The following is a 68,203-nucleotide window of genomic DNA, read 5'->3' as shown; positions in this document are numbered from 1 at the left end:
CTGGACTTGGCAGTGCAAGTCCCTGAGTTTGATCCCTGGCATCCCATGTGCCAGGGCAATGCTTTAGTTCTTTCTTTCTCTGTTTTGTGTTAATAAATAAAGATAACTTTAATTAAAATAAGTTTCTAGGTTGTGCATACCTTATCAAGTGTGGCTTTTGCATTTATTGAAGTAAGCAGGTGGGTTATCTCCTTTGATCAGTTGAAAGGTGGCGGCGGGGCTGGGGAGACAGAAGAATGGTCATGCAAAGAAATAGTATATTTGCAGCTCCAAAGTTCCCAGTTCAGTCCCAAACAGCAGAAGCCAAAGCTGAGCAGGACTCTGGTATCTCTTTGTCTCTGTCCCTGTCATTAAATGGAAGTTAATTCTTTAAATTGGTTATGAGCCTAGCTCATCTGCTAGAACATTTGACTTTCATGCCTGAGGTTCCCAGTTTCGTTTTTTTAAAACTTTTTATCTTTATTTATTTATTGGATTGAGACAACCAGAAATCAAGAGGGAAGGGAGTGATAGAGAGGGAGAGAGACAGAGACACCTTCAACCCTGCTCCACCACTCGTGAAGCTTGCCCCCTGCAGGTGGGGACCGGGGGCTCGAACCCAGGTCCTTGTGCACTGCAACATGTGCGCTCAACCAGGTGCGCCACCACCAGGCCCCTCTTCTTTTGAAAAAGTATTTATTTATTTATTTATTTATTATTGGATAGAGACAGAGAGAAATTGAGAGGGAGATAGAGAGGGAGAGAGACAGAGACACCTTCAACCCTGCTCCACCACTCGTGAAGCTTGCCCCCTGCAGGTGGGGACCGGGGGCTCGAACTCTGGTGCTTGTGCCCTGTAATATATGCGTTCAACCAGGTGCGCCACCACCCAGCCCCGTGGTTCCCAGTTTATTATCCAGCACTATGAAGGCCGGCCGGTGGCGCAGCGGGTTAAGCACACGTAGTGCGAAGCGCAAAGACTGGCATAAGGATCCTGGTTCGAGCCCCCAGCTTCACCTGCAGGGGCGTCACCTCACAAGTGGTGAAGCAGGTCTTCAGGTGTCTGTCTTCCTCTCCCCCTCTGCCTTCCCCTCCTCTCTCAGTATCTCTCTGTCCTATCCAACAATAACAACAAAAACAAAAATGGCCTCCAGGAGCAGTGGATTCCTAGTGCAGGCGCGGAGCCCCAGCAGTAACCCTGGAGGGAAAAAAAAAATGGAGGAGGAGGAGGAGGAGGAGGAGGAGAAGATGAAAACACCGTAAGTGGTGCTTGGATTTCTCCCCCCCTTCTCTGTCACTGCTGAGTTTTAATCACTCTAAGCGGACATGTTTTAGATGGAGAGAGATGGGCCACCTGTCAGCGCAGTGAATAAAGCGTTGCACTCTCAGGAATGAAGTCCTGAGTTCAATCCCCTGCATGGCCTGTACCAGAATGATGCTCTGTTTTTCCCCCTCCTCTTTTTCTTCTTTCTTCTCTCTCTTTCTTTAAAATAAATTCATCTTATTAGGAACTGTGGGGGTGGGAATTGTGGGGAATAGTACCCCTCTTATCCTACATTCTTGTGGGTCATTATTAAATCACTAAAAAAAAAAAAGAAAGAAAGAAATGTCAGGAGATGGGCGGTAACACAGCGGGTTAAGTGCAGGTGGCGCAAAGCTCAAGGACCGGCGTAAGTATCGCGGTTCGAGCTCCCGGCTCCCCACATGCAGGGGAGTCACTTCACAGGCGGTGGGTGAAGCAGGTCTGCAGGTGTCTGTCTTTCTCTCCCCCTCTGTCTTCCCCTCCTCTCTCCATTTCTCTCTGTCCTATCTAACAACAATGACACCAATAAAAACAATAATAGCTATAATAACAATAAAAATGGCAACAAAAGGGAAAATAAATATTTAAAAATTTTAGGGCGCAGGGTAGATAGCATAATGGTTATGCAAACAGACTCTCATGCCTGAGGCTCCAAAGTCCCAGGTTCAATCCCCACACCAAAGTTATAGCATTTTCAAAGATTTATTTATTTATTTGCCTCACTGGTGCTCAGTGCCTGCACTACGAATCCACTGCTTCTGGAGGCTGTTTTTTTTCCTTATGTTGCCATTGTTTATTGTTGTTACTGCTGTCGTAGTTGTTGCATAGGACAGAGAGAAATGGAGAGAGGAGGGGAAGACAGAGAGGGGGAGAGAAAGATAGACACCTGCAGACCTGCTTCACCGCCTGTGAAGTGACTCTCCTGCAGGTGGGGAGCCGGGGCTCAAAGTGGGATCCTTGTGCGGGTTCTTGGGCGCTTATTCTGCTGCACTACCACCCACCCACTCCCAAAATTTATTTATTATGAGAGAGCATGGGAGCATTGCTCAACTCAGGCATAAAGTGCTGGGGGATTGAACCAGGGTCTTGGAGACTCAGGCCATCAGTCTCTCTGCAGAGCCATTATGCTCTTTCTCCTGCCCCTAGACTTTACCAGTTGAACTATTTCCACAGCCTTTTTATAAAGATATTTGTGGTAGGGAGTCAGGCGGTAGCGCAGCGGGTTAAGAGCACGTGGCGCAAAGCGCAAGGACCGGCACAAGGATCCTGGTTCGAGCCCCCAGCTCCCCACCTGCAGGGGAGTCACTTCACAGGCGGTGAAGCAGGTCTGCAGGTGTCTGTCTTTCTCTCCCCCCCTCTGCCTTCCCTTCCTCTCTCCATTTCTCTCTGTCCTATCTAACAACTATGGCATCAGTAACAACAACAATAATAACTACAAAAACAATAAAAAACAACAAGGGCAACAAAAGAGAAAATAAATAAATGAATATTAAAAAATATTTGTGATTGGGCAGGGTTAGATAGCATAATGGTTATGCAAAGATTCTCTCATGCCTGAGGCGCTAAAGTCCCAGGTTCAACCCCACACACCACCATAAGCCAGAGCTGAGCAGTGCTCTAGGAAAATAAATAAATAAATAAATATTTGTGGTCACACCTGGGAGGTGGTGGAGTGGACAGGGCACTGAATTGAACTCTCAAGTATGAGGTTCTGAGTTCAGTCCCCGACAGCACATGTGCCAGAGTGATGCTCTGATTGTGTCTTTCTCCTTCTGTCTCTCTCATTTATAAATACATAACTTTTTTAAAAAATAAAGATTTTTTAATACTTATTTATTCCCTTTTGTTGCCCTTGTGATCATTGTCGTTCTTATTGCTGCTGTTATTGTTGGATAGGACAGAGAGAAATGGAGAGAGGAGGGGAAGACAGAGAGGGGGAGAGAAAGACAGACACCTGTAGACCTGCTTCACCACCTGTGAAGCGACTCCCCTGCAGGTGGGGAGCCGGGGGCTCGAACCGGGATCCTTACGCCGGTCCTTGTGCTTCGTGCACTTAACCCGCTGCACTATCTCCAGGCCCCTTTTGTTTGTTTTTATTGGATAGAGATAGAGAGAAGCTGAGAGAGGAGGGGAGATAGAGAGGGAGAGAGACAGACACTGCAGCCCTGCTCCACTGCTCATGAAGTGTCCTCCTACAGGTGAGGATCAGGGGCTTGAATCTCGATCCTTGTGCACTGTAATGTGTGTGCTTAACCAGGTGCACCACCACCTGGCCCTCTAATAAACCTTCTGTTAACTCTCAAGCATGGGGTCTGTAGTTCAATCCCTGACAACACATGTACCAGGATAATGTCTGGTTCTCTTCGCTCCTCCTCCTCCTCCTCCTCCTCCTCCTCCTCCTCCTTCTCCTCCTCCTTCTCTGTCTCTCTCATTTACTTTTTTAAGGTTTTTTTTTAGTTATCTCTATTGGATAGAGACAGCTAGAAATCAAGAGGGGAGAAGGAGAGAGACATCTGCGGCCTTGCTTCACCTGCAAAGCTTTCCCCCTCCATCCTGCAGCTCACTACACTACCTTCAGGTGGGGCCTGGGGGCTTGAACCCTGATTCTTGCGCACTGTAACATGTGCGCTCAATCAGGTGCGCCACCACCCAGCCCCTCGCCATTAGTTATTTTACTATGTAGATTACCAGAACACTGCTCAACTCTGGCTTTCGGTGGGGGGGGGGGAGTTATACCTGGGACTCTAGAACTGCAGGCATGAAGAGTCTCTTTGCAGAACCACTATGTGTCTAACCCTGCCCTCGCGCTCTCATTTATAAATAAATAAGATTTAAAAGTATATATTGGGTGTAAGGATCCCGGTTCGAGCCCTCGGCTCCCCACCTGCAGTGGGGTCTCTCCACAGGCGGTGAAGCCGGTCTGCAGGTGTCTGTCTTTCTCTCCCTCTCTCTGCCTTCCCCTCCTCTCTCCATTTCTCTCTGTCCTAGCCAACAACGACGACAACAATAATAGCAAAAATAATGACGACAACAATAAAAAAACAAGGGCAAAAAAAGGGGAGATAAATAAATATATATATATATATAATAGGAAAATAAAAATGAAATAGGAAAAAAACCAAATAAGACATGATGTCGTCAGAGAGCTCTCTGCACTGGTATTGATGGCCACGCTACTCAGCATTCCACACCCCGGAAGCATTTGCAAGGGCCAGAGTCACGCTTCCATTCTCTCTCTTTCCTCTCTGTCAGTAATAAGTAAAATGAATCTGCTAAAATTTTTATGTATTATTATTTTATTGTGTTGAGGGAGAAATTAAGACAGGGAGGGGAGAAAGAAAGGGGCCACGTGGCGGAGCACCGAGTTCAGCACACACTCTACAGTGAGCCAGAACACGGGTTTGAGTCTCCGGCCCTACCTGCACAGGTAAAGCTTCACGAGTGGTAAAGTAGAGGTGCAGGTGTCTCTCTGTCTCTCTCCTTCTCCTATTCCCCTTCCCTGTAAAATATCTCTGTCCTGTGAAATAAAAATACATACATACATACATAAATAAGTAAATAAATAAAAGTGGAGTCAGGCGGTAGTGCAGCAGGTTAAGCGCATGTGGCGCAAGGCGCAAGGACCAGCATAAGGATCCCGGTTCGAGCCCTGGCTCCCCAATTGCAGGGGAGTCGCTTCACAGACGGTGAAGCAGGTCTGCAGGTGTCTGTCTTTCTCTCCCCCTCTGTCTTCCCCTCCTCTCTCCATTTCTCTCTGTCCTAGCCAAAAACAATGACATCAATAACAACAATAGTAACTACAACAATAAAACAAGGGCAACAAAAGCGAATAAATAATCATCAAAAAACAAACAAAAATAAATAAACAAAAGTAAAAAAAAAAAAAGGAAGAGACAGCTGCTGCCCTACTTCACCACTCATGTGCCACTACCAGCCCCTGGATCTTTTTTTTTTTTTTTTGACCTGTAATGACTGGAAAAACAGCTTGAATGGTAGAACACTGAACTTGGGTGTCGGAGGATCCCAGCTTGATCCCTGGCACCACAGGTACCAGAATGGGGCTCTGGTTTCCCTCTTTTTGTCTCGTAGAATAGATAAAAGTAAATTAAAAGTAAACGGCTGGGAGCCAGGTGGTGATGCAGCGGGTTAAGCACACATGGCAGAAAGCACACGGACCAGCATCAGGATCCCGGTTCCAGCCCCCGGCTCCCCACCTGCAGGGGAGGTCCCTTCACAGGCGGTGAAGCAGGTCTGCAGGTGTCTGTCTCTGCCCCTCTCTGTCTTCCCCTCCTCTCTCAATTCTCTCTGTCCTATCCAACAACAACAATAATAAAATGACAACCAGGGCAACAAAATGGGGAAAATGGCCTCCAGGAGCAGTGGATTCGTAGTGCAGGCACCGAGCCTCAGCAGTAACCCTGGATGGAGGCAGAGAGAGAGGGTGGGTGGGCTGGAGAAATAGCCCAGCTGGTGGGTGCCTGTGTTGCTATGTGACCACCCCCCCCACATGGGGGTGCTGCAGCCTGCGAGCTCTGTGCTGTGCTGTCTGTCCATTTGTGTGTAGCTGAAAACATTAGCCCAAAGTGAGAAAATTGCACGTGTCAAGACAATAAACCAATCAGTCTGTAAGTCAGTATTTGTGAAATATCTATGGAGATGAGAACATATAAAGATGCCAGGGTGTGGGGAAATGGAGCATGCTATTAAGGGCCTGAAATCAGAGCCTTTCAGGAAATGTAGTTGTTCAAATGGATGTCAAATAGACATCCTCCAACAATGTGGCTGAGAGGTGCTATTGCCAGTTCTACAGAAAAATCTGCCAAAAACCTACCTCGAGTTGGAGCTCTGTAGAAATGTAAGTTTCAGGGGAGTCAGGTGGTAGCGCAGCTGGTTAAGTGCATGCAACGCAAAGCGCAAGGACCTGAGTAAGGATCCCGGTTCCAGCCCCGGCTCCCCACCTGCAGGGGAGTCGCTTCACAGGCGGTGAAGCACGTCTGCAGGTGTCTTTCTCCCTCCTCTCTGTTTTCCCCTCCTCTCTCCATTTTTCTCTGTCTTAGCCAACAACGATGACATCAATAACTACAACAATAAAACAACAAGAGCAACAAAAGGGAAAATAAATACTGAAAAAAAAAAAAGAAATGTAAGTTTCACGTCTGGAAATCAAGCAACCAACATGGTACCCATAGTTGTTTGGATCTGTGATTGGGGAACCTGCCCCCCCACTGACCCCCACACACCTTGTGCCCACCCAAGGAAGCCAGAAAGAAGAAACCACTTCTCCATGTCCCTGGCAGTTGACACTACTGCCGGCCAAAGTCAGCTGTCTTAGAAAAGGGCTATTACATGGGACCCATTAACGCAAACTGCTCAACTGTGCTTTGTTCACAAGTGTCTCTGCCCCGTGATTCTGTAAAACCTTGTTTTGAGACAGACTCCTTGGCTGTCTTGATTAACTTTAAGTCTTGGATTGTTGTCTTTCTTTTCAACTTTTTTTCTTTTTTAATGAGAGACCAGCACACTGTTCAGCTCTGGTTGATGGTGGTGCTGGTGATTGAACCTGGAAGTTTAGAGCCTCAGGCATCAAAGTCTTTTGGCAGAACCATTATGCTGCCTGCCCCTGTTCTACTGTCTCCCCTGCCTTTTCCTTCCTCTCTCCCTTCCTTCCTTCCTTCCTTCCTTCCTTCCTTCCTTCCTTCCTTCCTTCCTTCCTTCCTTCCTTCCTTCCTTCCTGTTATCCTCAGGGTTTGCCACTGGGGCTTCAAGCCTGCAGGACTCTTCATCTAGTCACCACAGGACACCTTCACTGTTTCCCTTGGATGGGCGCTCTATGAGGTGAGCAGGGGCTTGGTCTTCATCTCCACGACTGTGACGGTGATGTGCACATGTCCTGGGCAAGCCGCCTCCCAGCCCGAATGCTTCGCTCACCCTGTGCCCTATGTCACACAGCTCCTCCCTTTGCTGGAAGGGAAGGGACGCTACTTGACTCCTCTAAGTGGCTGAACAAAGCCAACTGTGTCTTCAGCTGCATTCAGCTTCTGTTCTTCAGCTCTGACTTCTGTCCAAGCCTGTCCTGTCAGAGGGCTTCGGGCTGCTCGGGTCAGCGGGCCTGCGCACCTCTTCCCCTTTCCTTGGAAACCCTCGTCTTTGGTGCACTATCATCTGCAGAGACCTGGGCTGGGCAGGCTTTTGTCTAGATGTGCACCTGCTCCTGCCAGGAGCACCGCCACCGAGTCTGCCCCACCTGTGCTGCCACTTTGGGTCCCACGCTTGATCTGGGTGTCACCTCCGCACCAGCCAGCCAGCGTATGCTACTCACAGCGGCTCTCTGAGTCTGAGGACCCTCCCCCTCCCTCCCGGGAAGCAGAGGGCTAGTCCATTAGCCTTGCTCTGCTCTGCACAGTGAGACCAGTTTGTTCTCTTGCCAGGCTGTTGTGGTAATTACAGACAATAACGTGCATTGAGTGAGCGGCGCGGAGAGAGCTCCGAGGCCAATGGGCCCTGGCCAGTGGATCTTCCTGCCCAGTGCCCAGTCAGGCCCATCCCATCCCTACAGACAGGCCAGAGGCAAAATGGCACCACACTATTGCTTTATTGTTTACAAAACATGAAAACCCAGACCCCAGGGGCTGCCAGTACCAGTAAGGGGGGAAGGACACAGAAGTCAGTGGGCACCAACCAGGGCCAGCAGCCGGGGGAGGGGGGAGTTGTCAGGGACTCTGACCCTGCTGTAGCTGCAGGCTGGGCCGCTGTTCTGCCTGCCGAGGGGGCCAGGCCCTGCCTGAGGTGAAGACGTGGTGTGGGCATCCCTGAGTGATACACTGCTCTGGACAGGACGGGCAGATGCAAGCCAGGTCCCAGCCCGCCGGAACCTGCCACCTTCCCCACCTGCTCGCGCTGCCAGCCCCAGGGAGAGAACCTGGACCCAGGCAGGCAGGGCCCTGCCTTCCACTGCAGAGCCACAGGGAGCAGGAATGCTCATCCATTAGGCTACCCGTGAAGGGTGAGCCACTAATCTGTGTAAAACCGTCCTGTCCCACAGCCGCGGCTCCGCGCCTCAGGCTGGCCTGCTGCCTATCTCCCGGACTGCAGGTGGTGGTGCAACTGCTCCGCCTGGCTCTTCAGCCGCTGGAATTCCTCCTGGATGAAGTCGGTCAGGGCTTTGCGCATTTCCACCTGGGGACAAGAATGGGCTGACCAGATGGCCCTGCAGGTCTCCAGGGTCCCAGGGCAGGCCCGCCAGCCGGAACACTCACAGCAGACTTGTTCTCTGCACGGAGCCGCTCAAGCACAGGCAGGGCGCTGAAGGGCTTCCCGATGAGCACGGTGATCCTCTGGGGGTGGGGAGGGCAGAGCAGATGATGGGGGACACGAGCTGGGAGGGCCCCTGGCCAGCCCAAGGGTGGGAAGGAAGCAGGGGCTGCGGCCCACCCAAACCTGCCGTGAGCAGACCCTCTGGAAAGCAAGGTGTTGGGGGCAGGCTCCCAACCTCAGGGTTCCCAGCCTCCTTTGCTCTTCTACCAGCCTGCTGCCAGGAAGTCTCACCCCATGCCCCTCTGTGCCCTGCTGCAGCCCCAGGCTCAGCTGAGAGTCATGGGCAGAGGGAGGGCCGGTGGACAGACAGGGTAGCAGCCCCAACGCACCTGTCCAAAGCGAGGGAAGTAGGGCGGGCTGTTGGGGAGAACGTCATTCATTCCTGCAGCAGGGAACAGAAGGCTGAGGACAGACTCGGCTGGCGCAGGCAGCCCTGCAGACAGCGTGCACCCCGGACACCCATCACAGCCCGGGGCCCCAAGACGGGGGCTTACCAACGTGCCACAGCGGCAGGATGACAGGGTTGAGGTGACACTCAGCAATCAGGCGCCCGATCCCTGCCCCCAGAGAGGCGAGAGGCAGAAGCACGGTGTGAGCTACGCTGTCCCTGTCCCCAAGTCTAAAGCAGCAACCCCGGGCAGCCCCTCTGCAGGGCAGCCTGACCTGGGCTCCTGTGCCCTCCAGCCAGAGGTGGGAGCCTTACCCCACTTGAAGCGCAGGAACTCTGAACTCATGTTCACCTTCCCTGCAGAGAGACGGACAGTGGTGAGGCAGGCGGGGGTGGGGCCGGACCCCACCAGCCCCACTGACCTTCTGGGAAGATGTGCACCCAGTCCCCGTGGTTGAGCTTCTCCAGGATGAAGTCCATTCCCTTCTGATAGACGCCGTCTCCTGCCAAGAGAAGCTGCTCTGCGGGGTCTGTGCTGAGGGCCTTCCGAGACCCCCACAGCATGCCCATGGCCAGCTGGAGAAGCTGCGATCCAGGTGCCACCCTCCCCCAGAGGCAGGCAGGCAGGCAGGCAGGCAGGCACACGCACACGGACTGTCTGACCAGTCCCCAGGAGGGCCGGTGCTTGACGTGCTACTCGGCCCCCGAGTCTGAGCCCAGCTGCGAGCTACATCTGGGGAACAGTCACCCCTGCGGTTTCTTTCTTTGGACCACTGAAGTTTCGTAGAGAGGGCACTGCAAGTGTGGCACTAAGTGGGAGATGGCGGGCTTAACAGGCACCAGCTTCTCCTCTACCAACGGCCAGGCACTGGGAAAGCGCCCCCAGCTGGAACCTGGGGACACTAGCAGGCAGGGCACATGTGGCCAAGTCACCAGGCATACTGCCATGCCATCCCCACCCACTTGCACAGCACATGCAAAGTGTCTCAGGGCCCTGTCTGCAGGACGGAGCTGCTTGGGACTACAGATGCTGCTTTCACTGTGTTAAGCTGGCAGGCCTCTGCTGTGCGCTGAACATGCTTGTTGGGGCCGGGGCCGGGGCCGGTTGGGGCCGGGGCCGGAGTCGGACTGGAGCCAGGTGCTGACTCACATGGCTGAGCAAACACATTACAATGCTCAGGGAGCCGGTTCAGGTTCCCGGTCCTCACTATGGGAAGGAGGCTTCACAAGCAGTGAAGAGGGCTGCAGGTATCTTCCTCTTTCCCTCTCAATTTCCCTCTCTTTTTTTTTTCTCTCTAGGATAGGACAGAGAGAAATTGAGGAGGGGAAAACAGAGAGGGAGAGAGAAAGATAGACACCTGGAATTGGGCAGTAGCGCAACAGGTTAAGCGCAGGTGGCGCAAGGTGCAACTACCGGTGTAAGGATCCCACTTCGAACTCACGGCTCCCCACCTGCAGGGGAGTCCCTTCACAGGCGGTGGGTGAAGCAGGTCTGCAGGTGTCTGTCTTTCTCTCCCCCCTCTGTCTTCCCCTCCTTTCTCCATTTCTCTCTGTCCTATTCAACAACGATGACATCAAGAACAACAACTACAACAATAAAAAAAGACAACAAAGAAATATTTTTAAAAAGATAGCGGTGGTGGAGATAGCATAATGGTTATGCAAACAAGACTCTCATGCCTGAGGCTCCCAAGTCCCAGGTTCAATCCCCCGCACCACCATGAGCCAGAGCTGAGCAGTGCTCTGGTTTTTCTCTCTGTGCGTATATCTCTCTCTCAAAAATAAACAAGATATTAAAAAAAAGAAAGATAGACACCTGCAGACCTGCTTCACCACTTATTAAGCAAACCCCCTGCAGGTGGGGAGCCGGCGGCTAGAACTGAGATCCCTGTGGGGTCCTTTGCTTAACCTGATGTGCTATGCGCTACTGCCCAACCCCCCTCTCAATTTCTCTCTAGCCACTAAATACATAATAATTTTGAAAAATCAAATTAAAAAATAAGCAAACGTGTTTGTCAATCCCAGCCCACTCTCCCTCACTGGCAGGAGAGATTCTTAGGGTGCAATTCTGCTTGTTGGTATTAAATGAGCAATAGAGCTTAGGTGCAGGTCAGAGAGGAGAGGACATGGGAGGCAGCACAGTGGTTCTGCAAAAAAAAACACTCACATGCCTGAGACTCTGAGGTCCCAAGTTTAACTCCCTGCACTGGCATAAGCCAGAGTTGAGTAGCGCTCTGGGAAAAGGGGGCGGGGGAGCAACAGGCCAGGGAGATGTGAAGCCAGCAGAGTAGCAGACTTGTATGCCTGAATTCCTGAGGTCCCAGGTTCAATTTCCGGAATAACCTTAAGTCAGAACCCAGCAGCGCTCTGGTGTAAGACTCTTTCTGTGTGCCTGTTTCATTAAAGATAAGTAAATTGGGGGCCAGGTGGTGGTGCAGCTGGTTAGGCACACACACTACAGCGTACAAGGACCCAGATCCAAGCCCCTGGTCCCCACCTGCAGGGGGGAAAGCTTCATGAGTGGTGACGCAGGGCTGCAGGTGTCTGTCTCTCTCCCAGCACTAGTCAGCTCTGGTTTATGGTGGTGTGGGAGATTGAACCTGGGACTTCAAAGCCTCAGGCACGAGAGTCTCTTTGCATAACCATTATGCTATCTACCCTCACCCTCTCTTTCCCTCTCTATCACCCCCTCTCGTCTCAATTTCTGACTGTATCCAACAAAATAAATATTTAAAAAAGATAAATAAATATAAATAAATATAAAAAAGATAAATATTTTTAAAAGATAAATGATAAAAGATAGCATGATGGTTCTGCAAAAGACTCTTTTGCCTGAGGCTCTGAAATCCCAGCTTCAGCCCCTGCATCATCATAAGCCAGAGCTGAACCGTATTATGGTGTAAAAAAAAAAAGGGAGTCGGGCGGTAGCACAGCGGGTTAAGCGCAGGTGGCGCAAAGCACAAGGACCGGCATAAGGATCCCAGTTCGAACCCCGGCTCCCCACCTGCAGGGGAGTCGCTTCACAGGCGGTGAAGCAGGTCTGCAGGTGTCTATCTTTCTCTCCCCCTCTCTGTCTTCCCCTCCTCTCTCCATTTCTCTCTGTCCTATCCAACAACGACAACAACAATAATAACTACAACAATAAAACAACAAGGGCAAAAAAAGGGAATAAATAAAACTTTAAAAAAAAGTGAACGATCAGATCAGTCAGATCTCAGCTACGAGGTTCCAAGTTTGATATCTAATATTGCATGTGCCAGGGTGTCACTCTAGTTCTCTCTCCTCTCTCATTAATAAATGCAAATCACTTTTTTGAAATTTATTTATTTTCCCTTTTGTTGCCCTTGTTGTTTTTTATTGTTGTAGTTATTGATGTCATTGTTGGAAAGAGAGAAATGGAGAGAGGAGAGGAAGACAGAGTGGGGAGAGAAAAATAGACACCTGCAGACCTGCTTCACCGCCTGTGAAGTGACCCCCTTGCAGGTAGGGAGCCGGGAGCTCGAACCAGGATCCTTACTTCAGTCCTTGCACTTAGGGCCAAGTGTGCCCTTTCTTTTTTAAAATAGAGCCCTGTTCAGCTCTGGTTTATGGTGCTGTAGGAGATTGAACCTGGAACTCTGGAACCTCAGGCATGATAGTCTCTTTGCATAACCGTTATGCTACCTACCCCTGCCCTGCAAATCAATTTCTTTGCTTTCCTTTTTCCACCAGAGTTGTTTCTGGGGCTCACTGAATCCACTGCTCCTGATGGCCACTCTTTCTTTCCTTTTCTCTTTCTTTTTCCAATTGACAGAACAAAGAAACTGAGATGGGACAAACAGTGAAGGAGACAGACATCTGGGGGCCGGGCGGCGGCACACCTGGTTGAGTGCACGTGATACACCTGCACTGCCATCAGGGATTCTCTTAGCAACCTGGCCCCCTCCACCATCGTGCCGGAGCCAAACTGCATGCTCAGCACCACAATGGAGCAATGGAGCCCGGCTCTCCACAAGCCCAGTGCTGCCCAGCCACAGCGCTTGTCTAGGGGCTCAGGAGAGCTCACCTCGGCACACCGGCACACATTTGCCCAGGCTGAAGAAGTGGGAGTGCAGCTCCTTGGTGAAGCAGATGTCTGCTGCCGCGGGGGTCCTGCAGCGTGGGGGCAGCATGGTCAGTCTGTGCCCAGCCCTGGTCTCCCACCCCTTGGGCTGGGCGCCTGGCACCCAGGAGGGACGCACAGGGGGTCTGCGGGGCCCCAGCCCATGCCCTGCCTGCGCTGCTGGATGCCGCCTCCTGGGCAGAGCAGGAGGAGGGCAGTACCAAGCGAGGCCTGCCGCCCACCGTGGGGGCCCATTCCTCCTCACCAACGCATCAACTTCAGGTTCCAGATGTGGCGGAGTTTCAGGATCCCTGGGGGTGGGGGGGGTGAGGACAGCTTCATGGCCACCTGTCCTTGTCCCGAGCAACACCGTCTTCTGCCACCCCATTTCAGCGGATGAGGCAATGGCGGTCCATGGCCGCTGTCCACAGCCCAAGGTGGCCCCTTCCAGCCCCCCACCTCTGCTGACTCCCCTCCGCTCCTTGTCCGTCCCCACGTCTGCTCTGCTACCGTCCTGGAGCACTTTCACGCCGCCTCCTTCTCTGCCCCTCCAGCCCAGCCCACAGGGCACCTGTGGAGGCCTGGTCCGCAGCCCCCCCTCTGCCCGGGGCGGCCGCAGCGGGCCGTGCGGTCTAAGCAGTCCAGACACCTAATGGGCACAGCGGAGGGCGCCCCTCTGGCCAGCCAGCACGGTTACTGGAGCCAAGCACACCCTGTGAGCCTGGGGGGGGGGGGGGGACCGGGCTCCCAAGCGAGGCAGCCGGGAGCAGGACAGTGATGCCCCCAGGAGGCGGGCCGTCCACCTCCACTTCCCCGCACGCACGCTGCTGAGGCTGCCCCGCGGGGTTAGCAACCCTTCCTCCCGGGCTGGCACCCCGAAACCCGAGCTCCAGCTGTGTGCGAGGGCCTGGGGCCAAGTGGGTGTGCCTGGCCCGGCTCCCCGCCCCGCCCCGCCGCACCCCGCCAGTACCCCAGAGGTGAGGGTCGTCCATGCAGGACTGGTGGTTGGAGACGGTGATGAGCGGGGTGGCCGGGCCCCGGTTCTCGATGAGCTCGTACAGCACCTCCTTGTTGTGCACCGTCAGGCGGTTCATGTACTCTGCGAGAGAGAGGCGTCGCGGACTCTGCGGAGCGCCCCCGCGTGGCCGGCCAGGCTGCGGGCGCACTCACTGGTCCAGAAGCAGCTGTAGGTGCCCACCAGGCCCATGACGACGCTGCTGGCCAGGGTCCAGGCGAGCGGCGGCACGGCGGGGAACGGCCACTTGACGTGCAGGGGCATCTCGCAGCGCTGCCCGGCTGCCGAGCCTGCACGCGGCACTCTGCCAAGGGCCCTCGCCCGACGTCGGGGCGCCCGCGCTGGCCGCAGCGAGGGGCTGCAGGCTCCGCAGGCGACAGCCGCGCGCCCCACGCACGCGCCGGAAAGCGAGGCCGCGCCACATCTGGCCGCCGGACTGCCTGTCGCAAAAGCCGCCAGGTCGCTTGACGGCGGCGCCCGGGCGGACTCGGGGGCGCCCCGCCCAGGCCGCGCCCAGGCCGGCGCGGAACCCGCTCCCGGCTCCGGAGGGCGCCTGTGTGGGTGTCTGGGAGCTGCGGGCCGGGACTCAGCGCCGCGAGGTGGGCCTGGCAGCACGCTGATGGCCACTGGCAGAGCACTTTGCCTTTGGTTCCTTTTCCCCTCGCTTTGATGCAGGGAGGCGAAATTCCAACACGGAGTTAAGCACTGCGCAGTGCCCGATGATAATTTATAGTATGTATAATTTCTTCCGTATACTGTGTGCACATTACGCTGTGCCATTCTACATAATGACGTACAATTTTGCATAATCACAGACTTCATCAAACATGTGAGTGCATGTAATAATACATCAGGTCATGTGCCCTGTAAATATGTGCTGCCACATAGCTTTTAGTAGAAAATGTTCTAGAGCTGGGAAGACAGCGGACTGGTTACGCAAAGATATTCATGCCTGGGGCATGAGAGGTCCCAAATTCAATCCCCAGTACTGTAAGCCACAGTTGCGCAGTGATCCGGGAAAACAAAAGAAAAGAAAGAAAATATTCAGGGCCAGGTGGTGGTGCACCTGGTTGAGCTCACATGTTACAATGCACAAGGACCCAGGTCCCCGCCTGCAGGGGGAAAGCTTTGCAAGTGGTGAAGCAAGGCTGCAGGTAGAGTCTCTCTGTCACTCCCCGTCACTATTTTCCCCTTCCCTCTCAATTTCTGGCTGTCTCTATCCAATAAGTAAATAAAGATAATATATTTTTTTTATTGATGCTGTTGTACAGGACAGAGAGAAACTGAGAGAAGAGGGGAAGACAGAGTGGGAGAGAAAGACAGACACCTGCAGACCTGCTTCACCACCTGTGAAGTGATCCCCCTGCAGGTGGGGAGCTGGCAGCTCAAACCAAGATCCTTATGTTGGTTCTAGTGCTTCATGCCATGTGCACTTAACCCACTGTGCTCTCGCCTGGCCCCTTTTATTTTTATTTTTATTGCTACTATATTTATTGCTGGAGCTCTGTGCCAGCATTATGAATCTATCATTTCTATTTTATTTCATTTTATTTTGCCACCAGGGTTATGACTGGGACTCAGTTTTGCACCACAACTCCACTTTTCCTGGCAGCTATTTTTTTCCTTTCTATTTATTTGAAAGAACAGAGATAAATTGAGAGGGGAAGAGGGAGAGAGAGGGAGATAGACAGAAAGACACCCAAAAATTTGCTTCACTGCTCATGAAGCATCCTCCCTGCAGGTAGAGATCAGGGGCTTGAACCTGGGTCCTTGCACATGGTAACATGTATGCTCAACTGGGTGTACCATAACCCGGCCCCTATATTTCTGCTTTTCTATCTGAGAAGCCAGCCCAAGATGGCCAGGCTTGCAATGATAAAAACAAAGAAAATGTATAAAAGGGCCAAGTGGTGGCATACCTAGTAGAGTACATGGTCAAGGACCCTGGTTCAAGCTTGCAGTTTCCACTTTGAGTGGAAAGCTTTAGGAGTGGCTGCCACGCCCCACTCAAATCTAGAACGATGGGTCTGACAGGGTCAGCACCGTGGAAAACTCTCTTCAAGGAAGAAGAATTCTGGGAGTGGGTCTTGGCATCCTGAGCAGATCTAAATTGGAAACTCTGATTATTGTTTTCATTATGTACATGGTAATGATGCCGTGTAATCGGGGATGAACAGCCCCTGTTCCCAGATTAGATACAGATGAACAGGAAATGTACACAAAGCAATGAAGTGGATGAAGTTATCGGTCATCAACTACATAAAGTTTTGGGAAAAATTCTTAATAATACTTACTCACCTCCTCTTATAAATTATGCTAAAACTCTACATAAAATACTATCTGCTAAGCCTATTACCAGAAATGCATCACCCCATGAAGTACGACATTTCTGTGTAAAACCACAAGGCTATGTAATCAAGAAATGAGCTTTACTTTCTGTTCCAGCTATTGTTTATGTAAGACTGAAAGATAGATAAACTCTCACTGGCTGAATAAAAATTGAGCTCAGATTCACCCTCCAACAGAGTGTGGTGTATTCTGTTCTCCCTTGCGCCAACACCTGACCCACCGGGTGGTCGTCTTCGGAGTTCCCTGATCCTTCCTGCTGCTCTTCCACTGTAGCGGTCTGTTGCAAGTGGCAAAGCAGTGTTATAGGTTATAAGTGTCTTTCTTTCTTTTTTTTTATTTATTTTTTAATTTTTTTAAAATTTTTTTTATTTTATTATTTTTTTTATTTAAGAAAGGATTAATTAACAAAACCATAGGGTAGGAGGGGTACAACTCCACACAATTCCCACCACCCAATCTCCATATCCCACCCCCTCCCCCGATAGCTTTCCCATTCTCTATCCCTCTGGGAGCATGGACCCAGGGTCATTGAGGGTTGCAGAAGGTAGAAGGTCTGGCTTCTGTAATTGCTTCCTCGCTGAACATGGGCGTTGACTGGTCGGTCCATACTCCCAGTCTGCCTCTCTCTTTCCCTAGTAGGATGGGTCTCTGGGGAAGCTGAGCTCCAGGACACATTGGTGGTGTCTTCAATCCAGGGAAGTCTGGCCGGCATCCTGATGACACCTGGAACCTGGTGACTGAAAAGAGAGTTAACATACAAAGCCAAACAAATTGTTGAGCAATCATGGACCCAAAGCTTGGAAAAGTGGAGAGGAAGTATTAGGGAGGTACTCACTGCAAACTCTAGTATACTTCTGCTTTCTTACTTTGGTGCCATACTCCAAACTCAGTCAATTTCTGCTTTGCGTTTCTACTTCTTTTTTTTTTTACATGCATAACATTCCCCAGATTCCCATTTAGCAATACAACCCCCACTATTTCATTCATCATTTTTCATGGACCTGTATTCTCCCCACCCACCCACCCACCCCAGAGTCTTTTACTTTGGTGTAATACTCCAATTCCATTTCAGGTTCGACTTGTGTTTTCTTTTCTAATCTTGTTTTTCAACTTCGGCCTGAGAGTGAGATCATCCCATATTCATCCTTCTGTTTCTGACTTATTTCACTCAACATGATTTTTTCAAGGTCCATCCAAGATCGGCTGAAAACGGTGAAGTCACCATTTTTTACAGCTGAGTAGTATTCCATTGTGTATATATACCACAACTTGCTCAGCCACTCATCTGTTGTTGGACACCTGGGTTGTTTCCAGGTTTTGGCTATTACAAATTGTGCTGCCAAGAACATATGTGTCCACAGATCTTTTGGGATGGATGTGTTGGGTTCCTTAGGATATATCCCCAGGAGGGGAATTGCAGGATCATAGGGTAGGTCCATTTCTAGCCTTCTGAGAGTTCTCCAGACTGTTCTCCACAGAGGTTGGACCAATTGACATTCCCACCAGCAGTGCAGGAGGGTTCCTTTGACCCCACACCCTCTCCAGCATTTGCTGCTGTTACCTTTTCTGATGTGTGACATTCTCACAGGAGTGAAGTGATATCTCATTGTTGTCTTGATTTGCATTTCTCTGACAATCAGAGACTTGGAGCATTTTTTCATGTGTTTCTCGGCCTTTTGGATCTCTTCTGTGGTGAATATTCTGTCCAATTCCTCCCCCCATTTTTGGATGGGGTTATTTGTTGTCTTGTTGTTGAGTCTGGTAAGCTCTTTATATATGTTGGTTATTAAACTCTTATCTGATGTATGGCATGTAAAGATCTTCTCCCATTCTGTGAGGGGTCTCTTGATTTGGGTAGTGGTTTCTTTTGCTGTGAAGAAGCTTTTTAATTTGATGTAGTCCCATAGGTTTATACTTACCTTAGTCTTCCTTGTAATTGGATTCGTTTCATTGAAAATGTCTTTAAAATTTATGCGGAAAAAAGTTCTTCCAATATTTTCCTCTAAGTATCTGATAGTTTCTGGTCTAACATCCAAGTCCTTGATCCACTTGGAATTTACTTTTGTATTTGGTGAAATACAGTGATTCAGCTTCATTCTTCTGCATGTTTCAACCCATTGTTTCCAATACCATTTGTTGAAGAGACTCTGCTTTCCCCATGTAATAGTCTGGGCCCCTTTGTCAAAGATTAGATGTCCATAGGTGTGGGGCCTCATTTCTGGGCTCTCAATTCTATTCCACTGGTCAGTGTGTCTGTTCATGTTCCAGTACCAAGCAGTTTTGATGACAATGGCCCTATAATATAGTTTGAGATCTGGCAGTGTGATGCCTCCGGTTCTGTTCTTTTTTCTCAAGATTGTTTTGGCAATTCTAGGTCTTTTCTGGTTCCAGATAAACATTTGTAGCATTTGTTCTATTCTCCTAAAAAATGTGCTTGGGATCTTGATGGGGATAGCATTAAATTTGTAGATGGCTCTGGGTAATATATTCATTTTGATGATGTTAATTCTTCCAACCCATGAGCATGGAATATCTTTCCATTTCTTTGTGTCTTTTTCAATTTCTTTGAGTAGTGACTCATAATTTTCAGTATACAAGTCTTTCACTTCTTTGGTTAGGTTTATTCCTAGATATTTTATTGTTTTTGTTGCTATAGAAAAAGGAACTGATTTCTGGATTTCAATTTCTTCTAACTTAGTGTTTGCATAGAGGAATGCCACTGACTTTTGAATGTTAATTTTATAGCCTGACACATTACTGTATTGCCTGATGATTTCCAAAAGCTTCTTGCTGGATTCCTTAGGTTTTTCCATGTATACTATCATGTCATCTGCAAATAAGGAGAGTTTGACTTCTTCTCTTCCAATCTGTATTCCTTTAATTCCTTGCTCCTGCCTGATTGCTATGGCAAGAACTTCCAACACTATGTTGAATAGTAATGGTGATAGTGGGCAGCCCTGTCTAGTACCTGATCTGAGGGGAAATGCTTCCAGTTTTTCACCATTGAGTATGATGTTGGCTGTAGGTTTGCTATATATAGACTCCACTATCTTCAGGAATTTTCCATCTATTCCTATTTTTTGTAGTGTTTTGATCATAAAGGGATGTTGTATTTTGTCAAAGGCTTTCTCTGCATCTATTGATATGACCATGTGGTTTTTGGTCTTGCTTTTGTTGATGTGGTGGATCACATTGATTGATTTACGTATATTAAACCAACCTTGCATGCCTGGGATAAACCCCACTTGGTCATGATGGACAATCTCTTTGATATACTGCTGTATCCGGTTGGCTAGAATTTTGTTCAATATTTTCGCATCTATGTTCATCAGAGATATTGGTCTGTAGTTTTCTTTTTTGGTTGTGTCCCTGTCTGCTTTTGGTATCAGGGTGATGTTGGCTTCATAGAAGCTGGCAGGGAGTATTCCAGTGTCTTCAATCTTCTGGAAGACTTTTAAAAGTAGAGGTATTAGTTCTTCTTTGAAAGTTTTGTAGAATTCATTTGTAAAACCATCTGGTCCATGACTTTTATTTTTGGGAAGATTTTTGATAACTGTTTCAATTTCATTAGCTGTGATGGGCCTGTTCATGTTATCCACTTCCTCTTTACTTAGTTTTGGAAGTTGGTAGGTATCTAGGAAATCATTCATTTCTTCCAGGTTCTCTAGCTTGGTGGCATATAGTTGTTCATAGAGGCCTCGCATGATATGTTGAATTTCTGCAGTGTCTGTTGTGATATCTCCTCTTTCATTTACTATCCAATTTATTTGGGTCTTCTCCCTTTTTTGTTTTGTGAGTCTGGCTAAAGGTTTGTCGATTTTGTTTACTCTTTCGAAGAACCAACATTTACTTTCATTGATCTTTTGTATGGTTTTCCTATTCTCAATGTTATTTATTTCTGCCCTAACTTTAGTAATTTCTGTCCTTCTGGTTGCTTTAGGGTTCCTTTGTTGTTCTTCTTCTAGGTCTTTAAGATGTGCAATCAGGCTGTTTATTTGTGCCTTTTCTTGTTTCCTAATGTGTGCTTGTATAGCTATGAACTTCCCTCTTAGGACTGCTTTAGCTGTGTCCCAAATATTTTGATAGCTTGTGTCTTCATTTTCATTGAACTCTCGAAACATTTTGATTTCTTCCTTGATTTCCTCTTTGACCCAGAAGTTGTTAAGAAGTGTACTGTTGAGCTTCCACATTTTGGCACTGTTACTAATCTTTTGTTGATTGTTAAGTGTTAGTTTAATTCCACTGTGGTCTGAGAAGATGCTTGGGATGATTTCAGTGCTCTTGAATAGGCTGATGCTGTCTTTGTGGCCTAACATATGGTCTATCCTTGAGAATGATCCATGTGGATTTGAGTAAAATGTGTATTCCAGTTTCTTGGGATGAATGACTCTGAAAATGTCCAATAGTTCTAGTTTATCTATCTCTTCATTTAGCTCCCTATGTCTTTACTGATTTTCTGCCTGGATGATCTGTCAAGTTGAGATAGTGGGGTGTTGAAGTCCCCTACTATGATTGTGTTACTGTTAATATATTGCTGTAGCTCTTTCAGTAGAAGTTTGATGTATTTACATGGCTTCTCATTGGGTGCATAGATATTAATAATTGTTAAGTCCTCTTGATTGACTGATCCTCTGAGCATTAAGTAGTGTCCATTCCTATCTTTTTTAATCTTATGTATTTTAAAGTCTATCATGTCAGATATGAGAATAGCTGTTCCTGCCCTTTTTTGTGGGCCATTGGCTTGTATGATAGTTTTCCATCCTTTCACTTTAAGTCTGTGTTTGTCTTGTTGCGTTAGGTGAGTTTCCTGTAGACAACATATTGTTGGGTTGTGTTTTCTGATCCATCTTCCTACTCTGTGTCTTTTAATAGGTGAATTCAGGCCATTCACATTTATTGATATCAAAGATTGAAGATATTTTAACGCCATTCTTGTAGAGTTTTAGAGTGTTTTGATATATGTTCTATTTGTGGTGGTCTGGTTGTTTATAGGAAACCTTTCAGAACTTCTTTCAAGGCAGGCTTGGTGATGGTTGCTTCCTTCAACTGTTGCTTGTCTGAGAAGGTTTTGATGCTTCCATCTAGTCTGAATGACACTCTAGCAGGATATAGTATTCTTGGCTGAAAGCCTTTCTCATTGAGCACTCGATAGATATCTTGCCATTCTCTTCTGGCCTGTAGTGTTTGTATGGAGAAGTCCGCTGCTAATCTTATGGGTTTTCCTTTGTAGGTGACTCTTTGTTTTTCTCTTGCAGCCTTGAGGATCCTTTCTTTATCCTTATTCCTTTCCAATCTAAGTATGACATGTCTTGGTGTCTTTAGGTCTGGGTTAATTCTGTTTGGGACCCTCTGGGCTTCTTGAATCTTTATGTCTTTGGTGTTGTCTAGACTAGAGAAATTTTCAGCTATTATGGCCTGGAGAACGCTTTCTTCCTCCCCTTCTCTTTCTTCCTCTGGTAAGCCAATAATGCGTATATTGTTTCTTTTGAAGTCATCCCATAGGACTCTGTTGTTGTTTTCAGCATCTCTTAATCTCTTTTTGAGATCTCTTACTTCTTTTTTAGTTGTCTCTAATTCATCCTCAATCTTGCTAATTGTGTCTTCAGCCTCATTGATTCTATTCTCTCTGCCCTCTACTGCTTTCTGGAGTTCATCTATTTTGTTGCCCTGCTCTGATACTGTTTTAGCTTGTTCAGCTAGTTGCCTTCTTAGCTCAGCGATTTCAGCTTTCAGCTCTCTAATAACCATGTGATTATTAGAATTTTCTTCCATATTCTCATTTGTTGTTCCTGCAGTTCTGATTACAATTTTTTCAAATTCTTTACTCACTCCTGTTATTATTTCCTTAGCTAATGTTTGCATGTTGAACTCGTTGTTTTGTGCTTCGCCCTCTGGAGGACTTTTAGCTGGACTCTTGTCCTGGTTCGAGTCTCCATTATTTTTTCTTGTTGTTTTAACCATTTTATATAAGTTAACAGTTTTTTCAATCCCTGAGTTGGAGTTCAGTGGTGTAAAAGCCTTTTTTTTTCCCCTGTAGGCTATGGTAGCCTGAGGGCTTTTAAACTATCAATAGGCTTCTTGGCTTAATCAATGACTCCTGACCAAGAGATAAAGCAGGGTGTGGCAGAGATAATCCAGTGGTTATGCAAAGAGACTTTCACAGCCCTTCAGCTATGCCACCGAGGTATAGGTCTTCTCCTGAGTTTCCCGGTTAGATCTCTGTGCCCCGGTGTCCCTCCCTGTTGCTGCTCCAGATTCTGAGGGTAGTAGCAATGGAGACTCAGAGTTGTACTTGGTGAGTCTCTGGGGAGTCCTTTCCTCCCTTCAGCTGTCCCCTTGTTGGTGGAGCAGACTGGAGGTGGTGTCTCCACTGACAAACTGTCGAACTGTTAGCAGTCACTTAATCTCTCCTTAGGCCCCTCTCTCCTCTCTGTCACCAGCCACGCGTGTTTGTACTCACGGGTGATTTACTGGGTTTCTGTGGTCATTCTAGTCCTGTCTTGTTTCGGTCCGGGTGGTCTCCTTTGGTATTCCTAGTTGATCCGGGAGAGGAGAGGAGAGGAGAGAAAGCGATCTGCTGCTCGTAGCTCCGCCTCCGGAAGTCGAATCCGTCAGATAATATTTTAAAAAAAAAAAATTCACCAAGCCCTTAAAAAAATATTCTAGTATCTTTTTTAAATGATTTTTTTTCTCCTCCAGGGTTACTGCTGGGCTCGGTGCCTGCACCACGAATCCACCGCTCCTGGAGGCCATTTTTCCCCCTTTTTGTTGCCCTAGTTGTTGCAGCCTCGTTGCGGTCATCATTGCCATTGTTGACGTTGCTTTGTTGTTGGATAGGACAGAGAGAAATGGAGAGAGGAGGGGAAGACAGAGAGAGAGGGGGAGAGAAAGATAGACACCCGCAGACCTGCTTCACCGCCTGGGAAGCGACTCCCCTGCAGGTGGGGAGCCGGGGGCTCGAACCGGGATCCTTACGCCGGTCCCTGCGCTTTGCGCCACGTGCGCTTAACCCACTGCGCCACTGCCCGACCCCCCAATGATTTTCTTTTTTTAAATATTTATTTTCCATTCTGTTGCCCTTGTTGTTTTTATTGTTGTTTATTATTTTATTGTTGCTTTATTTTATTAGTGTTTTTTATTATTGTTGTTGTTGTTGTTGGATAGGTAAGAGAGAAATGGAGAGAGTAGGGGAAGATAAAGAGGGGAAGAGAAAGATACACACCTGCCGACCTGCTTCACCACCTATGAAGCGACTCCCCTGCAGGTGGGGAGCCAGAGGCTGGAACCAGGATCTTTACACCAATCCTTGGGCTTTGTGCCACGTGCGCTTAACCCGTTGCGCTACCGCCCGACTCCCATATTCTAGTATCTTATGTCACTTAGAACAGTCACAATGTTGTCAATAGTCACCTCTTATTCTCAAGCATCTTAATCACCCCAGAAGACTGTTATGTACTCATTAAACTGCCCTTTTTGGGAGTCGGGCGATAGCGAAGTGAGTTAAACGCAAGTGGCGCGAAGCGTAAGGACCGGCAAGCGGTGAAGTAGGTCTGCTGGTGTCTGTCTTTCTCTCCCCCTCTCTGTCTTCCCCTCCCCTCTCCATTTCTCTCTGTCCATCCAACGACAGTAGCAACAACAATAGTAAATAACTACAACAGTGATAAAAACAACAAAGACAACAAAAGGGGAAAAATGGCCTCCAGGATCAGCACCAAGTCCCAGCAATAACCCTGGAGGCAAAACAATAAATAAATAAATAAATAAATAAATAAATAAAAAGAAACTGTCCTTTTCATTGTTTTAAATATTTTATTTATCTGAACTAGAGAGAGATACAGAGCAAGAGATTGGGACCAGAGACCTGCTCAGCTTTGGCTGATGGTGGTTCTGAGAACTGAACCTGAGACATCAAGGCCTCAGGCAGGAAAATCTTTTGCATAGCCCTTATGCTGTCTCCCCAGCCTATCTTTTTATTTTTCACCCAAGTCACTGGGTGAAGCTCTAGCTTATGGCGGTACTGGGGATTGAACGTGGGACCTTTAATGCCACAGGCATAAAAGCCGTGGCTCAGGGTAGTTGGGCGGTGGCGCAGCGGGTTAAGCACATGTGGCGCAAAGCGCAAGGACCAGTGTAAGGCTCCCAGTTCAGCCCCCGCCACCCCACCTGCAGGGGAGTCGCTTCACAGGTGGTGAAGCAGGTCTGCAGGTGTCTGTCTTTCTCTCCCCCTCTCTGTCTTCCCCTCGTTTCTCCATTTCTCTCTGTCCTATCTAACAATGACGACATCAACAATAATAACTACAACAACAATGAAAAAACAAGGGCAAGAAAAGGGAAAATTAAAAAAGAAAAAGCCATGGGCTCACAGTGCTGGCTTTGAACCAGGCTAAACCTGGTGGCAATAAAAGAAAGAAAGGGGGAGGGGAGAGAGCTAGAGAACAGGACAGAAAGGGAAACATGAAGAGACACCTGCAGCGACTCTCCACTGTTCCTGAATGTTCCCTTGCACATGGGGTCCGGGAGTTTGAACCTGGGTCTTCATGTATAATGACGTGCACACTCTACTGGGCCAATCACCACTGAGTCCCGTCTTTTTATTATTTTTTATTTCTGTATTGGGGGATTAATGCTTTACAGTTGACAGTAAATACAATAGTTTGTACATGCATAAAATTTCTCAGTTTTCCACATAAGAATACAACCCCCAGTAGGTCCTCTGCCATCCTGTCTTTTTATTATTTTTTTTAAATTTCATTTTTTACATAGGAGAGTTTCACATAAGACAGAGAGAGAAGCCATAGCATCGCTGTGGTATTTGCAATGCTAAGGATCAAACCAGAAACCTTGGGCGTGCCAATCAGTGCTCATTGGGATAGTGCGTTTGCATTGTTACATTGTCATGAGCTTCAGTGCCCTGGCATCCTTCTAGTTCTTTTTTTGGTCTGCCTCCAGGGTTATTGTTATGGGGGCTCGGCACTGGCACTACAAATCCACTACTCCTGGGGGCCATTTTTTCTATTTTATTGGATAGGACAGAGAGAAATTTAGAGGGAAGGGAAAGACAGAGAGGGGGAGAGACAGACACCTGCAGACCTGCTTCACCACTTGTGAAGCGACTCCCCCTGCAGATGGGGAACTGGGGGCTCGAACCAGGATCCTTGCTCAAGTCCTTGCAGTTCATACTATGTTCACTTAACGTAGTGCACCACATCCCGACCACCTAGTTCTGTCTTTTTTTAAAACGTAGTTTGTTTTATTTTCATTATGTATTTTTTATTGCCACCAGAGTTGTTGTTGGGTCTCAGTGCCAGCACTATAAAACTAGAGATATTGGCTAAGATTTTCCCCATTTTTTCATTTTATTTTATTTGATAAGGCAGAGAGAAATTGAGAGAGGGGAGATAGAGAGACACCTGCAGACTTGCTTCCTCCCCCTGTAGCTGGGAATCGGGTTATTTAATTTAATTAATTAATTTTTTTTTCCTCCTCCAGGGTTATTGCTGGACTCGGTGCCTGCACCATGAATCCACCGCTCCTGGAGGCCATTTTTTCCCCCTTTTGTTGCCCTTGTTGTAACTTCATTGTGGTTATTATTATTGCCCTTGTTGACGCAATTCGTTGTTGGATAGGACAGAGAGAAATGGAGAGAGGAGGGGAAGACAGAGAAGGGGAGAGAAAGATAGACACCTGCAGACCTGCTTCACCACCTGTGAAGCGACTCCCCTGCAGGTGGGGAGCCGGGGGCTCGAACCGGGATCCTTACGCCGGTCCCTGCGCTTTGCGCCACATGCGCTTAACCCACTGCGCCACCGCCTGACCCCCTAATTTATTTATTTTTATGAGAGATAGTGGGGGGGGACCAGAGCACTGCTCAGCTCTGGTTTGTTGGTGGTGTTAGGGAATAAACCTGGGACCTTGTTTTTTTTTTTTTTTTTTTTTTTTTTTCCCCTCTTCCAGGGTTATTGCTGGGCTCGGTGCCTGCACCATGAATCCACCGCTCCTGGAGGCCATTTTTCCCCCTTTTGTTGCCCTTGTTGTAGCTTCGTTGTGGTTATTATTATTGCCCTTGTTGACGCAATTCGTTGTTGGATAGGACAGAGAGAAATGGAGAGAGGAGGGGAAGACAGAGAGGGGGAGAGAAAGACAGACACCTGCAGACCTGCTTCACCGCCCGTGAAGTGACTCCCCTGCAGGTGGGGAGCCGGGGGCTCGAACCGGGATCCTTACGCTGGTCCCTGCGCTTTGCACCACATGCGCTTAACCCGCTACGCCACCGCCCGACCCCCAAACCTGGGACCTTGTAACCTCAGGCAGGAAAATCTACAGATCCACTGTGCTACCCCCCTCATGTCTCTCTTTCTATCTGAAAAGCAGGCCTGGAGGGGTGATACCCCAGTAAGAGAGGAAGGAAGGAAGGGAGGGAGGGAGGGAGGGAGGGAGAAAGAGAAGGAAGAAAAAAAGAATGGAAGAAGAAAGAGGGAGAGGGATGAAGACGACTTGTATAGCCTTCAGCTAGTTCCCCCAGGCCACTGCCCACAGCCAGCCTAAGAGTCCACAGCCTCAGGCCCCATCTCTGCAGCAGTTTCTCTGTTAGCGCTCCCCTCCACCCACCCCCCGCCCCCACCCCAGCAGAGACGGTGTAGCACCGGAACCGCTTGTTAAAAGCCAGAGGCCCACAGGGAGGACTCACAGACCGGGAAGGCGGGACTGGATGAGGGTGGGAGGGCTGAACGACAGTTCCCAGGCCAACCCCCCTGGAAGGGTTGGGGCGGACCTTGGGTGTGCCGTCACACAGCCTCTTCCTCATTTCTCTGCTCAAGTGCTAACATCCCAGGCGGTGTGGATATCAGCCCAAGCCGCACAAGCAGCGAGAAGACCAGCGGGTCTGCAGAGGTATGGGCCCCCTGAGCAGAGGGGGAGGGAAGGCCAAGGCACCCAGCGTGGGAGAGGGCTGAGTGCAACAAGGAAACAAGCCCAGGGTTGGGGCAAAGGCTTAGCACTGGGACTTGGCCTGGTTTGGGGCTGAGGCAGGACACTTGCTCTGGTTCTTCCTCCCCTTGGTCCTTGAGGAGTCCCTAGCCCCAGAGCTTCCAAGCCTGCCTTTGGCCCTTGACTACCTTCGGCTGTCCAAATGTCCAGCCATCCCAGAATAGGCACCAGAGCAGGCATGAGTGACAAAGCAGGTGGCTGGGCAGATACAGGCACTGAGACTGAGACGTAAGAAAGGCAGACCCACCATGACCCAGATGACCGAGCTAAGCAGGCAGACAGAAGTGCAGAGACCGGAGGAAGCTCCCTGCCTGCCCTGAGTGCACTCAGCCAGGCTTGGCTAGTATTTCCATGGGAGAGCCAGCCGGGGACTTAGGCTGCTGAAGGAGCCGAGTCCCAAACAGGGCAGGAGCCAGAGACTGAGGTAAACTAAGGGGCTGCTGCCTAGCTGGTGAATAGGAAGGCTCTTGGGTAAGCGAGGCCGGGTGGAAGGAGGCTTCATCACACTAGTGGGGTGACCTGGTGGTATCTGGCATCGCCGTAAGTGCATGCAACCCTGGACCCAGCAATTACACTGAGAGTTTATCTTGAAGATAATAGCTCACAAATGGGGAGAGAGAGACAGGAGCCAGTTCTCCTAGTTGCTGATAGTGGGAAAAACTCGTCATCAGCCCTGAGGTCAGCCACCCGGCCCTGCACTCCAGACCTGAAGACAGTGTGCCTCCTTGGAAAACAGATCTGCAGTTCCTCAGGACGGTAAAAATAGAACTACCAGATGATCTGGGTATATGCCCCAGGGCTCCAAGCCACGCCCATAGAGCCAAGTGCCCTGCACGGGGCTGGTAGCGGTGTGTTCACCATGCAGTGGACAGTGGGCAGCAGGAGCGCGCACACGGGGCGGTGCTATGATGACACAGCCACTACCGAGGGCCCAAGCCCCAGAGCTGTGCCAGGCAGCCGGTCCTGACACCCTGGCGTGGCTGCCCTGTGGTAGGTCCGCACAGGCGGGGGCAGGGAGCGGGTGCTGGTCCAGGGACACTCAGTGTGTGGGTGGTGGGGGTGGCTCTGTGCCCCACGCTGTGTGCAGACAGATGAACGCTCTGTATACCTTGGCGCACTGACAGGCCTGCACCAGGGTCGCAAGGTGTCCGTAAGGAGAAAGGCTGTCTGCTATCGGTAGCCCTATGCTGAGCAGGATGAACACGACCTTCTCTGCCCTATACTGCCAGGACCTTCTGGAGCCTTGACCGAGCCCAGTTAGAACCATACCCAGAGACGACCTGGATTCTGCTGGGAGATCCCCGAATTCTGAACATAGCCATGCACCTCCTGGCCGCGCTCCTGCTGCTATTTCTGGCCAGTGGGGCTGAGGCCTTTCGCATCTGTGCCTTCAACGCCCAGCGGCTGACTCTTAGCAAGATGGCCAGGGAACATGTGATGGACACCTTAGTTCGGGTAGGCTTCTCACTGCAGGGAAGCTGTGCTTCTTGGGACCTCCACCCTTGCCTGCCAATCCCCAGAGACGTGGCCCAGAAGAGACACATCCCTTCCCTGCCCTGGGCCTCAGTCTCCTCCTCTGTGAGATGGGTGCAGTGAGGTGTGGCATGTAGTCTTTCTCAGCTCTTTATTTCTTTATTGGGGGATTAATGGTTGGGCGGTAGTGCAGCGGATTAAGCGCATGTGGCACAAAGCGCAAGGACTGGCGTAAGGATCCCGGTTCGAGCCCCCGGCTCCCCACCTGCAGGGGAGTCGCTTCACAGGTGGTGAAGCAGGTCTGCAGGTGTCTGTCTTTCTCTCCTCCCCCCGTCTTCCCCTCCTCTCTCCATTTCTGTCTGTCCTATCCAACAACAATGACATCAATAACAACAATAATAATAACTACAATAGTAAAACAAGGCAACAAAAGGGAATAACTAAATTACAAATTTAAAAAATGGTTTATAGTCAACAGTAAAATACAGTAGTCTGTACATGCATGACATTTCTCAGGTTTTTAATTTATTTTATTTATTTTTTGCCTCCAGAGTTATCACTGGGGCTTAGTGCCTGCACTATGAATCGAATCCACTGCTCCTGGAGGCCATTTTTTTCTTTTTTTGTTGCCCTTATTATTGTTGTTGTTGGATAGGATAGAGAGAAATGGAGAGAGGAGGGGAAGACAGAGGGGGAGAAAAAGACAGACACCTGCAGACCTGCTTCACCATGTGTGAAGTGACCCCCCCCACAGGTGGGGTGTCAGGGGCTTGAACCTGCTGCACTACCACCTGGCCCCCTATTTTTTTTATTTTGTATTGTTTACCAGAGCATTGCTCAGCTCTGGCTTATGGTGGTGCAGGGGATTGAACCTGGGTCTTCAGAGACTCAGGCATGAGTTTCTTTGCATAAACTTTATGCTAGATACCCCCACCCATGCCCTGATCTTTTCTTTTCTCTCCTTATTTTATTTATTTTTTAAAATCTTCTATTTCTATTTTATTTATTTATTATTGGATAGAGACAGAGAGAAACTGAGAGGGGAGGGGGAGGTAGAGAGGGAGAGAAGCAGAAACACTTGCAGCCCTGCTTCACCACTTGTGAAGCTTTCCCCCTGCAGGTGGGGACCAGGGGTTTGAACCTGGTCCTTGTGCGCTGTAATGTGTGCACTTAACCAGGTGTGCCACCACCTGGCCCCTATTTTATTCTTTTTAAAAATTTTTATTTTATTTATTCTCTTTTGTTGCCCTTGTTGTTTTATTGTTGTAGTTACTATTGTTGTTAGTGATGTCGTCATTGTTACGACAGAGAGAAATGGAGAGAGGAGGGAAAGACAGAGGGGGGAGAGAGAGAGACACCTGCAGACCTGCTTCACCGCCTGTGAAGTGACCTCCCTGCAGGTGGGGAGCTGGGGACTCGAACCGGGATCCTTACGCCGGTCATTGTCCTTTGCGCCGCTTTGCGCCGCCTGCGCTTAACCCGCTGAACTACCGCCTGACTCCCTATTTTATTCATTTTAAAAAGATTTTCTTTATTTACTTATTTTTATTACCACCAGGGTTATTGCTGGGGCTCGGTGCCAGCACATGAATCCACCACTCCTGACAGCTATCCCCCCTTTTTGTATTTTTTTATTTGATAGGACAGAGAGAAATGGAGAGGAGGGGGAGACAGACAGGGAGAGAGAGAGACAGAGATACCCACAGACATGCTTCATCGCTTGTGAAGCCTCCCCCTGCAGGTGGGGAGTGGGGCTCCAATGCAGGTCTTTACACATGATAACATATGCACTTAGCTGGTACTCCGTTCTGCTGCCTAGCCCCCTTAGTTTATTTATTTATATTTATTTATTTCCTTTTGTTGCCCTTGTTCTTTTATTGTAGTTATTATTGTTGTTATTGATGTTGGATAGGACAGAGAGAAATGGAGAGAGGAGGGGAAGACAGAGAAGGAGAGAGAAAGAGAGACACCTGCAGACCTGCTTCACCGCTTGTTAAGAGACTCCCCTGCAGGTGGGGAGCGGGGGGGGGGGGGGGGGGCTGGAAGAAGGATCCTTACGCAGGTCCTTGTGCTTTGCGCCACCTGCGTTTAGCCCGCTGCGCTACCGCCCTTATTTTATTTTTAATTGACACTAGTATTATCGCTGGGGCTCGATGCTGGTACACTGAATCCACAACTCCTGGTGGGCTTCCCCCCCATTTTATTTTATTTTGATTTGATAGGGCAGAGACAAACTGAGAGGGGAACAGGAGACAGCCAGTGAGAGGGGGGCTGGGCAGTGGCGCACTTGGTTAAGCACACATAGTACTATGTGCAAGGACCAGTGTTCGAGCCCCCGCTCCCCACCTGCAGGTTTCATGAGCAGCGAAGCAGGTCTTCAGGTGTCTTACCTTTCTTTCCCTCTCTATCTCCCCTCCCCTGTCAATTTCTCTCTGCCCTGTTAAATAAAAATAGAAAAAGAAGGGAGTCGGGCGGTAGCGCAGCGGGTTAAGCGCACGTGGCGCAAAGCGCAAGGACCGGCCGGGGATCCCGGTTCGAGCCCCCGGCTCCCCACCTGCAGGGGGGTCGCTTCCCAGTCGGTGAAGCAGGTCTGCAGGTGTCTGTCTTTCTCTCCCCTCTCTGTCTTCCCCTCCTCTCTCCATTTCTCTCTGTCCTGTCCAACAACGACGACAGCAGTAACAACAACAATAATAACTACAACAATAAAACAACAAGGGCAACAAAAGGGGAAAGCAATTAATTAATTAATTAGAAAAGAGACAGCGAGATGGAAAAAATGGCCGCCAGGAGCGGCGGATTCGGAGCGAGGGGAAAAAAGAGGGCAAGGGAAAGAGAAACACCTCCAGACGTGCCCGCTCCCGAAGCTCGGCCCGCCCTGCACGCGGAAGCGGAGCTCAGCCCAGCTCCCGCCGGCAGGAGATGCGCGCACAGGGCGCGGCCACCGCCCTCCCACCCCGCCGCTTCTCTGCGGCTCTGGGGACCGCTCAGGGGCCGCTCCCAGGTTCGAGGCCCCTCCCCCGGGGGCCGGCACTGAGCGCGCCCCGCCTTCCCGGGGATCCCGCAGATCGTGGCTCGCTGTGACGTCATGGTGCTGCAGGAGGTGGTGGACTCCTCGGACGGCGCCATCAAGCTGCTGCTGCGGGAACTCAATCGGTGAGGAGGCCTCGGTGGGTGTGATCTGGGGCCCGGCCCCTCGCGGCCACTGACCCCGGCCCCCCCGCCAGGTTCGATGACTCCGGGCCCTACGAGTACTTGAGCAGCCCCTTGCTGGGACGCAGCACGTACATGGAGAAGTACGTGTACATCTACCGGTGAGGACACCGCCGGCAGTGTGCAGCCTTCCTCCAGCAGGCACCCTCACCTCGCTGCGTGGTCTCTCGTTGAAGGCTTCATTCCGGAACCCTCTCCTCCACCCCAGCCAGTCTGCCACCCAAATGGCAGCCCTGCCCTCTCCTCTTGGAGGCCATGGGCTCAGGGTTGGTGGGCCGCCGTGGGAGTGGGGGGAGTGGCTACCGTTTCTGGGAAGAGGCCCAGGGGGCCCCAGTTTCCAGAAACAGCCTGAAGTGTCTGTATCTGGAGCACAACCTTTGAGATTAAACCAAGAGGGAAAGGGGTGGTCGGGAAAGACCTCCCCCCTGAGACGATACACGATACACAGGGGACCAGAGTGAGGGTTCACCTGGTAGAGAGCACACAGTGCCCCGTGCAGAAACCCAAGTTCAAGAGAGGAGAAAGAAAAGCAGTTGCACGAAGTGTAGGCTTCACCCCTAGCCAAGGAGCCGGAGATGGCTGCACAGTGTTCGCTCGGTGTCACCCACGCCAGCGCCTGCAGTGGGCTGCCCCTGGTGTCAGCCAGCTGACGGCGACCAAGCAAACTTGCCGCAGGGCGCTGAGCCACCCACAGCCCGGAGAGGCTCCCTGCAGCAGTAGTGCCAGCCAGGGTATTGACCCTGGGACCTACCTCAAAGCTTCAGGCAGGAAAGTCTTTTGCAAATTGATGTGCTGTCTGTCTCCTTGGTCCCTGTGCTTTAAACAGGTGGATTTATTTATTTATTTATGTATTTATTTATTACCAGAGCCCTGCTCATCTCCAGTTTATGGTAGTGCAGGAGACTGAACCTGGTACCTCCTAGCCTCAGGCATGAGAGCCTTTTGCATAACCATTGTGCTGTCTACATAGCCCATTTAAACTTTTATTATTTATTGGCTAGAGACAATCAGAAATCGAGAGGGAAGGGAGGGATAGAGAGGGTGAGAGAGAAAGAGACACCTGCAGCCCTGCTTCGCCACTTGAGAAGCTTTCCCCCTGCAGGTGGCGACCGGGGGCTCAAACCTGGGTCCGTGCACATTGTAACATGTGTGCTCAACCAGGTGCGCCACCACCCGGACCCTCTCCATAGCCCTTTTATTTTATTTTAAAATATCTTATTTATTTATTTTCCTTTTTTGTTGCCCTTGTTGTTTTTATCATTGTTGTGTTTATTATTGTTGTTGTTGCCAGATAGGACAGAGAGAAAGGGAGAAAGGAGAGGAAGACAGAGAGGGGGAGAGAAAGATAGACACCTGCAGGCCTGCTTCACCGCTTGTGAAGCCACCCCCCTGCAGGTGGGGAGCCGGGGGATCGAACCAGGATCCTTAATGCCGGTCCTTGAGTTTTGCACCATGAGCACTTAACCTGCTGTGCTACAGCCCGACCCCCTGTTTTATTTATTTATTTTTATAACTAGAACACCATTCAGCTCTGACTTATGGTGGTGCGGGGGCGGGGGGTTGAACCTGGGCCTTTGGAGCCTCAGGCATGAGAGTCTCTTTGCATAACCATTGTGCTATCTACCCCCCGCCCTCCTTTTTAAAAAAATATTTATTTGATAGAGACAGCAAGGAACTGAGAGGGAAGGGGAAGAGACATTGCCAGCACCGCTTCACCACTTGTAAAGCTCTCCCCCTGTAGATAGGGCTGGGGGCTTGAGGCCAGCTCTTTGAGCGTGTGCATTCAACCAGGTGTCCCACCACCCAGCCCAGACATTGACTTTTTTTTAATGAACTATATGACAGAGAGGGAGAAAACCAGAGCATGATTCTGATACATGTGCTTCCAGGGATCAAACTCAGGACCTCATGCTTAAGCCACTGCGCCACCTCCTGGAATAATGTTTTAAATCTGTCCTCAAACAACAGGGACAGCAGTGCTCCTGTACTGTATGTGGAGTCGGGAAGAGCTCCCTTTGGGGGCAGCAGGTCAAGGCCCCTCTCTGAGGTCAAGGCCTTGAGGTGACACTCAGAGTCAAAATCAGTCACGAGGGGCCGCTGCTTCCTGTCCCTCCATTCCCAGGACGCACAAGACCAAGGTCCTGGGACAGTACGTGTACAATGACAAGGACGACCTCTTTGCCCGGGAGCCCTTCGTGGCCCAGTTTGCGCTGCCCAGCAAGGGTAAAAGGGGCGGGGCGGGCAGGGGGGGGACCAGGGTGGGCTCTGCTGGGCCTGCTCCTGGAGGTGGTGGGAAGGCAGCCTGAGCACAGTGGCCTTGCAGTGCTCCCCAGCCTGGTGCTGATCCCGCTGCACACCACGCCGAAGGCCGTAGAGAAGGAGCTTGGCGCCCTGTACGACGTGTTTCTGGACGTCTCCCAGCAGTGGCAGAGTGAGGTAGAGTGGGCCCACCACAGGAGGGAGGGGGTAGAGTACAGGTCTGTGGGCCCTTCGGGCACAACCACTGTTCTCTCTGCAGGAGGTGATCTTGCTTGGGGACTTCAACGCTGACTGCGCTTCGCTGAGCAAAAAGCGCCTGGGGGAGCTGATGCTTCGGACCCAGCCTGGCTTCCACTGGGCCATTGGCGATGGCGAGGACACCACGGTGCGAGCCAGCACCCACTGCGCCTACGACCGCATTGTGCTGCACGGCGAGCGCTGTCAGCAGCTGCTGAGGGTCGCCGCGGCCTTTGACTTCCCCAAGAGCTTCCTGCTCTCTGAGCTGGAGGTAACTGGGCAGGAGGGGTAACTGATTGGGGTGTGGGAAGGTGCCCTCAGCCTGTGCTTCACTGAAGCTTTGCCCTATTCTGTCCCCAGGCCCTCAACATCAGCGACCACTACCCAGTGGAGGTGGAGCTGAGTACGGCTGCCCACACGGGGCAACCCCTTGGCCCGAGCCCGCTGCTGCTGCTATCTCTGCTGCTGCCACTCCTGCCCCCCCAGCTGGGGCCAGTGGCCTGAACACCAGGACTCCTGCCCGCAGATGTGCCGGCCAGGCTGCCATCTCAGGACTCAAGGCCCAGCTGCTTGGCCCTCCCAGCCTGACTTTAGCCCCAAGCAGCACCTTCAGCTACTTTCTTTGGCTCAGCTTCTGTTGTCCTTTGGTTGGGCCTGTGCTAGTGTTAGAGTGTAGAAGAGAAAGTAGGGACCCAAGGCTGGACCCCTGCCCCTCTTCCTTGAGGTGAGGCCAGGAGTAGAGTGAGCAGGCTCTAGGGCTGAGGGAGGCAAGAGGGGGTGCAGATCATTTCGGCTAAACCACAGGAATTAGGGAAATCACAACAGATCAGATCTAAGGTGCTGGTAAGAAACCACATACGTGGAGAAAGCTGGCCGTGGGGACTTTGGCAGACAGGAAAGCACCCACATGCCCCTCCAGCAACACACTTACTAGAAAACAAGGGGAGGCGGACTACTCAAACCCAGATTCCTAACAGCTGAGCAGCCAGCCTGCCCAAGGCGGGCAGAGGAAGCCTGGTAGGAAGGCCACAGGCACACAGGAATTACCCCCAGGAACCAGTCCCTGTGAACATCTGGTCAGGCAGGGTGAGGCCAGGAGACAGCATAGCACCTGCAATGGTGGCTCCAACAAGGCCAACTGCACCGCTCCCACCCCACAGCGAGCAGGGCACCGGGCCATTTAAGCCACTTTATGGTTTATCTCAAGGGCGAATAAAGCTGGTTTCAGACAAAATCAAGGTGGCTGGGGCAATTGCATGGTGATGTGTGTGTGTGTGTGGGGGAGAACGACCACGACTCAGGTGCTGGGGGTCCCAGGGATTATGGGTGGACAGCTTGCTTGGCAGGACAGCTTGCTTGGCAGGTCTCCTTGCCTCAGTCAGTGGTCTGGGTGGCAGAAGACCTGGATATGTTGGTATGTTCTGGTTCTCAGAGGTTAGTTTTTAAAAAAATATTCCCATTTGTTGCCCTTGTTTTATTGTGATTTTTATTGTTGGATAGGACAGAAATGGAGGATGGGAAGACGGGGGGGGGGGGGAGAGACACCTGCAGACCTGCTTCACCAGGTGGGGAGCCAGGGTCTCAGACTGGGATCCTTATGCTGGTTCCTTGCGCTTGCACCACCTGGCTTAACCCGCTGTGCTACATTAAGTTCCACCTAAGGGCAGTGGTAGCTAGCAGACTGGCTATGCAGACTCATGTCCAAGGCCCCTAGGTTCCATGTTCTGTAAACCAGAGCTGATCACTGTTCTGGTGGGTGTAACAGTCAACTCCGCCATCACGATGTGATAGAACCTTGTCCTTTCACAAGAGTGTATCTTTCTTTATACACTGCCCCGCCCCCCCAGGCATCACGATGTGCTAGAATGTCCTTTCACAACAGTGTATCTTTCTTTATACCGTCTGGCCCACTGTATCTGAGCCACTGCCCCGGCCCCCCCCAAGCATCTGCAGCCAATCCCCATAGGGAAGAAACCTAGTTGAACACAAGGACCCATGTCCAAGCTGCCCTGTGTCCACCTACAGGGAAGAAGCTCCGTTGTAGTGGTCTCTCCCATTCCCCCACCCTGGTGAGTGTGCCTGATTCAGAGCGGTTACTGTTTCTGGCCCCTTCACAGCTGCTTTCACGAAGTCTTTCCATGGGTGACCCCCCAAGCAACAAATACAGATGCAAAGACTAAGATAATCATGATCTTGATTTATTGTCATTGATTAAGGGACACCTCTGAGGCTCTCAGGAGTGCAGGGCCCGCCACTTGTCCAGGGGACCGCGGTTGGGGATGTATTTGACTCCACAGCCATCAGGGATGAGGCGCTTTTCAGCCACCATATCTTCAAATTCATCTGCGTTGAACTTGGTGAAGCCCCACTTCTTGGAGATGTGGATCTAAAGACATAACAGAAAGTTATCAGTCAGGATTCTGGTGTGTGATGGGGGAGGATAAAAGCCTGACAAAGACTGCAGCATAGCTCACCTTCTGGCGTCCAGGGAACTTGAACTTGGCCCTGCGCAGGGCCTCAATCACATGCTCTTTGTTCTGCAGCTTGGTGCGGATGGACATAATGACCTGGCCAATGTGGACTCTGGCCACGGTGCCCTGGGGCTTCCCAAAAGCTCCTCTCATTCCTGTCTGGAGCCTAAGGTTAGGGACAGCAGGAGATCAGGCATAAAATGAACACAGAGCAGGAAGGGCTGTCTCCAGGGTCCCTTAGGGCAGCCTATACAAGCAACAGGCTGCATACACTACCCAGGAGGCTGCTGTCTGCAGCCACTGCACACTGGGCACCAGGGTCGGCTTAATTGGCTGCAGAAAACACTAGGTGTCAAACAGACCAGAGCCCTTGCCAGGCACCACCAGGACATGGGGCTCGACTATCTCAGGAAGCAGAGGCATGGGCTAAGCTGTTCCCAGGGCCTGGTGCTGGACCAGGTACTGAAATCCACCCTGGAAACTCACTTTGTCCTGGTGAGAATCTAAGCCCGCCTCACCTGTCAGCCCCAGCACAGGACAGCATCTTGTTGATGCGGATGACGTGGAAGGGGTGGAGTCGCACTCGGATGTGAAAGCCATCCTTGCCACAGCTTTTCACCATGTACTTGTTGGCGCAAATACGGGCAGCCTCCAGAGCTGGGGGAAAGCGGCGGTGTGACAAGACAGCACAGCAACCCACGGGACCCCCATAGGCCCTGGGCTGAGTTAGGGAACTCATGGCCAGGGGAAAACAGCAGCAGTAGAAGCCGTGTGCTGACAGGCATCACTGTCTCACCTTCAGAGGACAGCTGCTCATACTCATCTGAGACCATGTGGCCACAGAGTGGGAACTCATCCACTTTTGCCTTCTTCCGCCCAAGGTCAAAGATACGAATCTTGGCATCTGAAAAAGGACCAGGTGAGTGTATGGTCAAGTTACCCGGTCGGTGCAACCAAAGCCTTGTGCAAATTCAGTACTTACCAGGAACACCTCTGCAGAAGCGAGACTTTGGGTAGGGCTTGTTCTTACAATACCGGTAACTGCAGAGGTGGGGGAGAAAAAACACAGGAGGAACTCCATGAGCTTGACAACCGAGCCAAGCCCTACTTCATTAACAAGATACAGGCCTACTAGAACTGGATGACATTTAAGTACCCTGCCTGTCTCAGTTCCTAAAAACTGGCTGTTGGTCATGGTTAGAGAAGTGTCCAAAGATTAAGACCCTCACTGCGCAGGCAACAGCATATTCACCTCACCAACTCTCAAGGTTTCTAGAGACCTTCCAAAGTCTGGAACTGCTTCTCCCAGTTTCAGCTGGTGCCTCACCCTCCCAGCACTACTACACACAAAGCTGGCTCATAATGGTAGCTGAAGAAGCCCGGTTCAGTCCTGTGGGCACGTGGCATGAGGTCTCCCACCAACCGGAAGAACTCACGGCGCCCCCTGCAGGGCGTAAGAGTCGCCCAAGCACTCTTCCAGACTGCCCTTGGCAGCCGGGATCACAAGGGAGGTCGCCCGGAACTAAGCCTGGACTTGCGCACAAAGGCTCGAGCACGAAAAGGCAGGGAATATGCAGGACAAGCAGCCCAGTTCAAGTCGGCCATTGCTCCCATGCCCAACTGGAGCTCGACTCGCATCCAGAGACAATCGATGGCCCTAGCTAAATAGGAGGCCGACCGAATAGAGGCACACAATTCAAAAGGCACGCAGAGAATAAAGGAAAATCTAACGCGACCCGGAAGGTGTTGGGGTAGAGTGCGGCTCCGGAACAGAACAGCGCCAGAGGACCCACCTGACCTGCTACTAGCAGAGAAACGAGGTGGCCCCCGCTCTCCCCCAGCACTTACCATCGGGCGGGGCGACGGCCCATGGCGACACTTCGGTCTTCAGCGGCTGCAATAAAAAGCGCAAAAGTCGGAAACATAGAAGGAAGCCAGACCTGGACCCGGTGGTGGGGGTGGGGAGAAGCAGTAGACCCACATGAAATGCAACGCGCACCTACTCACCGCGCCGAAGTAAAAGAGGCGATTGGCCGCCTGCGCATGCCTTATATAGGGAGCCTATCTTCACGCCTAGGAACCATAGAGTCCCGGCCGGGTGATTGTGGACACTCTACCAAACATCCGACCATAGATGTTATAATGCTCTACGCATGCGTGCGGGCGTGGTGCGTGGAGCTGGGCGGCCTCCCGCTGCTGTCTGGCCAGTGGGGAGCCGGTACGTTAGCCTGAGGGCCGCCTCCGGATGTCTGTCTTGGGCGGAGGAGTCTAGGTTGACTCTTGCTTGGCTGGAACCTTGGTGAGCGCGGTGTGTTCCTAGAGTTAAAAGAAAACTCCCAGGGAGTCAGGCGGTAGCGCAGCGGGTTAAGCGCACGTGGCGCGAAGCGCAAGGACCGGCATAAGGATCCCGGTTCGAGCCCCCGGCTCCCCACCTGCAGGGGAGTCGCTTCCCAGGTGGTGGGTGAAGCAGGTCTGCAGGTGTCTGTCTTTCTCTCCCCCTCTCTGTCTTCCCCTCCTCTCTCCATTTCTCTCTGTCCTGTCTAACAACGACATCGATAACAACAACAATAAAAAAAAAAAAAAAGGAAACTCACCCAGGAGCGGGTCTCCTGGTGTTCAAGATCCCAGGCGGGGCCAGGACGCTTCCTGGTAGCCTCCTTTGGGACTGCAGGGCCCCTCCGAGATAAGCCCTTTCTTCCCATCTGCCTTTGTTGGTGGGAAGCCAGGGTCCTGACAGCAGACCCTTCTACCGAACCAGAAAGTCCATAGCTGACTGGTTGAAAATGAGGCACCTATTTTCTATTCCCTGGAGACTGCAGCGTGTGCCTCAGAAGACCCATGAAGAGCCTCAAGATCCACCGGCCTGGGGCCCATTGAGCACCTAAGGGCCTCCCCTCCCACCCTGGCATGGTAGAGGAAATAGCTCACGGCAGGGGAGCATAGTCACTTCACCCATCCACATCTCAGCCCAGGCTTCTGAACCGCTTTGCTTCCATCTCCCTCCCGGCAGCGCTGCCCTCTCCCTCCCGGCCTGCCCAGACTCGAGTCCTGGCAAGGCTTCAGAACACCCAGTCCCTGAGGCTGCACAGGATCCCAAGGGGTGATGGACGGTGTCCCCCACCCCCACCCGCAGGTGATCTGGAACAGTCCTGCTACAGGACACTGGAAGGAAGAACAGGGCGGGGACCCGAGGAAACCAGCCCACCTTTCAGGAAAACCCCAGGGGCCCCATGACACTGGTGGAGGCCCTCTCCCACATTCGGCCAGGATTGTCGGCTGCAAACAGCAGGCAGGAGCTGACTAGGGCAATCAAAGAGATGGCAGGCTGAGGCACTAAGGCTGTGACAGGCAGCTTGGGTGAAGGGGGTCTTGCATGTCTGAGGCCCAGGGCTGGTCTGCTGGAGCCCAAGGGGCCCTGAAAGCCAGGAGGAGTTCTTAGCCAAGACACAGGGAGAAGCTTCCCCAAACTCCGGGGACCCTGAGCATGCCTAGGGGAACAGCACCGGGATGTCCCGCATGGGTCATGTCCCAGGTTGTTGAAGGTACAGGCACGACCAAGACCATGGTGGGAGCAGGGCACAGGAACAGAAGCAGCTATGGTACAGAATCTGATCAGAAGAGCAGCAACATGTGCAGCCTCTGTGACAGTCAGCAAGGGAAGCACAGGCTCAGTGTTCTTAGAACCTGGGGAGATGAGAGGCCAAAGCTGGATGAGGAAGCATCCTAGAGGACAGTTTGAATGGACACACACACACACACACACACACACACACACACACACTTTCCAAACCACAGGACAGAAAAGAGGATACAGCACAACAGAGTCTTGGTAGGAAGCCAGCAGCAGAGGGAGCCAGGCACAGGCAGAGAGCAGGGCTTTTGGGGCTAGGCAGTGGTGAACCCCATTAAGTGCACACATTATAGTGTACAAGGGGGGGTCGGGTGGTAGTGCAGTAGGGTAAGGACCGGCATAAGGATCCTGGTTTGTGCCTCCAGCTTGCCGCATAGGGGGTCGCTTCATGAGCGGTGAAGCAGGTCTGCAGGTGTCTTTCTTCTCTCTCCCTGCTCTGTCTCCCCTCCTGTCTCAATTTATCTGTGTCCTACCCAACTACAAAATCAATGGCAACAATAACAACAACAACAAGGGCAACAAAAATGGGAAGAAGTGGCCTCCAGGAGTGGTGGATTCGTCATGCAGTAATAACCCCAGTGATAACCCTGGAGGCAAAAATATATAAAAAATAAAAATATAGTGTACAAGGAGCTAGGTTCCAGTCACCCCTGTAACGGGAAAGCGTACAAGTGGTGAAACAGTGCTGCAGGTGTCTCTGTCTCTCTAGCTCTCTAGCTCCCCCTGCCATCTGGATTTCTCTATGTTGCTAACCAATAATAAATAAGTAAAAATATTGAGAGAGAGAGAGAGAGAGAGAGAGAATGGCTTTTGTTTGTCCTTCAGAGGTGGCCCCGCCACAGTGCGGAGCCCGGGTGTAGACAAGCACTATGGGAAGCCTGTCCCCTAGAGTCTGCAGAGTGCAGATTCCATTACTATCATCATTATCACCAGCGGCAGAGCACTGCGCAGCTCTGCCTCATGCTGGTGCCGGGTATTGAACCTGGGACGTTGGAGCCCCAGGCAGGAAAGTCTCTTTGCAGAACCATCATGCTGTCTCTCCCGCCCGCCCATAATCCTCTTGCCCACTGTTTGTGGGCCTAGGCCCTCCAGCTGTCCCGCTCCGCTGACATAGCTCACCTGCACAGTGCCCTGCTTCGACACGGCTGCTCAATCTGCCGCTCTCACAAAAACGTAAGAAAGAAACCGAGTGCAGAGACAGAGAGATGGAGACACACCAATACACACGGGAGCTTCCTCGGGGGCCATAGGACCTCCCCTGTGGTGCCTGGGCTCTGAACCGGGCCACAGACTTGGCATGCATGGCAGGCGGCCCGCCAGGGGAACCATCCCGCAAGGTCGCGCAGTGCTTTTAAGCCGGGAAAGCTCCCGGAGGCGACTTCCTCGAGCGATGTGACGCCTGTGCTGTGCTGCTTGCTGGTTGTGGCACTGAAAGGAGGAGCGCCCCCGATGGAAGGGCAACCCCAGGGGACCGGGGATGGAAATCTCGGGCCCTCGGGTTGGAGAGCAGCATGGGGAGAGCACCAAAGCCAAGAGCAGGTGCCTTGGACCCTCGGCCCGAAAGGGGAATGGGCATGGGAGACTACCCTGCGATCACAAGACTGTGTCCCTTGGGACGGAAGGCGTGTGGGATTGGCGGTGACGATGCTTGGCGACATAAGCCGAGAGCTGAAAGACAACGAGCAGGTGGCTTCACTCAGAGGAGGAATCCAGAGATCAGGTGCGTATGAAATTGAATGGTCACATCAATAAGGAGAAGCACGCAAACTGTCGGCAAGACCTGTGAGAACTCCGGTGCTTTTCTTCGGGAGGTGGGAGGGTGAGAACACAGAATCTGCTGGTGGGTGTGGTGTGGAGCTCTGCGCCGCAATCCGACACTCCCGTCACACACAATTAAGAGCAAATGAAAAACTTAAAAGGGAGGGGCCGGGCGGTGGCGCACTCGGGTAAGCGTGCAGCTCACATCACAGTGCGTGAGGATCCAGGTTCAAGCCCCTGGTCCCCACCTGCAGGGGGAGAGCTTCACGAGTGGTGAAGCAGGGCTGCAGGTGTCTCTGTCTCTCTCCCTCTCTATCTCTCCCTCTCAATTTCTTTCTGTCTCTGTAAGTAATAAATAAATAGAACATTAAAAAATTTTTTAAAAACATTAAAGAAAGCTTAAAAGGGGAGGCTATGAAGTCGGGCCTGCAAGCGATATGCTGGGAGAAAATGATCAAATACGGACATTCGTTGCTTCTCCGGCAACCTTTAGGAGTCACCCAACAAGTCAGTGCAGGAGAACGCAAGGTCAGCTGAGACCCCACTCAGATCCTAGCTGTGTTTCCGCCCCGACTTGAGGCCAGACCCCGTAAACCTACCACCGGATTGGATACGACAGGTGACACGCAACACCTCAACTGGGAGAAAGCCTACGTTTGTCTGGTGAAGAAGGCACTACCAAGGCTGCAAAAGGGCAAGAGACTGGCTCACTTCATGAGGGCCTCTTCGGTCACTGCCAGGCCGGCCCAGTCAGGGGCCCTAGTCAGGGAATCCTTGCACCGCCCCATAGATTCAGTTGGCCTAGACGTCTAACGGATCCCTCTCTCCACCATCACTGGTCACTTCCGTCGGGAACGTCATCACAAGCCCGCTTGTGGGCCTTCCCAAGACCTTGTCTTCTCTGGAGAGCAGCAATGGCAGGGTAGGGACTGCCCCACTCTCCAAAGGGAGGCCGGGTCAACCTGTCATGCCACTCGAGGAAGACCGGCTCTGAAATGAGTGCAGCCTAGAATTCTAGGCCCCAGCTGTGACCATGGGCCACGAAGACGGACTGACAGGGACTCGGCGGTTACATAGGCTCCTGTGCTAACTAGGGTGCTAACTAGGAATACATCTGGGCCCTGGGTCAGATCCATGCGGTAAGCAGCTAATCGTATTTATATATTTCCTTCAAGTTTGGGAGCTACTCTCTGCCCTGATGAAGCTTTCTCATCATACTCAAACTCTGACACCACCTCCACGGACAATATTCCTGGACCACCTCCATGTTAGCTACCAAGCTGCGGCAACAGTGACTCAAGTCATGGGCCCTCAGAACATACCTGAAATAGACTTCCTAGCTTCTCTTCACGCTAAGGTCCCTACTCCCACTGGCTGTATTCCTACCTTTTGGTTCCTGGTTATTAAACATATTGTCTTTCTTTATATCTTACTGCCTTCAGCCACCAAGTTGCAGATGCTGCCGTGATGCCAACCTGACCTCCCGACGCAGACGACCTCACCGATATGTCCTGGAACCTCCCCTCCCCAGAGCACTACCCCACTAGGGAAAGATAGAAACGGGCTGGGGGTGTGGATCCACCTGTCAACCCCATGTCCAGCGGAGAAGCAATTACTGAAACCAGAACACCCACCTTCTGTGCCCTATAAAGAACTGACTGTCGGGTGGTAAGCGCAGCGGATCAAGCGAGGGTGGCGCGAAGCGCAAGGACCTGCACAAGGATCCCGGTTCGAGCTCCCAGCTCCCCACCTGCAGGAGAGCCGATTCATAGGCGGTGAAGCAGGTCTGCGGGTGTCTGTCTTTCTCTCCCCCTCTCTGTCTTCCCCTCCTCTCTCCATTTCTCTCTGTCCTATCCAACAAAGACGACAACAATAATAGCTACAACAATAAAAAAAATAAGGGCAACAAAAAGGAAATAAATAAATACCAAAAAAAAAAAGAACTGACGGGTGTGGGCGGCATGGGGGGCGTGGGAGGTGGGGCATAGGGGGTGGGGCGTGGCACACTGGGTTAAGCTCACATAGGACGAAGTGCAAGGGCCCTCCTAAGGATCCCGGTTCAAGCCCATGGCTCCCCACCTGCAGGGGGGGGGTCACTTCACAAGCAGTGAAGCAGGTCTGCAGGTGTCTGTCTTTCTGTCTCTCTCCCTCTTGATCTTCCCTCCCCCTCTCAATTTCTCTCTGTCCTACCCAATAAACATGGAAAAATGGCCGCCAGGAGCAGTGGATTCTTAGTGCAGACACCGAGCCCCAGAGATAACTCTGGAGGCACACTATATATGTTTTTTTCTTTTTGTTGTCCTTGTTTTTTTTTTTTTATTATTGTTGTAGTGATTATTGTTGTTGTTGTTATTAATGTCGTCATTGTTGGATAGGACAGAGAGAAATGGAGAGAGGAGGGGAAGACAGAGAGGGGGATCACCTACAGAGGAAAACCCAGGGATTAGCAGCAGACTTCTCCACACAAACACTACAGGCCAGAAGGGAATGGCAAGATATCCATCAAGTTGGGAGGCGGGCGGTAGTGCAGCCAGTTAAGCGCACGTGGCGCAAAGTGCAAGGACCGGCATAAGGATCCCGGTTTGAGCCCCTGGCTCCCCACCTGCAGGGGAGTCGCTTCACAGGCAGTGAAGCAGGTCTGCAGGTGTCTATCTTTCTCTCCCCCTCTCTGTCTTCCCCTCCTCTCTCCATTTCTCTCTGTCCTATCCAACAACGACGACACCAATCATAACTACATCAATAAAACAACAAGGACAACAAAAGGGAATAAATAAATAAATATAAAAAATATCTTAAAAAAAATAGATATCCATCGAGTGCTCAATGAGAAAGGCTTTCAACAAGACGACTAGATCCTGCAGTCTAGACTGTCATTCAGACGAGATGGAGGCATCAAACCTTCTCAGACACGCAACAGTTGAAAGAATCAGCTATCACCAAGCCTGCCCTGAAAGAAGTTCTGAAAGATCTGCTATAAACAGTCAGACCACCATAAATAGGCCATATATCAGAACACTCCAAATAACTACAATAATGGCATTAAAATATCTTCAATCTATGATATCAATAAATGTCAGTGGCCTGAGTTCACCTATTAAAAGGCAGAGAGTAGGAAGATGGATCAGAAATACAACCCAACAGAGAGGGGGGAGAGAAAGATAGACACCTGCAGACCTACTTCACTGCCTGTGAAGCGACTCCCCTGCAAGTGATGAGCCGGGGGCTCGAACGGGGATCCTTATGCCGGTCCTTGTGCTTGGTGACACGTGGGCTTAACCAGCTGCACTACCGCTCAACTCCAAAAACATATATATATATATATATGTATATATATATATATATATTTTTTTTTTTTTTCCCTTTAGTTGCCCTTGTTGTTTTATTGTTGTTGTAGTTATCGTTGTTGTTGTTGTTGATGTCGTCGTTGTTGGCTAGGACAGAGAGAAATGGAGAGAGGAGGGGAAGACAGAGAGAGACACCTGCAGACCTCCTTCACCACTTGGGAAGTGACTCCCCTGTAGGTGGGGAGCCAGGGGCTTGAACCGGGATCTTTACACCAGTCCTTGTGCTTGGCGCCACGTGCGCTTAACCCACTGCGCTACAGCCTGACCCCCAACATATATATATATATATATATATATATATATATATATATAAAATTTTATTTATTTATCCCCTTTTGTTGCCCTTGTTGTTTTATTGTTGTAGTTATTATTGTTGTTGCCGTTGTTGGCTAGGACAGAGAGAAATGGAGAGAGGAGGGGAAGACAGAGAGGGGGAGAGAAAGACAGACACCTGCAGACCTGCTTCACCGCCTGTGAAGCGACTCCCCCGCAGGTGGGGAGCCGGGGTCCGAACCGGGATCCTTATGCCGGTCCTTGTGCTTTGCGCCACCTGCGCTTAACCCCCTGCGCTACAGCCCGACTCCCCAACATTTATTTTTTTACTGGAGCACTGATCAGCTCTGGCTAATGGTGGTGTGGGGGATTGAACCTGGGAATTCAGAGGCTCGGGCATAAGAGTCTCTTTGCATAACCAAGATGCTATCTACCCCTATCAATACAGAACTTTCCATCCTGAAAGAAAATCAATACACATTCTTCTCAAGTACACAAGATCATTTACAAGGATTGACCATATGCTGGGCCACAAACACAGCCTAAACAAATATGTGCATATTAAAATCATAAAATGCGGGGGCCGGGAGGTAGCGCAGCAGATTAAGCGCACAGGGCGTGAAGTACAAGGACCTGTGTAAGGCTCCGGGTTCGAGTCCCCGGCTCCCCACCGACAGGGGGGGTCGCTTCACAAGCGGTGAAGCAGGTCTGCAGGCGTCTATCTTTCTCTCCTTCTTTCCGTCTTCCCCTCCTCTCTCGATTTCTCTCTGTCCTTTCCAACAACAACGACAGCAGTAACAATAATTATCACAACAAGTAAAAAGCAAGGGCAACAAAAGGAGAAAAATGCATCTCTCAGACCATGAGGGTACAATGTTAGATATCAGCCACAAAAAAGAAAAGAAAGAAAAACTCCCCCCTAATCTGGAGACTAAACAGCATGCTTCTCAATAGCACGTGGGTGACTGAAGAGAACACAAAGGGGGTCCGAGTGCGAGCGCATCTGGTTGAGCATAGATATTACGGAGCGCAAGGACGCAGAGTCAATCCCAACGGTCACCACTTTCCCGGGAAACTTCACGAGGGGGTTGCAGGCCTTCAGGTGTCTCTCTCTGTCTATTTCCCTCTCTGCCTCACCCCTCTAAATGTCCCTCGCCAATAATAAATAAATATCAATAAATCTATCCAGTAGTAAGTAAAATGTTAATAAAGAAATGCATTATAAAAACATCAAAAAGGGGCTGGGGAGGGGTGCACAGGGTTAAGCGGATGCAGTACACAGTGCAACAGCCTGCGGGAGGTTCCCAGTTTGAACCCCTGACTCCCCACCTGCAGAGGGGTCACGTCACAAGTGGTGAAGCAGGTCTTCAGGTGTCTATCCTTCTCTCTCCCTCTCTACCTTCCCCTCATCTCTCAATTTCTCTCTGTCCTGTCGAATGAAATGGAAAACAAAAATGACCACCAGGAGCAGTCACCAAGCCCCAGCAATAACTATGGGGTCAAAGGAGAAAGAAAGATAGAAAGAAAGAAAGAAGAGATCACTCTGGTACATGTGCTGCCAGGGACTGAATTCAGGACCTCCTGCTTGAGAGTCCAAGGTCCACTGCACCACCTCCCGGACCACAAACATGAACAAATTTAAGATGTGTACCGGCAATGGCTGCCTCCAAGAAATGTTAAGATGCAGAACACTGTGATCCAGCACAAACAGTGAAGTGCCAGAAAAAAATAATTAGTTCCGGAGGCGGAGCTACGAGCAGCAGATCGCTTTCTCTCCTCTCCTCTCCTCTCCCGGATCAACTAGGAATACCAAAGGAGACCACCCGGACCGAAACAAGACAGGACTAGAATGACCACAGAAACCCAGTAAATCACCCGTGAGTACAAACACGCGTGGCTGGTGACAGAGAGGAGAGAGGGGCCTAAGGAGAGATTAAGTGACTGCCAACAGTTCGACAGTTTGTCAGTGGAGACACCACCTCCAGTCTGCTCCACCAACAAGGGGACAGCTGAAGGGAGGAAAGGACTCCCCAGAGACTCACCAAATACAACTCTGAGTCTCCATTGCTACTACCCTCAGAATCTGGAGCAGCAACAGGGAGGGACACCAGGGCACAGAGATCTAACCGGGAAACTCAGGAGAAGACCTATACCTCGGTGGCATAGCTGAAGGGCTGTGAAAGTCTCTTTGCATAACCACTGGATTATCTCTGCCACACCCTGCTTTATCTCTTGGTCAGGAGTCATTGATTAAGCCAAGAAGCCTATTGATAGTTTAAAAGCCCTCAGGCTACCATAGCCTACAGGGGAAAAAAAAAAAGGCTTTTACACCACTGAACTCCAACTCAGGGATTGAAAAAACTGTTAACTTATATAAAATGGTTAAAACAACAAGAAAAAATAATGGAGACTCGAACCAGGACAAGAGTCCAGCTAAAAGTCCTCCAGAGGGCGAAGCACAAAACAACGAGTTCAACATGCAAACATTAGCTAAGGAAATAATAACAGGAGTGAGTAAAGAATTTGAAAAAATTGTAATCAGAACTGCAGGAACAACAAATGAGAATATGGAAGAAAATTCTAATAATCGCATGGTTATTAGAGAGCTGAAAGCTGAAATCGCTGAGCTAAGAAGGCAACTAGCTGAACAAGCTAAAACAGTATCAGAGCAGGGCAACAAAATAGATGAACTCCAGAAAGCAGTAGAGGGCAGAGAGAATAGAATCAATGAGGCTGAAGACAGAATTAGCAAGATTGAGGATGAATTAGAGACAACTAAAAAAGAAGTAAGAGATCTCAAAAAGAGATTAAGAGATGCTGAAAACAACAACAGAGTCCTATGGGATGACTTCAAAAGAAACAATATACGCATTATTGGCTTACCAGAGGAAGAAAGAGAAGGGGAGGAAGAAAGCGTTCTCCAGGCCATAATAGCTGAAAATTTCTCTAGTCTAGACAACACCAAAGACATAAAGATTCAAGAAGCCCAGAGGGTCCCAAACAGAATTAACCCAGACCTAAAGACACCAAGACATGTCATACTTAGATTGGAAAGGAATAAGGATAAAGAAAGGATCCTCAAGGCTGCAAGAGAAAAACAAAGAGTCACCTACAAAGGAAAACCCATAAGATTAGCAGCAGACTTCTCCATACAAACACTACAGGCCAGAAGAGAATGGCAAGATATCTATCGAGTGCTCAATGAGAAAGGCTTTCAGCCAAGAATACTATAGAATACTGCTAGATTGACATTCAGACTAGATGGAAGCATCAAAACCTTCTCAGACAAGCAACAGTTGAAGGAAGCAACCATCACCAAGCCTGCCTTGAAAGAAGTTCTGAAAGGTTTCCTATAAACAACCAGACCACCACAAATAGAACATATATCAAAACACTCTAAAACTCTACAAGAATGGCGTTAAAATATCTTCAATCTTTGATATCAATAAATGTGAATGGCCTGAATTCACCTATTAAAAGACACAGAGTAGGAAGATGGATCAGAAAACACAACCCAACAATATGTTGTCTACAGGAAACTCACCTAACGCAACAAGACAAACACAGACTTAAAGTGAAAGGATGGAAAACTATCATACAAGCCAATGGCCCACAAAAAAGGGCAGGAACAGCTATTCTCATATCTGACATGATAGACTTTAAAATACATAAGATTAAAAAAGATAGGAATGGACACTACTTAATGCTCAGAGGATCAGTCAATCAAGAGGACTTAACAATTATTAATATCTATGCACCCAATGAGAAGCCATGTAAATACATCAAACTTCTACTGAAAGAGCTACAGCAATATATTAACAGTAACACAATCATAGTAGGGGACTTCAACACCCCACTATCTCAACTTGACAGATCATCCAGGAAGAAAATCAGTAAAGACATAGGGAGCTAAATGAAGAGATAGATAAACTAGAACTATTGGACATTTTCAGAGTCATTCATCCCAAGAAACTGGAATACACATTTTACTCAAATCCACATGGATCATTCTCAAGGATAGACCATATGTTAGGCCACAAAGACAGCATCAGCCTATTCAAGAGCACTGAAATCATCCCAAGCATCTTCTCAGACCACAGTGGAATTAAACTAACACTTAACAATCAACAAAAGATTAGTAACAGTGCCAAAATGTGGAAGCTCAACAGTACACTTCTTAACAACTTCTGGGTCAAAGAGGAAATCAAGGAAGAAATCAAAATGTTTCGAGAGTTCAATGAAAATGAAGACACAAGCTATCAAAATATTTGGGACACAGCTAAAGCAGTCCTAAGAGGGAAGTTCATAGCTATACAAGCACACATTAGGAAACAAGAAAAGGCACAAATAAACAGCCTGATTGCACATCTTAAAGACCTAGAAGAAGAACAACAAAGGAACCCTAAAGCAACCAGAAGGACAGAAATTACTAAAGTTAGGGCAGAAATAAATAACATTGAGAATAGGAAAACCATACAAAAGATCAATGAAAGTAAATGTTGGTTCTTCGAAAGAGTAAACAAAATCGACAAACCTTTAGCCAGACTCACAAAACAAAAAAGGGAGAAGACCCAAATAAATCGGATAGTAAATGAAAGAGGAGATATCACAACAGACACTGCAGAAATTCAACATATCATGCGAGGCCTCTATGAACAACTATATGCCACCAAGCTAGAGAACCTGGAAGAAATGAATGATTTCCTAGATACCTACCAACTTCCAAAACGAAGTAAAGAGGAAGTGGATAACATGAACAGGCCCATCACAGCTAATGAAATTGAAACAGTTATCAAAAATCTTCCCAAAAATAAAAGTCATGGACCAGATGGTTTTACAAATGAATTCTACAAAACTTTCAAAGAAGAACTAATACCTCTACTTTTAAAAGTCTTCCAGAAGATTGAAGACACTGGAATACTCCCTGCCAGCTTCTATGAAGCCAACATCACCCTGATACCAAAAGCAGACAGGGACACAACCAAAAAAGAAAACTACAGACCAATATCTCTGATGAACATAGATGCGAAAATATTGAACAAAATTCTAGCCAACCGGATACAGCAGTATATCAAAGAGATTGTCCATCATGACCAAGTGGGGTTTATCCCAGGCATGCAAGGTTGGTTTAATATACGTAAATCAATCAATGTGATCCACCACATCAACAAAAGCAAGACCAAAAACCACATGGTCATATCAATAGATGCAGAGAAAGCCTTTGACAAAATACAACATCCCTTTATGATCAAAACACTACAAAAAATAGGAATAGATGGAAAATTCCTGAAGATAGTGGAGTCTATATATAGCAAACCTACAGCCAACATCATACTCAATGGTGAAAAACTGGAAGCATTTCCCCTCAGATCAGGTACTAGACAGGGCTGCCCACTATCACCATTACTATTCAACATAGTGTTGGAAGTTCTTGCCATAGCAATCAGGCAGGAGCAAGGAATTAAAGGAATACAGATTGGAAGAGAAGAAGTCAAACTCTCCTTATTTGCAGATGACATGATAGTATACATGGAAAAACCTAAGGAATCTAGCAAGAAGCTTTTGGAAATCATCAGGCAATACAGTAATGTGTCAGGCTATAAAATTAACATTCAAAAGTCAGTGGCATTCCTCTATGCAAACACTAAGTTAGAAGAAATTGAAATCCAGAAATCAGTTCCTTTTTCTATAGCAACAAAAACAATAAAATATCTAGGAATAAACCTAACCAAAGAAGTGAAAGACTTGTATACTGAAAATTATGAGTCACTACTCAAAGAAATTGAAAAAGACACAAAGAAGTGGAAAGATATTCCATGCTCATGGGTTGGAAGAATTAACATCATCAAAATGAATATATTACCCAGAGCCATCTATAAATTTAATGCTATCCCCATCAAGATCCCAAGCACATTTTTTAGGAGAATAGAACAAATGCTACAAATGTTTATCTGGAACCAGAAAAGACCTAGAATTGCCAAAACAATCTTGAGAAAAAAGAACAGAACCGGAGGCATCACACTGCCAGATCTCAAACTATATTATAGGGCCATTGTCATCAAAACTGCTTGGTACTGGAACATGAACAGACACACTGACCAGTGGAATAGAATTGAGAGCCCAGAAATGAGGCCCCACACCTATGGACATCTAATCTTTGACAAAGGGGCCCAGACTATTATATGGGGGAAGCAGAGTCTCTTCAACAAATGGTGTTGGAAACAATGGGTTGAAACATGCAGAAGAATGAAGCTGAATCACTGTATTTCACCAAATACAAAAGTAAATTCCAAGTGGATCAAGGACTTGGATGTTAGACCAGAAACTATCAGATACTTAGAGGAAAATATTGGAAGAACTTTTTTCTGCATAAATTTTAAAGACATTTTCAATGAAACGAATCCAATTACAAGGAAGACTAAGGCAAGTATAAACCTATGGGACTACATCAAATTAAAAAGCTTCTTCACAGCAAAAGAAAGCACTACCCAAACCAAGAGACCCCTCACAGAATGGGAGAAGATCTTTACATGCCATACATCAGATAAGAGTTTAATAACCAACATATATAAAGAGCTTACCAGACTCAACAACAAGACAACAAATAACCCCATCCAAAAATGGGGGGAGGAATTGGACAGAATATTCACCACAGAAGAGATCCAAAAGGCCGAGAAACACATGAAAAAATGCTCCAAGTCTCTGATTGTCAGAGAAATGCAAATCAAGACAACAATGAGATATCACTTCACTCCTGTGAGAATGTCACACATCAGAAAAGGTAACAGCAGCAAATGCTGGAGAGGGTGTGGGGTCAAAGGAACCCTCCTGCACTGCTGGTGGGAATGTCAATTGGTCCAACCTCTGTGGAGAACAGTCTGGAGAACTCTCAGAAGGCTAGAAATGGACCTACCCTATGACCCTGCAATTCCCCTCCTGGGGATATATCCTAAGGAACCCAACACATCCATCCAAAAAGATCTGTGTACACATATGTTCTTGGCAGCACAATTTGTAATAGCCAAAACCTGGAAGCAACCCAGGTGTCCAACAACAGATGAGTGGCTGAGCAAGTTGTGGTATATATACACAATGGAATACTACTCAGCTGTAAAAAATGGTGACTTCACCGTTTTCAGCCGATCTTGGATGGACCTTGAAAAAATCATGTTGAGTGAAATAAGTCACAAACAGAAGGATGAATTTGGGATGATCTCACTCTCAGGCCGAAGTTGAAAAACAAGATTAGAAAAGAAAACACAAGTCAAACCTGAAATGGAATTGGAGTATTACACCAAAGTAAAAGACTCTGGGGTGGGAGGGTGGGTGGGGAGAATACAGGTCTATGAAAAATGATGAATGAAATAGTGGGGTGGTATTGCTAAATGGGAATCTGGGGAATGTTATGCATGTAAAAAAAAAAAAAAGAAGTAGAAACGCAAAGCAGAAATTGACTGAGTTTGGAGTATGGCACCAAAGTAAGAAAGCAGAAGTATACTAGAGTTTGCAGTGAGTACCTCCCTAATACTTCCTCTCCACTTTTCCAAGCTTTGGGTCCATGATTGCTCAACAATTTGTTTGGCTTTGTATGTTAACTCTCTTTTCAGTCACCAGGTTCCAGGTGTCATCAGGATGCCGGCCAGACTTCCCTGGATTGAAGACACCACCAATGTGTCCTGGAGCTCAGCTTCCCCAGAGACCCATCCTACTAGGGAAAGAGAGAGGCAGACTGGGAGTATGGACCGACCAGTCAACGCCCATGTTCAGCGAGGAAGCAATTACAGAAGCCAGACCTTCTACCTTCTGCAACCCTCAATGACCCTGGGTCCATGCTCCCAGAGGGATAGAGAATGGGAAAGCTATCGGGGGAGGGGGTGGGATATGGAGATTGGGCGGTGGGAATTGTGTGGAGTTGTACCCCTCCTACCCTATGGTTTTGTTAATTAATCCTTTCTTTAATAAAAAAAAAATTAAAAAAAAAAAAAGAAAGAAAGAAAGAAGAAAGAGAGAGAGGGAGGGAAGGAAGGAAGGAATAAATAAATAAATTAATTAAGAAGTGCCTCGGGATCAACGACATTTAGGAAACCAGTTATCATACCCGATGGGACACAGCAAAGACAGTCCCGAGAGGGAAGTCTACAGCAATACAGGCCCACATTAATAAGGAGGACAAATCACTAGGAAGCCATCTAACAACTCAACTGAACCAATTAGAAACAGCAACAAAGGCGGCCTGCCGCTAGCGCAGCGAGGTAAGCACACAGGGTCGAAGTGTAAGGATCAAGGTTAGAGCACCCGGCTCCCCACCTACAGGTGGGGGCTCGCTGCACAAGCAATGAAACAGGTCTGCACGCGTCTATCTTTCTCTCCTCCTCTCTATCTTCCCCTCCCATCTCCATTTCTCTCTGTCCAATCCAATAACAACAACAAGAATAACAAAAATGGGGAAAATGGCCTCCAGGAGCAATGGATTTGTAGTGCAGGCACCGAGCCCCAGCAATAACCCTGAATGGAAAAAAAAAAAAAAAAAGAAATAGCAACAAAGAGATCCAAAGGTCAGCAGGAGACAGCAAATAGTTAAACAGAGCAGAAATTGATGAAACAGAAAAAAAAGAAAACCATCTGGAAGACTAATTAACCAAGAGCTGGTTCTTTGAAAAGATAAGTGAAATAGATAAACTGCTAGTTACGCTCGAGAAAAAGATATTGCAACAGACAAGGCAGAGATACCAAAGATCATGCAAGATTATTATGACCATCTAGATGGAACAACTTAGAAGAAATGGACACATTCTTAGAGCCCTACCAACTGCCAACCTTGACAGAAAAGGAAAGAGATACACTTAACAGGCCAATCACTAGTGCAGAAATGGAAGCAGCGGTCAAAAGCCTCCCCAAGAACAAAAGCCCAGGTTCAGATGACTGTACTAATGAATTCTACAAACCATTTAAAGAAGAACTAACACACACCCTCCACAAACTCTTCCAGAGAATAGAATTCGAAGAAGGAACACACCCAAACACATTGTATGAGGCTGGTGACACTCGGATCCCCAAAGCAGGAAAGGACTCCACCCACCAAAAAAAGAAAAAAGAAAAAAGAAAAAGAAAACTATAGACCTATATCCCTGATGAACACTGCTGCAAAGATCCTCAAAATCTTGGCTAACTGAATCCAACAGTATATTAAGAGAATAGTCCGTCATGACCTAGTGGGATTCATCCCTGGGAAACAGGGATGGCTTAACATCCTCAAGTCGGCCAGTGTCATCCACCATATCAACAGAAAGAAAGATAAAACGCACAGGATCTTATCAATTGATGCAGAAAAAGCATTTGACAACGTCCAGCACCCATGTACTCATTTATGATGAAAGCCCTCGAGAAACTGGGAGTGGAAGGGAAATTCTTCAACGTAATAATGGCTATGCATGACAAAGCCATGACTAGCACTGTGCTCAGTGAGGAAAAATTTGAAAGCCTTCCCCCTAAAATCAGGAACTAGGCAAGGATGTCCACTCCCACCACTTCTATTCAACGTAGTCTCATAGGCCCTCTCCTTCGCAAGCAGGCAAGCAGGAGAGTTTAAAGGGATTCAAATTGGGAAGGAGGAAGTTAAATGATCGTCATTTGCAGATGATAAGCCGTGATACCTAGAGGACCCCCAAAACTCTGCCAAAAAAAAAAAAAAAAAACTACTGGAACTCATCAACAAATTCAGTAAAGTAGCAGGTCGCAAAATCAGTGCTCATAAATCGGTGGCATTTCTTTAGACAGAACGCAAGGAGGCAATACCATTTACAACCGAACCTGACACGGTCTGGCACCGTGGTCTCCTAGTCAAGATCTCAAGATGCCTGCCTCCATGGGTGGCCAACACTATATCGTTTCTTCTCCCAAACAGAAGATTCCGGGTGCATCTGGGTGACAAGTCTAGCAGATGGAGACCTGTCTCAAGTGGCCTCCCCCAGGGCTCTGTTCTGGCTCCTACGCTATTTAATATTTACATCAATGACCTCCCAGAAACTTCTTCAAGGAAGTTCATCTACGCCGATGACATTTGCTGTGCAACTCAGGCATCCAAGTTCGACATCCTCGAGGAAACACGAAAGACATGTCTCTGATATCTGATGACTGTAAAAAATGGCGACTAATCCCTAGCACTGCAAAAACGGTATCATCTGTTTTCCATCTACACCATGCCTCGGCCTCGCGTGAGCTTAATGTGCAGCTTGGCGATACGAGAATCCGGCATGAAGCCCAGCCAGTCTATCTTGGCGTTACTCTCGATCGCACTCTGTCATTTCACGAACATCTCATAAAAACTGCAGCAAAGGTGGGCGCGAGGAATCACATCATTGCAAGACTGGCCAGCTCCTCATGGGGCGCGAGCGCTTCCACACTACGATCATCCTCTCTGGCATTATGCTACTCCACTGCAGAATACTGTGCCCCAGTATGGTTCCGTAGCCCCCATGTCCACTTGGTCGATTCCAAATTATATTCCTCCATGAGGATCATTTCTGGAACCATCCGTTCCACCCCGGTTCCATGGCTGCCAGTTCTTAGCAACAGCGCCCCGCCAGATATTCGTCGGGATGCGGCATCATCTAAGTTCATTTCCCACGTCTACGCTCGACCGGACCTGCCAATATACGCGGATATCTTCGCCCACCCTGTCCAACGCTGGACGTCTCGTCACCCAATCTGGTCCCCTACGCCTACACTGAACTTCTCTGTTCCAGTCTCTTGGAAACAGAGCTGGCAGTCAGCTGAGGTCAAGAACAAACACCTCATCCCAGACCCCTGCGAGCGTCCACCCGGCTTTGACCTGGCACGTTATGATTGGGCCCTCCTCAATCGCTATCGAACAGGCCGTGGCCGGTGCTCCGCTATGTTCCATCGCTGGGGAGCCAGAGACGACCCGAACTGCCCCTGCGGCTCCAGACAGACTATGACCCACATAGTCAACGACTGCCACCTCTCCAGATTCAAAGGAGGTCTCGAAACTTGACATCAGGCTCAACCTGACGCTGTTGACTGGCTACGGAAGAAGGGCAAACGCTAGAAGAAGAACCGAACCTGAAAAGATAAAACACCGAGGAATCAATCTAACAAAGGAGGTGAAGGACCTTTTCAAGGAAAACTATGAGACATCCTTAAAAGAAACAGAGGTGACACCAAAAAATGAAGGAACATTCATTCCCCTGCTCATGGATTGGAAGAATAAATATCATTAAAATGGCAATTCTGCCAAAAGCAATCTATAGATTCAATGCCATCAATCCCTATTAAAATCCCAATGACATTTTTTTTTAAGATTTTTAAAAATTTATTTATGAGAAAGATAGGAGGAGAGAGAGGGAGAGAGAGAGAGAGAGAGAGAGAGAGAGAGGGAGAAAGAACCAACCAGATAGCACTCTGGTACATGTGCTGCCGGGGACAGAACTCAGGACCCTATGCTTGAGAGTCCAATGCTTTATCCACTGCGCCATCTTCCGGACAACCCAATGACATTTTTCAAGGAGAGAGGACAACTTACCCAAAAGTTGTGTGGAACTTTAAAAAGCCACGGATAGCAAAAGCTCTCCGGAGGAAAAAGAAGAGAAACGGAGGCATCACAGTCCCAGACTTCAGTTCACGTTGCAAAGCAGAAGCATTAAGACAGTGTGGCGTGGGAGCTAAAGCAAACCTATGGGCAACAGAAGGCGAGAGAGCCCAGAACTAAAGCGCACATATGTAGCCGCGTTACATATGATAAAAGGGCCCCAACTGCCCACTGGGGAAAAGAAAGTCTTTGGACTTATTGATTGATTTATGTTTGCCTCAAGAGTTATTGCTGGGGCTCGGAGCCGGCATTACAGATCCACTGCTCCTGGTGGCCATTCATCTCACTCTCACTTTTTTAAAAAAGATTTTTATTTATTTATTTTTTTATTCATTTATTTACTTATTTATAAGGAAGATAGGAGGAGAGAGAGAGAGAGAGAAAGAACTGGACATCACTCTGGTACATATGCTGCCAGGATTCAACTCAGGACCTCATGCTTCAGAGTCCAGTGCCTTATCCACTGTGCCACCTCCCAGACCACCCCACCCCCCCCCATTTTATTGGATAGGACAGAGAGACATTGAGAGAGGACGGGGAGACCAAGAGGGTGCCGGGGAAAGACAGACACCTGAAGACCAGCTTCACCGCTAGTGAAGCATCCCCCATGCAGGTGGGGGGCCAGGGGCTCGAACCTGGATCCTTGCACGGGTCCTTGAGCTTGGTACTATGTGCACTTAACTGGACGCGCCACTGTCCGGCCCCCGGAAGTCTCCTTAACAAATGGTGTTGGGCATATTGGATAACCGCATGCACAAAAAGTGAAAGTTGACCACCAACTAACACCATGAACCCAGATTAACTCAGAATGGATCAAAGATCTGGATATTGGACCTGAAACTATCAAATACATAAATACATGGGTGAAACAGCCCAGGACCTTAACATTAAAGACTCATTTGGAGACACCACCCCCAAAACAAAAGTGAATAAATGGGACTACATCAAATGGAATGGCGTCTACACATCAAGAGAAAACTCCATAAGGATAAACGGGAAACCCGTCAAAATGACACTCCAGACAAGCGGCTGATGCCAAACACCTTTTTAAAAAAATTTTTTTTTATTTATTACTGGATAGAGACTGAGAGAAACTGAGAGGGGAGGGGAGACAGAAGGGGAGCGAGACAGAGAGACACCTGCAGCCCTGCTTCACCACGCGTGAAGCTCTCCCTCTGCAGGTGGCAGCCCGGAGCTTGAGGCTGGGTCCATGTACTCTTTCGTGTGAACGCTGGACTAAGTGTGCCACCGCCTGGCCCGATATCAAACATCTGAAGAGAACTCCTGCAGTACAGCTCAACAAAAAGAAAAAGAACAGCCCGATCAGAAAGTGGGCAGAAGATATGAAGAGACGTTCTCTAAAGAACAGGTACACACGGGAGTCGGGCGGTAGCGCAGCGGTCAAGCGCACATGGCGCGAAGCTCAAGGACTGGCGTGAGGATCCCGGTTCCAGCCCCCAGCTCCTCACCTGCAAGGGGGTCGGCCGCTACAAGAGCAGTGAAGCAGGTCGGCAGGTGTCAAGAAGAAGGTACGCAGGTTGAGAGCAGCAGACGCAGCATCAGTTGGTATGGGAGGCAGAGGCCCGCTGAAAAATGAGCCACGCCCCAGCAGTTCCAGAACTGGGAGAAATGTGGGTCTTATAAGGAATGGGGCGGGTTCCTGCTGTCTCAGGGTGTAAGAAGGCAGTAGTAGTTGTTGTGGCTATTGGAACCAAGTGCTTTGGAAATCTGGTTGACTTTGAAAGTCCCTTTGTTAGGGTTTTCTGTATCGTACAAGACCTCACCATGACTTATGTCGCTTAATGCTATATACAGATAGCTCCAGCTGATTTAGTGACAGCCTGTTGCCTCTGGTCTCTCTGGTCCAAGATTATAGTTAATTGACTATTTCAAAAAAGCCTTTATTAGACATGTATTAACAATTTAAGCCCCACAATTAAAATTCTACCAGGTAACCGATTGGAAGCCTTCAGTGCTTAGATCAAAGGAATATATACTCAGAACTGGAGTCTATGCATCAAAACGTTTGAGACATTCAATCTTTCTCTTCCCTCTCATATTGACTAAATCGTGCATTTTAAGATTATAAATTATATATTTATTTTTTTTAGTATTTATTTTCCCTTTTGTTGCCCTTTTTTAAATTGTTGTTGTAGCTATTATTTATGTCGTCATTGTTGGATAGGACAGAGAGAAATGGAGAGAGGAGGGGAAGACAGAGAGGGGGAGAGAAAGACAGACACCTGCAGACCTGCTTCACCCACCGCCTGTGAAGCGACTCCCCTGCAGGTGGGGAGCCGGGGGCTCGAACCGGGATCCTTACGCCGGTCCTTGTGCTTTGCGCCACCTGCGCTTAACCCGCTGCGCCACCGCCGGACTCCCCTTAAGATGATAAATTAATAGGAGTGTGTATTAACATCATCCCCACCACCAAAGGTCTGTGTCCCTACCCCCACTCCCCTCTAGTGAAGCTGAAAAATCTACCCTCTCTCTCCTCCCACCCAGAGCTTTTTACTTTGGTGCAATACTCCAAACTCAGTCAAATTCTGTTTTGCATTTCCCTTTCTGTTCTTTCTCAACTTCTGTTTTATGAGTGGGATCATCCCATACTGTCCTTTGTCTATCTGACTTAGCTCACTTAACATAATTCCTTCCAGCTCCATCCAAGATGGGTCAGAGAAGGTGGGATCATCATCATCATCATCATCATCATCATCATTATCATCATTATTGTTTCTTTATTGGACTCTGCAGGAGTCTCTCTTTCTCTTCCCCTCTCTGACTTCTTCTCCTCTCTCCATTTCTCTCTGTCCTGTTCAACGACGACGACGACAACAGCAATAACTACAACAATAAAACAATAAGGGCAACAAAAGGGAAAAATAAATATTAAAAAAAATTGTGCTGCTACGAACATAGGTGTGTTGGTATGCTTTTAAAAACCCCTTCTGTTTCATTTGGTTTAAATCCCCCCTGCTTAACACTGCATTCTATTTACATAACCACTATTAACAAGCACCACACTCCCTCCAGGGCATTAGTGGTTTAGTGGTAAAATTCTCACCTGCTCCACCCCCTCTCCTTTTCACACCCTGATCCTCTCCTTGTCACACCCTGATATTCACCAGTCGCTTTTCTCCCCACCCTCTCTACATCACATCCTGTCTGCACCCTACTTGGCAAGCATATATAAAGACAGCATTGTTAGTTTAGTAGCTTAGCTTAGCTTGGTATAGATTGCGCTGCGTCCTGCATGAATAAAGAGATACTGCGTACAACCCAGCCATGAGTCCCGGGTCATCTGTCTCCTCTCGCGAAGCCAGACCGGCATAGGTGCACACAGGTCTTTTTGGATGGGTGTGTTGGGTTCCCAACAGGAGAGGAATTACCGGGTCATATGGAAGATCCATTTCTAGCCTTGTGAGGGTTCTCCAGACCGCTCTCCACATCCCCACCAACAACCAGTGGCACCTCGACATGTTTTACATGGGACTGTATCCACAGACGCCAGGCCTGTGGTGTCAACCCTTCAGCTGCCGTACTCTGGTGAGCCTTTTCCTAGCTCCTAGGACTCCTTAATTCCATTTTGGGTACTGCACTTCCTAACAAAGCCCCAACACCGAGATACGAACCAGGGCCCAGGAGACAGAGCAATCATGTGCACGTGTCTCCATGAGTTAGCGGAAAACATACACCTTAAAGCAAAAGTACACAATAGTTTGCAGGGAGGGACCCAGTACGTGCAGCAAGCAAGGAGAAAGACCTGAAAAAGACACCAGAAAGCACTCAGTCAAACAGTTTTAACTTAGACCTAGATACTCTCCTCACCTACTTCCTATTTCACTTCCCTCAAGCGGGCCAAGGCTAACCTTGTCAGACAAAGCATGTACTACAAAAGCTGGATAAGGGCAAGAGACTGGCATACTTAAATGATGGCTCCTTTGATCACTCCCAGGCCACTCCATCACCCGGGGTCCTAGTCAGGGAAGCCGAGGATTCCTACACAGACATGATGGGCCTAGACCTCTAGTAGATCCCTCTCTCCACTGTCACTGGTCACCTCCATCAGGAACAACATCATGGACCCCTCTGTGGGCCCCTACAGGACCTTGCCCTCAATGGGGATCAACAATGGTAGGGACTGCCCTATTCTCAGAAGGGAGGTTGGGCAACATACCCTACCACTCGAGGAAGATGGGCCTGGCCATGGGTGCAGCCTAGAATGCTCCCAGCTCTGCATGACCACAGAATGCAAGCTCAGACCTGCAGGGATGCAGAGGTTACAAAGGCTCCTGCACGGAATATGGGCCCCGAGATCAAATCATGGGCTTTACAGTTCATGGTATTTATGTACTTTTCCCAGACTTGGGAGCTACTCTCTTCCCTGATCCAGCGTCCTAGTCCTGTTTCCAACCCTGACACTATCTCCCCAGATAATACCTTTGGCCCACCTCCATGTTAGCTGCCAGGCTCAGGCAAAAACTAGTAAAGTCCTGGGCCCCTTGGAATAGACCTAAAATAGACCTGCTAGCTTTTTCCAAAATGGAGACCTCAAATCTCATCTGCTATACTCTTGCCTCTAGGTTCCAGATTATTGAAGAACCTCTTCTTCTTTATATCTTTTTTTTTTTATTTCTTTATTGGGGAATTAATGTTTTACATTCAACAGTAAATGCAATCGTTTGTACATGCATAACATTCCCCAGTTTCCCATTTAACAATACAACCCCCACTATGTCCTCTATGATCCTTCATGGACCTGTATTCTCCCCACCCACCCACCCACCCACTCCCACCCCAGAGTCTTTTACTTTGGTGCGATATGCCAATTCCATTTCGGGCTCTACTTGTGTTTTCGTTTCTGATCTTGCTTGTCAACTTCTGCCTGAGAGTGAGATCATCCCCATGTTCATCCTTCTGTTTCTGACTTATCTCACGTAACATGCATTTTTCAAGGTCCATCCAAGATCGGCTGAAAACGGTGAAGTCACCATGTTTTACGGCTGAGTAGTATTCCATTGTGTATATATGGACCACAACTTGCTCAGCCACTCATCTGTTGTTGGACACCTGGGTTGCTTCCAGGTTTTGGCTATTACAAATTGTGCTGCCAAGAACATATGTGTCCACAGACCTTTTGGGATGGATGTGTTGGGTTCCTTAGGATCTATCCCCAGGAGAGGAATTGCAGGGTCATAGGGCAGGTCCATTTCTAGCCTTCGGAGAGTTCTCCAGACTGTTCTCCACAGAAGCTGGACCCACTGACATGCCCACCAGCAGTGCAGGAGGGTTCCTTTGACCCCGCACCCTCTCCAGCATTTGCTACTGTTACCTTTTCTGATGTATGACATTCTCACAGGAGTGAAGTGATAGCTCATTGTTGTCTTTATTTGCATTTCTCTGACAATCAGAGACTTGTGGACAGAATATTCACCACAGAAGAGAACCAAAAGGCCGAGAAACATATGAAAAAATGCTCTTCTTTATATCTTAATGCTTTTCCAGACACCAAGTTGCAGATGCTACCATGGACTCCCCGGGCAGACAACCTCACCGGTGTGCCCTGGAACCCCATCTCTTCGAATCCCTGCCCCACTAGGGAAAGACAGAAACAGGCTGGGAGTATGGATCGACGTGCCAACGCCCATCTTCAGCGGAGAAGCAATTACAGAAGCCAGACCTTCCACCTTCTGCACCCCACAATGACCCTGGGTCCCTGCTCCCAGAGGGATAGAGACTAGGGAAGCGTCCAGTGGAGGGGACGGGATCGAGAACTCTGTTTGGTGGGAAATGTGTGGAATTTTACCCCTTATGATGATATTTTCTATTTTATTTCATTTTTTAATATATTTATTTATTTATTTATTTTCCCTTTTGTTGCCCTTGTTTTTTTTTTTTTTTTTATTGTTGTTGCAGTTATTATTGTTGTGGTTGACGATGTCGTCACTTTTAGATAGGACAGAGAGAAATGGAGAGAGGAGGGGGAAGACAGAGAGGAGGAGGAGGAGAAGACAGACACCTGCAGACCTGCTTCCCCACTTGTGAAGCGACTCCCCTGCATGTTGTATGCTTTACATTGGGTTCTAGTTCTCCCCCGCCAAGAGAATTGGATCAGTCCAGTTAGTTTTCCGCCCCGAGGAACCCCAAGAGAGGGTTCCAAAGTGAGAGAGTGTCAGAGTTCCAGGGTTGGGGAGTGCAGAGTAAGAGAGAGTGCTTGGGGCAAAGAGGCAGCAGAGAGTTCTGCTTGGTGATTAGTTTGGTTTAGTTTATGAATCGTTGTTCCTGAATAAAGAAATACAGCTGCCCTGCCCAGCCGTTGTCTCCGCGTCTCTGTTACCCGCCCGTGAAGCTAGCCCGCCCGCTAGAGGCCTCCAAATTTTAACAACACCTGCAGGTGGGGAGCCGGGGGCTCGAACCGGGATCTTTATGCAGGTCCCTGCACTTCGCTTAACCTGCTGTGCTACCGTCCGACTCCCGATATTTTCTCTTTTTTTAATGTTGATTTACTTTATTATTATTTTGTGATTATGGTGGGTTATATACCACACTCACCACCAAAGTTCTGTCCCCCACCTCATACCTCCCAAACAACCACAATAGTTGTCAAAAGTCTTAGAAATAGGGGGCTGGGCAGTAGCACAGCAGGTTAAGCGCACATGGAGCAAGTCGCAAGGACTGTTGTAAGGCAAGGACTGTAGTAAGGCTCCCGGTTCAAGTCCCCGGCTCCCCACCCCCCGCAGGGGAGTCACCTCACAGGCAGTCTGCAGGTGTCTATCTTTCTCTCCCCCTCTCTATCTTCCCCTCCTCTCTTCATCTCTCACTGTGTCCTATCAAAAATAAAATTATTTAAAAAGTCTTAGAAATAGTTTGCTTGCTTGTTTGTTTTTTTTTCCAAGTTCATTTGTATCCGTTTTCGAGATTACACATATGAGTGAAACCATCCCATAGCTGTCTTTCATCTCTTTACTTATTTCTGCTAAGCATAAACACCTCCAGTTCTAGCCATTTTGTGCATCACAATGTGTGCTCAGGGCCACTGCCTGGCTCCTATTCATTCACTCTTAAGGTCCACTATATTAAAAAAAAAAAAAAATCAAAGGCATGATAGTTCACCTGGGAGGGGTGCTTGTTTTTTTTTTATTTTTAATGAAAATAAGCTTTATTACGTCAAGTAATAAATACATACAAAGATGCAAATGGTTTTAGTCATTTTCTTCCAGATGGTTAGGTCAACTTACAGAAAGGCAGAACTGAAACCTATAGGCAGTCTTAGGGAGAGGGGTGCTTGTTTTAACATGTTTGCAACCTAGGTTTCAGCCAAGTCCCCGCCACGCTGCGAGAAACTTCAGTACTGTGCTACATCTCCTTCTTCCTCTGCCTCTCCGCATGAGAAAGTCAGCAATAAGAGGTTAGTCCTGTGGTAAGGAGAGTTACCACAAGAAAGAGGGCCGGGCAGTGTGGGCCAGATGGAGCACACATGTTACTATGCAGAAAGAACCTGGGTTCAATATTGAGTCCCTACCTACATGAGAGGAGTTCTAGAAGCCACAAAGCAGTGCTGTAGGAGTCTTTCTTCTTTCTTTCTTTCATTTTTTTTTTTTTAACATTTCCCAGTTTTCCATATAACAATACAACCCCCACTAGGTCCTCTGCCATCCGTCTTGGATCTGTATTCTCCCCACCCCACCCACCCCACCTCAGAGTCTTTTATTTTGATGCAATACTCCAGTTCCAGTTCAGGTTCTACTTGTGTTTGCTCTTATGAACTTGTTTTTCAACTTCTGCCTGAGAGTGAGATCATCCCATCTCTATCCTTCTGTTTCTGACTTATCTCACTTCACATGAATCTTTCAAGGTCCATCCAAGATGGGTTGAAAACGGTGAAGTCACCTTTTTTTTTTTTTTTGCAACTTAATATAACTAATACTTTATTTAATAGTTGACTTGCTATAGGGCTGGAGAGACAGCATAATGGTTCCGTAAACGTCTTTATTTTATTTTTTTTATTTCTTTATTGGGGAATTAATGTTTTACATTCAACAGTAAATACAATCGTTTGTACATGCGTAACATTCCCCAGTTTCCCATTTAACAATACAACCCCCACTATGTCCTCTATGATCCTTCATGGACCTGTATTCTCCCCACCCACCCACTCCCACCCCAGAGTCCTATACTTTGGTGCGATATGCCAATTCCATTACAGGCTCTACTTGTGTTTTCGTTTCTGATCTTGTTTTTCAACTTCTGCCTGAGAGTGAGCTCATCCCATATTCATCCTTCTGTTTCTGACTTATCTCACTTAACTTGAATTTTTCAAGGTCCATCCAAGATTGGTTGAAAACGGTGAAATCACCATTTTTTTTTTTTTTATAGCTGAGTAACATTCCATTGTGTATATATGGACCACAACTTGCTCAGCCACTCATCTGTTGTTGGACACCTGGGTTGCTTCCAGGTTTTGGCTATTACAAATTGTGCTGCCAAGAGCATATGTGTACACAGATCTTTTTTGGATGGATGTGTTGGGTTCCTTAGGATCTATCCCCAGGAGAGGGATTGCAGGGTCATAGGGTAGGTCCATTTCTAGCCTTCGGAGAGTTCTCCAGACTGTTCTCCACAGAGGTTGGGCCCATTGACATTCCCACCAGCAGTGCAGGAGGGTTCCTTTGACCCCGCACCCTCTCCAGCATTTGCTGCTGTTACCTTTTCTGATGTATGACATTCTCACAGGAGTGAAGCGGTATCTCATTGTTGTCGGTATTTGCATTTCTCTGACAATCAGAGACTTGGGGCATTTTTTCATGTGTTTCTCGGCCTTTTGGATCTCTTCTGTGGTGACTGTTCTGTCCATGTCCTCCCCCCCATTTTTGGATGGGGTTATTTGTTGTCTTGTTGTTGAGATTTGCAAGTTCTTTCTATATTCTGGTTATTAGCCTCTTGTCTGATGTATGGCATGCAAAGATCTTCTCCCATTCTGTGAGGGGTCTCTTTGTATGGACAGTGGTTTCCTTTGCTGTGCAGAAGCTTTTCCATTTGATGTAGTCCCATAGGTTTATGCTTGTCTTAGTCTTCTTTGTAATTGGATTCGTTTCATTGAAGATGTCTTTAAAATGAATGCGGAAAAGAGTTCTGCCACTATTTCCCCCTAAGTATCTGATAGTTTGTGGTCTGACATCCAAGTCCTCGATCCACTTGGAATTTACTTTTGTATTTGGTGAAATAGAGTGGTTCGGTTTCATTCTCCTGCATGTTTCAACCCATTTTTTTTTTCCCAACACCATTTGTTGAGGATATTTTCTGTTTTATAAATAAATTCCAGAAGAGATACACAGCCGGCCCAGAGGCATATACGGCGCTGCTCCAGATGACTCATCACCAGAGAAAGGCAAACCAAGGCCACGCTGAGATTCCACCTCACGCCTGGGAGAACGGGCTCCAGCAACAGAAGAAGAGAAGGTCCGTGTCGGAGAGGTGTGGGGAGAGAGCAACTCTAATTCATTCACTTGGATTGCTATTATTTTTATCAGAGCACTGCTCAGCTCTGGCTTATGATGGTGCAGGGGACTGCAGCTGGGACTTGAGAGCCGCAGGCATGACAGTCTGTTTGCGTAACCACTATGCTACCTACCCCTGCCCCAGAGAGAGGAACTCTACTACACTGCTAGTGGGAATGCTAACTGGTGCGGCTGTTATGGAGAAGAGTTTGGAGAACCCTCAAACAAATACAAGTGAAAACACCACTTGACCCAGCAAGTCCACTGCTAGGCATATACCCAAAAGATAGAATAACACGGATTCCAAGGGAGCTTTGCACCCCTATCTTCACAGAGGCTTGATGCACAATGGCAAAACCCTGGGAACAACCAAAATGCCCTTTGACAGATGGCAGAGACAAAAGGTTATGTTGGGGGAGTCACAGGTGGTGGCGCTTCTGGTTAACTGCTCAGGTCACAGTGTGCAAGGACACAGGTTCAAGCCCCTGGCGTCCACCTGCAGGGGGAGAGCTTCATGACTGGTGAATCTGGGCTGCAGGAGTCTCTCCCCTGTCTGTCGCCCTCACCTCAATGTCTCTCTGTCTCTATCCAATAATAAATACATTTTTAAAAATATTTATTTTAAAAAAGGTTATGGGGGAAGGGGTAGATAGCATAGTGGCCATGCAAGGAGACTCTCATGCCGGGGGCTCCCACGTCCCGGGTTCAATCTCCTGCAGCATCATAAGCCAGAGCTGAACCGTGCTCTAGCGGGGAAAAAAAAAAAAAACAGTTATGGCACAGATACTCAATGGAGCACTATTCAACGATAAAACAGATGATAGTGTCCTTTGGGATAAAGTGAATACAACTGGGGGTGGCAGTGGTAGCATAGTGGGTTAAGCACACCTGGCACAAAGCACAAGAACCAGCTTAAGGATCCCGGTTCGAACCCCCGGCTCTCCACCTGCAGGAGGGTCGCCTCACAAGCGGTGTAGCAGGTCTGCAGGTGTCTGCCTTCCCCTCCTCTCTCCATTTCTCTGTCCTA

General features: G+C 48.8%; 3 protein-coding genes and 1 pseudogene across 11 annotated transcripts; 1 reads left to right on the top strand and 3 right to left on the bottom strand.

Moving 5' to 3' along the window:
• Nucleotides 1–7,855: 7,855 nt before the first annotated feature.
• TAFAZZIN (tafazzin, phospholipid-lysophospholipid transacylase) lies at nt 7,856–14,443 on the bottom strand. 4 transcript variants are annotated; one of them, XM_060182992.1, is made up of 10 exons: nt 14,201–14,443; nt 14,036–14,162; nt 13,331–13,376; nt 13,030–13,115; nt 9,407–9,487; nt 9,300–9,341; nt 9,091–9,153; nt 8,926–8,978; nt 8,539–8,616; nt 7,856–8,458 (listed from the first exon to the last, which is right to left on the bottom strand). In XM_060182992.1, the coding sequence occupies exons 1-10, from the start codon at nt 14,342–14,344 to the stop codon at nt 8,357–8,359; spliced, it is 822 nt and encodes a 273-aa protein (XP_060038975.1). In that variant the 5' UTR covers nt 14,345–14,443; the 3' UTR covers nt 7,856–8,356. The 4 variants fall into 4 exon arrangements, with proteins under 4 accessions (XP_060038975.1, XP_060038973.1, XP_007538357.1 ...); XM_060182990.1 differs by having other exon boundaries at nt 8,926–8,953; nt 14,036–14,164; nt 14,236–14,442; XM_007538295.3 differs by having other exon boundaries at nt 14,036–14,164; nt 14,236–14,438.
• A 12,733-nt stretch (nt 14,444–27,176) lies between these two features.
• On the top strand, nt 27,177–35,832 carry DNASE1L1 (deoxyribonuclease 1 like 1). 5 transcript variants are annotated; one of them, XM_060183203.1, is made up of 8 exons: nt 27,177–27,319; nt 28,645–28,870; nt 31,953–32,041; nt 32,113–32,181; nt 34,221–34,321; nt 34,422–34,534; nt 34,617–34,865; nt 34,955–35,832. In XM_060183203.1, the coding sequence occupies exons 2-8, from the start codon at nt 28,736–28,738 to the stop codon at nt 35,096–35,098; spliced, it is 900 nt and encodes a 299-aa protein (XP_060039186.1). In that variant the 5' UTR covers nt 27,177–27,319; nt 28,645–28,735; the 3' UTR covers nt 35,099–35,832. The 5 variants fall into 5 exon arrangements, with proteins under 5 accessions (XP_060039186.1, XP_016050360.1, XP_007538355.1 ...); XM_007538293.3 differs by having other exon boundaries at nt 27,178–27,319; nt 32,113–32,199; XM_060183201.1 differs by having other exon boundaries at nt 27,194–27,309; nt 32,113–32,199.
• Nucleotides 35,833–36,771: 939 nt separating this feature from the next.
• RPL10 (ribosomal protein L10) lies at nt 36,772–39,062 on the bottom strand. 2 transcript variants are annotated; one of them, XM_007538291.3, is made up of 6 exons: nt 38,914–39,059; nt 38,048–38,106; nt 37,862–37,969; nt 37,584–37,722; nt 37,069–37,231; nt 36,772–36,980 (listed from the first exon to the last, which is right to left on the bottom strand). In XM_007538291.3, exons 1-6 carry the CDS (start codon nt 38,988–38,990, stop codon nt 36,828–36,830), a joined length of 699 nt encoding a protein of 232 aa, XP_007538353.2. In that variant the 5' UTR covers nt 38,991–39,059; the 3' UTR covers nt 36,772–36,827. The 2 variants fall into 2 exon arrangements, with proteins under 2 accessions (XP_007538353.2, XP_060039196.1); XM_060183213.1 differs by lacking the exon at nt 36,772–36,980 and having other exon boundaries at nt 37,112–37,220; nt 38,914–39,062.
• On the bottom strand, nt 37,285–37,404 carry LOC132536046 (small nucleolar RNA SNORA70; annotated as a pseudogene).
• Nucleotides 39,063–68,203: the final 29,141 nt, after the last annotated feature.

This window comes from Erinaceus europaeus, chromosome X, assembly GCF_950295315.1.
Source record: "Erinaceus europaeus chromosome X, mEriEur2.1, whole genome shotgun sequence".
Lineage (NCBI taxonomy): Eukaryota > Metazoa > Chordata > Mammalia > Eulipotyphla > Erinaceidae > Erinaceus > Erinaceus europaeus.
Note: the sequence above shows the minus strand (reverse complement) of the source record. Positions and strands in the feature narration are given on the sequence as shown.

Coding starts and splice junctions, on each gene's coding strand:
- RPL10 (XM_007538291.3), bottom strand. CDS start 38,990: ATGTTTCCGACTTTTGCGCTTTTTATTGCAGCCGCTGAAGACCGAAGT. Junction 37,723..37,861: donor TGAGCAGCTGTCCTCTGAAG/GTGAGACAGTGA, acceptor GCTTTCCCCCAG/CTCTGGAGGCTGCCCGTATT. Junction 36,981..37,068: donor AGTTCCCTGGACGCCAGAAG/GTGAGCTATGCT, acceptor TTATGTCTTTAG/ATCCACATCTCCAAGAAGTG.
- DNASE1L1 (XM_007538293.3), top strand. CDS start 28,736: ATGCACCTCCTGGCCGCGCTCCTGCTGCTATTTCTGGCCAGTGGGGCT. Junction 32,200..34,220: donor AAGTACGTGTACATCTACCG/GTGAGGACACCG, acceptor CTCCATTCCCAG/GACGCACAAGACCAAGGTCC. Junction 34,322..34,421: donor GTTTGCGCTGCCCAGCAAGG/GTAAAAGGGGCG, acceptor GTGGCCTTGCAG/TGCTCCCCAGCCTGGTGCTG.
- TAFAZZIN (XM_060182992.1), bottom strand. CDS start 14,344: ATGCCCCTGCACGTCAAGTGGCCGTTCCCCGCCGTGCCGCCGCTCGCC. Junction 14,163..14,200: donor GCCTGGCCGGCCACGCGGGG/GCGCTCCGCAGA, acceptor TCTCTCGCAGAG/TACATGAACCGCCTGACGGT. Junction 9,154..9,299: donor GTTCCTGCGCTTCAAGTGGG/GTAAGGCTCCCA, acceptor CTCTGGGGGCAG/GGATCGGGCGCCTGATTGCT.